The following is a 72,089-nucleotide window of genomic DNA, read 5'->3' on the forward strand; positions in this document are numbered from 1 at the left end:
GTTTCTGTAATGACATTGCTGGTATACCTAATTAGGGGGAATCCCCTGCTTAGGTCGTGGCTGGTGGCCTCCTTATCCTCCTCTGAAGTCAGGCGGGCTCTAGTAGCCCTGTTTGGGATTGGCAGCCTGGTTGTGCACAGTCCTCAACGTCAAACCAACATCAGACTTAGAGCCTCTGAGATGGGGTTGGCTCAACCCTCACTCTGAAAGCCAGCCACCGCCTTGGGGGGATATGGGAACTTCTGACTCTTTCCACACCACACAGAGGTCGAGGGAGACAGGGGGTCCAACTTGTGCCCTTTCTCTGCCTAACTTCATCACAGGACCATGCTTATGTTGTCACAGTCTGGCTTGTCCCCACATGACGCTGAGAAGGCCACTGTTAAGTAGCAGATGTTCCCAAGAGTTCTAAATGGAAAGGAGGTACAGGTCCACTCTGATGCCAGCTTTTCTTTTTCTTTTCTTTTAAAATGTTTATTTATTTATTTTTGAGAGAGAGAGGGAGTGGAAGAGGGGCAGAGAGAGAAAGAGAGAGGCAATTTCAAGTAGGCTCCACATGGTCAGTGCAGAGCCGGACATGGGGCTTGAACTCACAAACTACGAGATCATGACCTGAGCCAAAATCAAGAATCAGACCCCCAACTGACCCAGTCGCCACCTCCTTTTTTTTTATTCCAGCTTTTCTGACATCTTATTACTTGAAGCCACTATGCTCTATCATCAGGACCAGTATCACCCTCAAAACCACTCTGTCTAAGAAGATAGCCAGAATAAGGTGGTCAGAACACAGGTCTTTTCCCTTTTCCACTACAGAGGACAAAAGTAAGACAGAAAAAGTGATCTCCTAGCAAGGACTTCACAGACTGAGTTCTGTCTGCTTGTGGTTAACTTTAACTGCAGCATGCAAAATTCCCTGAGGCCTGTATTTGGATATGCTAATGAATATAAGGAATTTAGAAAATCCTTTTCTCTCTGGTGAAAGCCTGATTTGTAAAGAATATTATTTTACTTTAGATTAAAAAAAAATCCTATTTTGGTGATCAAAGCTGAACATAGACTACCACTCTCTCTTTTTACCCTGCTGTAACTGTCCAAATTTTCACCCAAGGCAATAGACTCCTCTGGGGAGTAGAAGAACTCACATATGGAAATGTGAAAGAGGAAAGCACATTCATTTAAAACACAAATCTTATTCCTGTTTACATAGGGTTTCTATAAACAGAGAAAACACATTATTTTCAATTGCTTACAGCAGATCCATAAAAATTGATCATGTGCTTGGTCCAAAGAAAATCTTAATAGATTCCAGAAACATAAAGATTATACAGGCCACATTCCCTGCCCACAATTCAATTAAGCTAGAAATCAACAGAAGAATATAAAAACATAACAAAATAGAAACACTTAATCATGTTAAAATTAAAGAATGCTTTCTAAAATATCCCCTGCCTCAAAAAGGAAATAAAACCTGAGATCACAATGTATTTAGACATTGACAAAAGAATATCAATTTATAATAAAACCTATGGGAAATGGCAAAAGTTGTAGTCAAAGGTAAATTTACAACCTAAAGTATCTTTATTATTTAATAAAAGGAAGCATGAAAACAAACGAACAGGTCTTGCACCATAGTAGGATGGATGTCTAGGTGTTTTCTAGTCTCCCAAATTCTCTTGAAAAAAAAAAAAAAGAAGAAACCTAAAATACAGAATTAAATATATTTTAAAAGCCTATTCCTTTTTTTTTTTTTAAGATTTATTTATTTATTTTTGAGACAGTGCAAGTGGAGGAGGGACAGAGACAGAGAGGCATAGAGAGAATCCCAAGCAGGCTCTGTACAGTCAGCTTTGAGCCTGATGTGGGGCTCAAACCCATAAACCATAAGATCAGGACCCAAGCCAAAATAGGACACTTAACTGACTGAGCCACCCAGGTGCCCCTCAAAGCCCATTCTGAAAATCATTCTATATGACTATAAAATAGCAAAGAGTAACCAGGCCAAATATCTAAGGGAAAGAAAGGACTACCTAAATCTAAGTCAAAGACTACCTAAGTCACATTTGCCTCAAGGACATTTGTCTAATTTGGCAAACTTAAGCTTAGGTTGATAGTCAGAGTTTGTTGAAGTTTGAGGACAGAAGAAAAGACCTAGAAGCCCCTAAAATTGGTAAATCTAATAGGAAAATCTGCTCGTTGCATTTGGGATCCTTTATTGGAGCATTATGCTCTCATTGTAGGGGAAAGAATTAACTGTACTACCCTAACACACACATACATACACACACACACAGGACTTCAAGGAATGTTGCATTGGCACGAAGCAGAACAGGAGGGGTAATATCTTCATTGATCATTTATAACCCAAAGCCAGCCCATAAGCAGACCTAAACTCAAATTCATATGACCTAGGTAATCCCAAAAGTCTCAAACTATAAGTTCTAAATTAGAGGTGACTTGAGAGTCTGTTCAAAACAAACTCTAAAACAAAAACAAAAACAAAAATCCTCTCTATAAAGTGTACAGTAAGGGGTTAACTCAGCCAGCTTGAGCTGCCCAACCCTCTGTATTTTAAACAAAGGGCTGTTCTTTGACCAGTTCTTTAGAATATCTTGCATGACAAGTATCTGATACAGGCAAGTTATTTTGCCTGATAACTGGGGCCACAGGCCACACCCAAATGGGTACACTAACAATGTAATTTCTTAGGGGCGGTGTGTGTGTGAGAGAGAGAGAGAGAGAGAGAGAGAGAGAAAAGAGCAGGCTCCCTGTGCAGCACAGAGCCAGATTCAGATTCAAAACAATGTGATTTCTGGTGAGGGCATTGAGCCACACCACACTTGACCTTCAGAGAGACTGGTTACTGAATAACTAAGTTCAGTCATATGAGCATTCTATGCCTACATGATGGAACCCCAATAAAAACCCTGGAAACTGGGGCTCCTGGGTGACTGAGTTGGTTAAGAGTCTGACTCTTGATTTCAGCTCAAGTCATGATCTCACAGTTTATGAGTTGAAGCCCCATGTTGGGTTCTTGGCTGACAGCACGGAGCCTGCTTGGGATTCTCTCTCTCTCCCTCTCTCTCTGCCATGTGTAGGCTCTCTCTGAACACCCTGGCAAATTATTAGAATTAATAAATGTAATCATTAGAATTTAGCAAGGTCACTAAATACATCAATACACAAAAATCAATTGCATGTCTATGCATCAGGAGTAAGAGTAAAACATGTAGTTAATCTAAGAAAAAATACAGAAGGAGGAGAAAGAAAAAGCCTACATACCAGCAAAGAAATAGAACCTGGGAAATAAACTATAACTAAAGATTATTGGTGGATGGGCCAAATACATGACAACTGCATAGGGGCAAAAGAAACTTAGGCACTCATGCAGATTTAGTACATGATAAAGATGGCATTCAAAGGGGAGAAGATGTACTCTTAATAAGCACTACTGGTACAGATGGCTTAATATTTCAAAAAATATAAAATTAAAATGATTTATTTTTGCACCAAAATAAAATCCAGAGGATCTGAAATATAAATTATAAGTTAATAAAAGTGGGGCACCTGGGTGGCTCAGTTGGTTGAGCGTCTGACTTTGGCTCAGGTCATCATCTCACAATTTGTGCTGACAGTCAAGTAGGGGAGGAGGGTGCTTCAGAGTCTCTGTCTCTCTCTCTCTCTCTCTGTCCCTCACATGCCCAAGCTCGCCCGCTCTCTCTCTCTCTCTCTCTTTCTCTCTCTCTCTCTCAGAAATAAATAAACATTAAAAAGAAATTAACAAAAGAAGTTAAGGGCATAAAAACACTACTGAAAACAAAATTAAAGGATATCTATAATTTAAAAATCATCTAAAGTATAAAACACTTAGGAGTAAATCTAAGCAAAATATGATGACCACTACTCAGGAAACTATAAAATGTCACTGAAAAAATTAAAGAAGATTGAAATAGCCATGTTAATGAATTAATATATTCAATATTGTAAAGATGTCAATTCTTTCTAAATTGATCAATAGAGGTAATGTAAACCCATTCAAGATCTCAACAGATTTTTACAGAAATCAACAAAAGTCTATGGAAGGGCAAAGATCCAAGAAGAGCCAAAATACACCAGGACAAAGTGGGTAGGTTTGGTTAACCAGCTATGAAAACTTACTAAAGACTATAGTAATAAGACGATCTGGTTTGGGAACAAGAAGAAAGAAACTGAAAAAAATAAGAGCGCAGCTATGTGGGAAGCTTGGTCTTTGAACAAAGCTGGCACTGCAATCCCTGAGGAAAAAATAGACTTTTCAGTACATCACAGTGGGACAACTGGGCATCATATAGGAAAAAACTAAATGAGGAACTTTGTAAATTGGATTTGTATCCTTTCCTGTTAGAGAATTATATACTCCTACCCATCGCCATATGATTTGTAGTGCCTCCCTGTACAAGGAGCATATGTTCCTAACTCACTTGCATATGCCACATCCATACAGGTTATTTAAGTTAACAGGGTCTAGCTCTTTCCTTCTGCCTCAAGAATGGCATGTCTCATAAAGGGCTGTCCTTGCAGCCTGGTTTCCAGAACGAGAAGACACATGGGACCTGCAATGAGAAGACACCACAGGGTAGAGCTGAAGCAGCAAACTTGCAATTGCTGACATTAAGATGAGCAATATATGTTGGTGCAAGCTGCTAAAATTTTGAGGGTTGTTTGTTACTTCAGCAAAGCTGACTAATAGAGACAACCTTTTCACATCTTACATGAAAATGAATTCCAGGTGGATGAAAAATGTAAATATGAAAGCAAAAACAATAAAGATTTTAGAAGATGATATGGGAAATACATCTTCATGAACCTAGGACAGGGAGGAAATCTTATTTGTACTCTTCTTGTTTTTAATCCTATAATATGTCTTTAGTGCTATTTTATGCAGTTAATGTTTTTTTAAAGATTTTTATGTCTTTATTTTTGAGAGAGAGAGACAGAGTGTGATCAGGGGAGGGGCAGTGAGAGAGGGAGACACAGAATCTGAAGCAGGCTCCAGGCTCTGAGCTGTCAGCACAGAGCCCGATGTGGGGCTTGAACTCATGAACCATGACACCATGACCTGAGCTGAAGTAGGGCGCTTAACCAGCTGAGCCACCCAGGCACCCAGTTAATGTTTATTTGTATTTACCTGCATATTTATTACCTCCATTGCTTTTCATTCATCTTGCATCTCACACCTACTTCAGGCATCCCTGTCTGTATGGATTTTCTCTCTACATGGAAGAAAGGATTGCTTTCTTTCTCCCTGAAATAGATCTTTTGGCTTTACTAAGACCCTTCTGATGATTTCACTTTTCAATGATTTCATTTTTCACTTTTTTCTTTCACTTTTGTTTGTCTGAAAATATCTCTATTCCTTTCTTCATCATTCTTAAAAGGTATTTTTTCCAGGCATGGAATCCTAGGGTGCAGTTATTTCCTTTCGGTATCTGAAGATACCATTCCATGATCTTCTGACTTCCAGTGGTGCTGCTGAACACTGTGCTGTCAGTCTCACTGTCATCATTCGAAAGCATTCTGTCTTCTGTGGATGCTTTTATGATTTTATCCTTGCTTCTGGTGTTCCTCAAGTTTACTATGCTATGTATAGTTATAGATTTCTTTGTATTTATCATGCATGGGGATTCATGAATATTCTTAAAGTTGTACATTGGTGTCTTTCACCAGTTATGAGAAATTCTCAGGCATTATGTCTTCCATACTGCTTCACTCTCTTTCCTTGCACGTATTAGTCAGGGTTCTGCAGAAAAACAGAACCAACACTGTGTGGGTGCATGTGTGTGGAGACAGACAGACAGACAGAGAGATTTTATGTAATTGGCTCACGTGATTGTGAAGGCTTGGTGTGTCCAAACTCCAGAGTAGCCTGGCAGGCTGGAGACGTAGGGAAGAGCAGCAGTCTGTGTCCAAAGACAGTCTGGTGGTAGAATTCCTTCTTGCTTAAAGAGATCAGTCTTCTTCTATTAAGGCCTTCAATCTGTTTCATGAGGCCCATCTTTGTAATGAAGGGTCATCTGCTTTACTCAAAGTCTAATGATTAAAATGTTTATCTCGCCTAAAAAGTGCCTTCACAGAAATATCTAGAATAATGTTTGACCAAATACCTGGGTACCATGTTACTGATGACACAGTAACACCAACTATCACACTGTAGAACTCTATTCAGGTACATTTTAAACCTTTTCACATTGTGTCTTTCTCTTTTGTAGTCTTCGTATTTGTTTCTTATGCAAAGTTGTGGTGAAGTTTTGTGACCTACCTTCTGCTTCACTAATTTTCTTTATATCTAATTTATAATTTCAATTATCAAATTTCCTTTCTATAAGGTTTATTTGGTTCATTCTCTAATATACTTGGTCATTCCTCACATTATTGTTCTTTCTTTTTTTTTTTTAATTTATATCTAAGTTAGTTAGCATATAGTGCAATAGTGCAGGAATGACTTCAGGAGTAGATTTCAGAGATTCACTCATGTTATTGTTCTTTATTCATTTCCTCCATACTTTTCTTTTATTTCACATTCTGTTTCTGATAATTCCTATATCTGAAGTGTTTGATGAGCTGATGGTGTTAACTCTGGTTTCTGCTGGCTTTGGTCATAGTGTCTTGTTTTCCTTTGTATGTTGTAGTTTTTTTTATTATATACTACATTTTAAAGAAGTTTATCTCTGGGAGTTTTTGAGGCCGGAATGAAGGTAGGTTTCCTTCTGCCAGGTGCCTGAGGGCACATTCTGCCCAAGAACACAGGCCAAGTCCTTAGCCTGTGTTCTTGATAAAGCAAATTCAGTCTATAAGCCTACTTATTTGATTATAAATTCTCAAGTGAGATTTTGTTTTCCCCTTTACTTAGTAAGATATGAGGCAGAGAATTCTCCTTGGAAGTCTCCTGTGGTTTCTTGGGGGCAAATAGATTTATTGCTTGCTCATCTTACACCAGAATAAGGGTGATGCTTTTGAAGTCTTAGTTTCATTAGGTCTCACAATAGATGTCCCCTCCCCCCAACTCTTGGGGTCCCTGAACTTTGTCTCTACAAAGCCATAAAAACCAAAGTTTGTGTTTACCCAGTTCAGTAAATGCCCTCAAAGAAAAAAAAATCAATTTTATTACTCAGCTTATATATCTGGGTTCTTTTATTCTTTTTCACTTAGTTTTTGGCCTGTGTATTCCTCGCTTTCTTGCTAGTTTACTAATGTATTAAAAAAGATGGTTGTAAATTTTATTGCTTTTTTATTTGTTTTTACCTGAAGCGTTGGCCAGGTTACCTGTTTGCCATACTGCTGGAAATGAACATCATTTCTGCAGGTGTAGTAACATTGGTGATAAAGCTGCAATGGGCAAATCTTTATTAGATTTCCAGGTATTTCTGACTTTTGACTTGGGAGACAGTCTGTCTTTTTAGCCAACTTCTTTAGAACTCCAATCTAATAAGTGTTTTCTTTATAAGATTAACTCTCAAACAGTGACTTAATTTCCAAGTCCCTCACGCTTTGTTTGGCTAAGGGGCACACAGTACCAGAGCTGAGCTGCAGTGAATTTACACTGATTCTTTCTCTCCTTGCAACTTTGTAAATCTTTTTTGTTACTTGAAAATTACACATTATTTAAACTGAGAAAGGTTTTAAGAATATACAGAATGAATCAAACTGTGTGTAAACGATTAATTGTTTAACCAGAAAAAAAAACAGTATAGGTCCTTGATATCTGAACACCTAAAATCATGCATTTGTTGTGAATAACTAAATTTATAAATACCACCACAGGATATAATTTTCCTCGTGAACTGCACTATATTATTACTGAAGTTTTAAATTCCCTCAAACTTTTAAATAGTGTCTTCATACAGGATCAGAGTCTTTTTATAAAACTATTAAGATAAGGGGCGCCTGGGTGGCTCAGTCAGTTAAGTCTCTGACTTCGGCTCAGGTCAGATCTCACTTTCGTGGGTTCGAGCCCTGCGTCGGGCTCTGTGCTGACGGCTAGCTCAGAGCCTGGAGCCTGCTTCTGTTTCTGTGTCTCCTTCTCTCTCTGCCCCTCCCCCTCTCATTCTCTCTCTCTCTCTCTGTATCAAAAATAAAATAAAACATTAAAAAAATTAAAAAAAATAAAACTATTAAGATAAAATAAACCTATCCTACCTTGCATAACAGTATTTGTACAGTACAGATACTGATTTAACAGTATCTGTAAATCAGTCAAAATCCAGTCTATGCTGATGAGACCATGTAATTGTGCTTGTTCAAAAGTGTGAACAGCAGAGAATGACAAGTCACAGATTAGCAGGGTTCTCCTGCCCTTCTGATTATCCAGACTCAGAGCTGGAAGAAGTGTGAGAAGGGGACCACAGAGGAAGATACAATATGAATGCACAAGTCAAGGACCCACCTCAGAAGGCATTCTTGATGCTATGAATGCCTCCTTAAAGAATATGATTAACAACCGCCTTTTGTCTCCTTGGCAACTCTATACCTTTCCTGGCATAAAGATAACATTTAATGTATTTCTGAAACAAAGTAATTGCCTTTCAATATGAGGCGACTCCCTGTGAGTTGAACACTTTTATGCTAGGGCATGAATTTCTTCAGCGTGCAAGGAGGGTCAGCTGAAGCCACCTTCCCTATTAGTGGCACATTATGCAGACTGTTGAACCAACTTTTACTTTTGATGCTTTCTTTGCAGAAGTAGAAGGAAGCTACATTGCCTATTGCTTCATAGACATGACTCTACAGACCTCCTGGATCCCATTTCTGTAAAAGGTAATTATTTCCAAGAGCATTTCCTCACTGAATTTTTATTGTTTTATTTCTCACTTGAAAAGTAGTTGTGCTCTAGCCAAGAAGATGCTAAATAGTGTCATAAACTAACCTCTCCCCTGCTCTGTGTGTCTTTAGATAGTATCTATGGGTGGCTTATCACATCATCAACCTCAAATGAAAGAGATTTTACCAATGGCTCGTAAATATTCCCAAAGTATTTTCTGCCTAAGAATAATTACTTTCTGAGAGTTTTACCTTTTCTTCAACAACATTAGGACTAGAGACTAGCTTTCTTTTTCTTGGCAGGGTTACACACACACACACACACACACACACACACACACACACACGATACCTCTTATACTTCTTGAGATTTGCTGTACATGCAGCTGATGGAGAACCACAAGACTGCATTGAGCTGGGGCTGAAAAACAGCTAGGCACAGCTAGGTATGGAGACACACCTCCTGAATTGGTGTTAGTGACCTGGATCCCCCAAACTTGTGGCAATTTATTCACATTTGTGCTCTCACAAAATTACGAGGTTCTGCTTGTACTGAAACTTCAGGGCCACCCAAAGAGGGTCAAGCCAAAGAAACATTAAGTCTACAAATATCAGTTACCAGGTATTTCCAAACATATGGAGTATACTTGGAATTCTATGAGCCTTCAAATAACTGGATCTCAGAGTTAGCATTTTACATAATTCAGTATATTTCTTTTCCATCTGTTAAAGTCTATAGAGAGCAGACTTTTATATTTGCTCTAAGAACGAAACTGGAGACTTAGTTCATTGAAATTTATCTGACATCAAATATCAAGACCAACCATGAGAATTGTTAATTTGCTGCTCAGACCTTTGCATTCATTGGCATTTTCTCTCCTTGGAGCATTAATTCTGAATACAAAAGAACCCATCAAATCTCTCTCTCTGCCAGTTTTTATAGTTGCTTTTTAAACAAGTTTTCCATGTTCTTATAAATAGCTCTCCTCAGTGATGGAGTGTATATCCTTTCAGATATCAGAGAAAGAAGAGGAGTTTAATATCAATAGTAAAAGCACCATATATGTGATATCTTTGAGAGAACTTCAGATATATAAAGTTATTCAGGCCCCAGTCATCCAGGTCTTTTGTTTTTCCTTATATCTATTTTGGGGAAAATACTTCTCCTGATCACTCAACTACTGGAAGTGAAGCCAGGGAAAAGATTCAGAGTTATTATCTTCTCTATTCATGTAAGTTTGCTAAAAAAAAAAAAAGGTTTTGCCCAACAATATGAAATATGGACTCTAGGTTACTACAGTGACTCTGGGATATCAGTGGAGATCCCTAGATACAAATGAAAATTAGGTTCAACCTTTAGAACTTTACCCTTGTGTTTTGCCCTTCAAATAGCACACATATAAAAATTAATGATGATTAATACTCAACAAATACAAAATTTACCAAAGGTAATTTCTATTTCAAGAAAAAAACTGAGCCACCTTTTTAAAAAGCTATAGAGGGGGGCCCCCGGGCTGGCTTAGTCGGTTAAGTCTCTGACTTCCGATTTCAGCTCAAGTCATGATCTCATTGTCCATGGGCTCGAGCCCTGCACTGGGCCCTGTGCTGACAGCACCAAACCTGCTTGGGATTCTCTCTCTCCCTTTTTCTTTAACTCTCTGCTGCTCACAGTCTCTCTCTCTTTCTCTCAAAATAAATAAACTTAAAACAAAAAGGTATAGCATTTAACTTTTAAATATACATTTTATAACTACTCCAAAAATAATTTTAAGTTGTAGCAAGCATTCCATAGCAGGGAAAACAATAATAACACTGTATTAGTCTGGGCAAAAGCAAACAACTCCCAAACTTTATAACAAAAGTTTATGTCTTTCTTTTGCTACACGTCCACTCTGGGTCAGTAGGAAGGTAGTTGGAGGGTGGGTTCTGCTTCACATTGTTCTCACTTGGAGACCCAGGCTCGTGAAGACTCCACCATGTGGGTATTGTTGGTCCCCTGGTGGGGGAAAAGGAGGTAAATTATTAAGCACACACCAGCTCTTAAGTGCTTCTGGCCAGAAGAGACATATGTTACTTTATGCACATTTTATTAACCAAAGTCACATGGACATTCTTTATATATTATTTTAAGCTTATTTATTTATTTTAAGACAGAGTATGTGTGCATGAGCGGAGGAGAGGTAGAGAGAGAGAGGGAGAGAGAGAGAATCCCAAGCAGGCTCCACACTCTCCACACAGAGTCCAGGGCTGGCCTCTCAAAGCCATGAAACTGTGAGATCGGGACCTGAGCCAAAATCAACAGTCGGAACGTCAACCGACTGAGTCACCTAGGCGCCTCTGAACCTGTAGTCTTAAATGAAGTCCAAAGGGGCAGCGGAGCATGTATGTGAACAGCGGAGATACACACAGCATGCATGTTCCACTTCTGTTCTTACCACCGCCTTTGCAATATAGCACTCAAAGCTGCATGCGCACAGGATTCCAGCAGGCCCACAATGTGTTCACCGAGACCCAAAACAAGTAAAAAGTAACTGTGCTGTGTCCACTACTGAATAAACAGGTCTGCTGACAGCCCCAAGAGGCTATCAAAACTTGCTCTGAATTCAAAAAGAAGGCAGTGGTAGTCTAAGAAACACCAATCGCCGAGGAACCCAATCCCATCCTTCCTTATTCCTGTTACTTACCTGTATTAGCTAACCACTGCTGCTGAAAATGATGACATAGAAGGAATGGGGAAGGAAAAAATTGGGCAACCACTACCTTCATCTGAGTCCTTTCCTATTTATCAGCAGACGGGAGAAAGTGGTGCTAGAATGTGTGCCTCTCAAGACGCCAACTAAAAACAGCTGAGTTAGTTTTGTGTAGTGTTTCCACTATTCTGGTAAGAATAAAACACATATGCATGTATGAGCTATGAAATACAAATTATATAATTTTAGCGATGGTGTAAATGAGTCAAATACTCTTATATTTGCATTTGAAACTAGTATTTCCCAATATAAATACAAATAGTAAATTTCATGCCAATAATTTAAAATTTACTTTCTCTTTACTTAAAATGACATAAAATAGCGAATAAAAACATCATGACAATTTGAGAGAAAGCCCACAGAAGAAAGGAAGAAGTTTCATGTTTTAGTGCCTTTAATGGCACTTATTTTTGTTTGTTTTTACTGCTTGATGAACAAGGAGTCTTGCAATTTCATTTTTCTCTGAGCCCTGCAAATTATGTTGCACTGCCCACCCACAAGTTCCAGAGATACAGTGTCCAGGAAGATTCATTCAAGCTATAAAATGTGAGCTTAGAGATAATTGAATCCAGTGATTTTCAAATTTCTTTTTAGCAGCAGAGCCCATTCTTCAGGATGAAAGTCCAAAATGGAAAACAGAAAAATGCAAACCACTTTGGTTCAGCAGGATTTGAGCTCTGTTCACCTGACCTCTCTATTCCCACACTTTTTGGGTGAGACTGTGGGTGTCTGTGAAACTCCTGGAGTTCCTCAGGGCACAGCGGGAAATCTCTGATCCAGAGGGGCTCACCGAAATTGAGTGACGTGCCCAAGCTCCTAATTGCAAATGTGGCCCTCTTTCTTCTGCTGCTTACTGCCACCCAAGCCATCTAGCAATCTCAAAGTGTGGGGAGACCTTCTGATGGCCTTGGCACATTTGTCAATACTGTCATCTTAAAATGGGGGTGGTGATGCCTACCTCAGGGAGTTGTGTTAAGGATTGAAAGAGAAACTGTAACTAAGTGAATGCTCAAAGGTTAATAGCTGCAATTTTATCATAATTATTTTAATTATTATTTATCATAATAGTAATACGATTTTATTATGATTATTTAAACCTAGAGTCCTAATTTCCATAGATACAGTAAAACTTTCATGTTTTAACCTTTTTTAAAAAATATATTTTTAATTTTGGTAAATTACGTATAACATAAAATAACCATTTTTAAGTTTACAGTTCAGTAGTGTTATTCACATTGTTGTACAACCAACCTTCAGAAATTTTTCATCTTGCAAAACAAAAGTTCTACATCCATTAAACAGGAAATCCTTCCCCCAAACACAAGCCCCTGGCAATTATTCTACTCTCCATTTCTATGAATTTGAGTACTGTAGATACCTAATGTAAATGGAATTATCTATTGTAAACAATAAATAAAAGGAGTGGGAAGCTTAAAAATGTTTAATACATAGTGAAGAAGGTACATATTCCTTCTGTCCTCAAAAAGAAAGGCAATTCAGAAGTGCCTGCGTGGCTCAGTCAGCTCAGGTCATGATCTCATGGTTCATGAGTTCAAGCCCCATGTTCGGCTCTGTGCTGACAGTGCAGAACCTGGAGTTTGCTTTGGATTCTATGTCTCCACCTCTCTCTGCCCCTCCCCAGCTCATGCTTTGTCTCACTCTCCCTCTCAAAACTAAATAAACATTAAATTTTTTTTTTTTAAAAAGAAAGGCAATCCAGAAACTCCCAGAAAAAAAAGCAGAAACTAAATTAAAATCAGTGAATGAATGAATGAATGCCTGGTCTATACATGAAACAAATGAGATAGATGTGAGTGCAAGATTTTTTACCATATAACTGTCATATCGTTTTGGGGGTTGGATCACATGAAGATATTATCTATTCAAAAAACAATCTGAAGCAAACTAAAAGGTAGCATGGATTTGAGAATATTCTCCTTGTGGTAACCCAAAGGATCACGACATTGGAACCAAAGCCTGATATAAGGAAAAATACATTCATTAGGTCTTTGTCCAAAGAGTTCCTAAAACCTCTAAAAGATGGGTTTGGGAGAGCTTCTGGACTGGTGAACATATCAAGGAGCTGGAAGAGGACCAGTCCCAGAGGGCATGGAAACTCTGTGCCCTTCTCTATGCCATACTTGTCCTATGCAGTTCCTCACAGTAAACTGGTCATAATAAGTAGTGAGCTGTTCTAGGCAATTACTGAACCTGAGGTGGGGAGGTCATGGTAGCCTGGGTACTCCACTGTGGCCTGGGACTGAAGTGGGAGCAGTGTTGCCGGACTGAGCCCCTAATGTGTGCTCTCTGCTAACTCCAGGTAGTTAGTGTCAGAATTAAACTGAATGGCTGGACATCCTGCTGATTTCAGAGAACTGGAGAACTGGTCTCATTGACTCCACCCTGGTCTTCCACGGTCTCTCCTCAGCACAGCAGGCTGAGTCATCCTGGTAAAGCAGTTACAGCATGTCACTCAGAATCAGGGCCAAAGCCCTCACAATGGCTGCAGGGCTGTACTCAAGCTGCATGTGAGCAGTGCACATATACACTCTCTCTCTCCCTCCCTCGCTCTCTCTTTCTCTCTCTCTCTCTCTCTCATACACACACACACACACACTCCCTATTACTCCTCTGACTTCACCTCCTGTTACTCTCCTTCAACCTCACCTAAGCTTTCTTCCTGTTTCTTCAACTAACTAGGCATGTTCTTTCCTCAGGACCATTATTTCCTACTCCTGCCCAGGATTCCCTCAGTCCCTTTGGGTCACTGTGGCTGTGTGTGCATACATCTATGTACTCATAACTCCCTTTCCCCTTCCCTACGTTCTTATCCTCCTTAGGACTCTCAGCTAACATAATATATATTTTACTTATTTCTCTCTCATTATGAGAAGGAAGGCTCCATGGAGAATGCTGCTTATTGTATTCATTTCTTTCCTAGTGCCTACCACAGTGCTTGGCACTCAATAAATACTTACTGGAAGAACAAATGAACTAATGGGCAAATCACTGAAGACAGTCTGGCAGCAGAACAGAATGTAAATGTTAACTAAATTTTCGGGGTACCTGGGTGATTGAGTTGGTTAAGCGTCCAACTTTGGCTCAGGTCCATGATCTTGCAGTTCATGGATTCAAGCCCTGCATTGGGTTCTGTGCTGACATCTCAGAGCCTGGAGCCTGCTTCAGATTCTGTGTGCGTGTGTGTGTGTGTGTGTGTGTGTGTGTGTGTGTGTGTATGTGTCTGATCCTCCCCTGCTCACACTCTGTCTCTCTCTCTCTCAAAAATAAATAAGCATTATAAAAAATAAAAAATAAATAAGCATAAAAAAATTTTTTAATGTTACCCAAATTTTAGAATGTTAATCTCATCAATCTTGGCAGAGATAGGGAATTAGATAGGGTGGGGAGTAGAGAGGAGGGAAAGGCTGGGCATAATTAACTTCCTGTCCAAACAAGGAAGTCAGGAGATACTGTCTAAGTTCCTGGAAGGCAAGCTGGTTCTAAGCACAACAATTGCTAACTTGTTTAAATTTTTGGTGTCAAAAGGCCCCTTTGACTAGAAACTTCTCTTTCATGAGTTTACAGGTTACTCAAAATTACTATTACTCAAAGTACAATTATAACTCCTCCTACTCCTTTTAATATAGAAGTTGTGGCTCTACAAAGATTCATGTGTTGAAGAAATGTCTATTTCCCTAACTTCCTTTCAGTACAATTGAATCAGATTCTGGACATGCCCCACAGTGAGTTTGCATCCTAATTGCAGTCAGCATTGGAGACATCTGTTCTGGCTGGAAAATGTGGTCATTTGCGGTCCAGTGGCTTTCTGATTCCATGCCAGCAGTGCAGGAGCCTATGCGCAGTATGGGGACCCTTGTACTCAGGGCCCGTAAGGATCCAGGGTCACAATGCAGGAACTCTCTCTGCCTTTCTAGACTTACTCCCTCCTCAAGGTCAGAGGGATTCTTTGTGTTCCCATCCCTGCAGCATCTGACCTTTGCTCTCTTGACCTCATCTTATTCTCCTAGGAAGCAGTCCCCGCCTCCTGTCTTATTGCCATTCAAGCACTGTGCAAAGTCTCTTCAATCCATTCAGGATTTTACAAGACAGGAGGGGCCCTTGTCTTGGAGCAGCTCCGACTTTTCAAACTTGCTCTACAAGTTTCCTTTGTTAGCTCTCTTCTCTTCTAGAAATCTCTTGAAAACTCTCATCTGGGCTCAGTCTGTCCCTTCCATTCTTTTGGCTTTTAAGTTTTGTTTTGTTTTGAAAATAGCACATTTTACTTCAATGGGGTTTCAAGATGGATAAGAAGCAAACCTGGTACTTATTCCACCAACTAGAATTTCATCTGTTAAAATTATTCCTTTTGCTCTACAAAAGTCTTACAGGCAGAATTCTTGGCAAGGCAGTCCTTTCCATGTCCATGGAGCATGCCTAAAAAATATATATGCAAGTTGAATATTAGAGAGTTGATCATCTTACATGTTCTAAGGGAAGAGCTGTTTGCAGAAGACCAGAAAAATGAGAAAAATATTTAATTATATATTTTTCTTCAGATACAATCTTCTAGTTATTTCCTGCTTTTATGCATACTGTTTAATTTTGTTCTTCCCATTTAAACACGAAAAATAGTGGCTTAAGTTCAGTGAATGCTAGATTGAGGCGGAAAATGTTTAGCTTTTAGCATTGTTAATGATTTCCATCTTTCTCCATTGTGTTGGTTTTGAGATCTATGTTCTTATCGCTTTTTTCCCCACTTAGAAATTATTTTTATAAAATAGGAACAAAATGTAAAAGAAGTATTTGAATTATTGCAAAACAGTTCTGGACAAGCAAAGGAGACCCCTACCAAACTTATGGCATTGGTAGGCTAGCAGTGCAAGCAGAAACTTAAACTAGCTCATGCATTGGTTAATAAAGAAAGGTTTGAATTCAGTGTACAATACAGGCTGTTTAGGAGTTGTATAAAAGTTGAGTGTCCCAAAGTCAGGAACAGCCTAAATTCACTGAGTCATAGAAGTGTTTCAGAATAACCACTTGACACATATGACTGATTTTTAAGGAGGAATACACGAAGGGGATTAAAGTACTGAGACCTGCCTCCCCCTAAATGTTTATAGGACATGAATCCAATAGGTCCCTGAGATTTTAATTTAATTTGTTAGAGGATAGGACATTGTAGCGTAGGTGGTCAATAAATATTTGCTTGAATAGATGTGCATCAAAGAAAAATAATTTAGTCTACCCACACCACTGAGGAATTTACTCTAGTGGCCAGTCCACTGACCCTCGAGGCCTCTGTAATGTAGTGCATCTGATAAGATACCAAGGCATCTCCCTCATCCATGCTTTTGCTCCCAAGAAAATGATCCCTCCTTGTTGACCATGATGGTTACTGTTTTGGGTTGGCTTTTTCAAAACCCTAATTAAATTGATGGATTTTTGTCTTAGCCAAAAAATGCTCCTCCAGCATTTGCAGGATTAATCCTCTGTAGGATTAATCCCTTTGCAGAGAAGCTTTATATTGGCAAGAATTTACATTGTCAGCTCTAGGCACCCAGCCTGCAGGAGGCCTGCACTGTAAACACCAGTATTTTGGGTGTAGTAGTTCACCCTCCTATATTGTGTTAAGTACTTTTGTTCTCTTGTAGTCACAGCAGCACTGAGCTCCGTCTTCTCTGATAATGTAATATGCTAATGTAATAGAAATTGGGTTCAGGGTAAAGTGAAGAATGACAAAGACATTTAAAGTTGTACAGGTTAGGGGTGCCTGGGTGGCTCAGTCAGATAAGCGTCCAACTTGCGGTCAGCTCAGGTCTTAATCTCAGTGTTGTGATCTCGGGATCCTGAGTTCAGGCCCTGCTTTGGGCTCCGCACTGGGGGTGAAGCTTATTTATTTATTTATTTGTTTATTTATTTGTTTATTTATAGTGAGCAGGGAAGAAGGGCAAAGGGAGAGAGAGAGACAGAGACAGAGTCAGAGACAGAGTCAGAGGCAGAGACAGAGAGAAGGAATCTTAAGCAGGCTCCACATTCTGCTCCAAGCCCATTGCGTGGCCTGATCCCACAATCCTAGGATCATGACCTGAGCCAAAAATCAAATGTCTGACACTAAATCAAGTAACTGACACTCAACAGACTAAACCATCCAGGCATCCCTGAAGCCCACTACCAAAAAAAAAAAAAATTCAGGTTAAAATTTGTTGTTACTTGTTTTTTGTTTGTTTCCTGGGTATGGGGAGTGGAAGTGGATTGTCATTTAACAAAAAGACAGAAAAAGAAGAAAGGACCTATCCTCAGCATAGCCAAAAACTTAACCTACGGCTCTTAGAAAAATGTGGAAAAGGCAAAGTGACAACTGAATTATTCTCATTTTCCTAAGAAATATGGATGAAGAGTTAACCAGGTACTGGATGGGGAAAGACTTACTCTTCTCTTTAGGAAGATACGATAGGGACAGAAGACCAGGGATTGAATTCTTCACTTTACGTAAGAATTTACTATCATGTTTTTATGTAATTGCAGAGGTTTCTGTACAATAGAGGAATTGAGCCTGCTTATCTCAGAAGTAGAAGCAGGTATATCAAGCACACTTATCAAATTGGATTTTAAAAAGCTTTCAACTTTTCAGGAACCCACCCGTTATATAAAGTAAGATGCCTTTTGTGAGTTTTTGGAGAGACAATACGGAGTATGTGTTAGACATTCTGTCCTTAGTTTTCCTGGAATCACAATGGGAGCACAGCTTTGGAAATTTCCCTGGGCAGTATTTGGGGCTAGTCATACGGCTGTACTGTATATTGAGAAAATTTGACTTTCAGGGGTCTTGAATTTTCTAGGTGGAGTTTTAACATGGCATCATCAGTCTTCCCTGGTCCACTCAGCTAGCATACAGCTAATAATCATGATGCTGATAATGATAACGATAATAAATAGTTTAGGCTTACAAAGCACTTAGAATAGTGCCTGGCACAGAATAAATCCTCAATAAGCCTTAACTATTCTTACAACATGAGATGCCCTCTGATATTTTCTACTCTAATCTATTTCATTTTTTAAAAATGCTGATCCTAGTCTACTAAATTGATTTCATTACCCATTAATGGGTAGCAATTTGCAGTATAAAAACTATGAAGTTGAACCCCATGAAATTGCTAGCTTTGTACATCAGAAATACTTAAATATCAGCAATTTCATATAATTGAGTCAAATAGACAGTTATGCCTGATTTGTTAAACTTTATCGTCTCAAATGGACAGTAACAATAAGCTAGTGAAAGTGTACATACAAGTGATTCCTCAGTTCTCAGGTATGGACTCATTTGTGTTGTGTGCGTGCACACATGCTCACAGGGAAGAAGCATCCTTGACATAAGAGTGTTCATTGTCCTGGTCCCTATATTTACAAGTTTGCTTTGTGAAGCAAAAGTGATCAAAATATGAAAAGCAATCAAAACATTAATAATGTGACCACTTATAAAATTAGTCTCTACTGGGGCACCTGAGTGGCTCAGTCAGTTGAGTGTCCCAACTCTTGGTTTCAGCTCAGGTCATGTTCCCATAGTTGGTGGATTCAGCTCAGAGCCTGATTGGGATTTTCTTTCTCTTCCTCTCTCTCTGCTCCTCTCCTGTGCTCTCTCTCTCTCAAAATAAATAAATAAACTTTACAAAACAAAATAAAATTAGTCCCTACTCAAAGCATCCTTCCATTTTTACTGGTAATGTCTAAGATCTACTACATACTCTTTTTTGGGGGAGGGTCAAATTATTTGGGTCAGTTTCTCATGCGTTGTTAAATACACGCTTGAAAACACATTGTAAATATATGGAAATTAATTGCAAAGCAAAGTGGCAAATCTTACAGAGGAAGACACAAAATTTCATCAAATGAAAGAGAGTGAAAAAGAACTACTTGAACCATATGCAAAATCCACAGAATGAGCCCTTTGAAACATGAGAAGTCCTTGGTACACCACTAAGGAATAAAAGGAAATGAGTTATAGATATACACAATGACATGGATGGATCTCAGAATACATCGTGGCCAGTGAAAGAAGCCTGACAAACTCAAAAAACCATATACTGTATGCTGCTTGGGGACAGACTGCTTACTGGAAGGTACGTGGAGCTTTCTGGGGTGATGGAAATGTTCTGTCCTGATATGAATTCCAAACTCCAGTTGAATGGGACACTTAAGATTTAAGCATTTCAGGGACACTTGGGTGGCTCAGTTGATTGAGCGCCCAACTGCAGCTCAGGTCACAATCCCCCAGTTGGTGGGTTCAAGCCCTGTGTTGGGCTCTGTGCTGACAGCTCAGAGCCTGGAGCCTGCTTCGGATTCTGTGTCTCCCTCTCCCTCTCTCATGCTCTGTATCTCTCTCTCTCTCAAAAATACATAAATATAAAAAAAGAGATTTGAGCATTTCATTATATATAAAGCATATCTCAATTTAAAATAATTTATTTATTTATGGTATACTAAGGTGGGGGGAGTACTTGGAGGAAGAATTGATAAAGCCTCATATATTTTTACAAAAGATAACCTCTTTTAAGGCCATACCACAAAAGTCAAATAGGAATTGGTCTAAGTTATGTTGTATCATTAAACAATTTTGTCAGAAAAATTATACACCTCCCCAAATAAGAAACACTTAGTTCATTCTTTCCTCTAAGGATCATAATCGTTGCAATTATAAACCACCTTTTGTGAAATATACATTAAAATACTTCTATAATTTGCATTTCTCTTTTTAGAGATTAAATTGTCAACCCAATTGTGGTTCTCATTTTAAGTGGACTCAACTTTAACATTAATTCATTCAACAAGTTTTTATTCAGAGCTTCCCATGTGCCCCTGCATGGTTCTAAGGGCTTAGAATCTATCGATGAACAGAAAGACAAAGATCCCGGTCCCTGTGAGTGTATGTTCTCCCACGGAAACAGGCGACACACAATTAATACATAAAAGAAGAAAATGGACAGGGCGCATGGGTGGCTCAGTTGGTTAATGTATATTTTTAAAGGGTATTTCACAAAATGTGGCTTATAATTACAACAATTATGATCCTTAGAGGAAAGGATGAACCAAGTGTTTCTTATTTGGGGAGGTGTATAATTTTTCTGACAAAATTGTTTAATGTTAACTCAGACTGATTCCTATTTGTCTTTTGTGGTATGGCCGTAAAAGGGGTTATCTTTCGTAAAAAGTCTGACTTCAGCTCAGGTCATGATCTCACGGTCTGTGGGTTTGAGTGCCATGTCGGCTCTGTGCTGACAGCTCAGAGTCTGGAGCCTGCTTCAGATTCTGTGTCTAACCCTCTCTCTGCCCCTCCCCTGCTCGTATTCTGCCTCTCTTTGTCTCAAAAATAAACATTTTTTAAAATTTTGTAAATAAGAAAATGGAGAAGAATAAGGGGGGACCAGCTAGAACGAAAGCCTGGAGATGACAGCATGCTTGGTGTGTTCAAGAGTCGGCAGTGAGGCCAGTGTGGCCAGAGCAGAGAATGCAGGTGGGGTGAACAGGAGAGAGGTCTGAGGCAGACCAGAGGCTGGATCATAGGAGGTATTTTGGTGTCTTCTTGGTATGGGTTCCTCATACTTCTTATCCAATTATTCTTAGTAGGGGATTGTGTATGTGTGTGTGTGTGTGTGTGTGTGCGCGCGTCTGTGAGAGAGAGAAAGAGAGAGAATTTCTTTCCCTCCACTCTGGAAGCATTTCCCTGGCTGTTCTACAGTTACTTCAGGGGATATCCAGAACAGAACTTTCCAACCACCCAGAGCCAACCTCCTGTATTCTCTGTCTTAAGGGCATAAACTTCTACCCAACCAATTAAGCTAGAAACCCAAGTCATTTATGTTTCTTCCTTTTATCTCATGCCCCAAAGTCCTACCTATTTATTCTCCCCCACAGTCTCTTCATTTCACTTCACTCCCTTGATCTCCAGTTCCTCAGCCACCATCAGCTCCCCCTCAGCCTTCGGTAAAAAAATTCCTTCCAAGGGTGCCTGGGTGGCTCAATCAGTTAAGCATCTGACTTAGATCAGGACATGATCTCTCGGTTCATAGGTTCGAGCCCAGCATTGGGCTCGGTGGTGACAACTCAGAGTCTGGAGTCTCTTTCAACTTCTGTGTCTCCTCTCTCTGCCCCTGCCCTGCTCGTATTCTGTCTCTTTCTCTGTCTCAAAAATAAATAAACATTTAAAAAAACCCCTCTTCCAGCCCTCCACTTCCAGTCTGTCCCCTCCAGGCTATAAGACTGATCTCTCGCAAACCTAAGTTTGATTTTTTAACTTCCCTACTTAAAACCTTTTGGTGGCTCCCCACCAGCCACAGGAGAAAGCCCTTGCTCATTAGGCGAGCGCACAGGCCCTTCTTCAGACTCGAATCTCCCCTTTCTGGTCTTATCTCCATCACCCTATGCCGTGGCCACCCCAGACATTTCACCATCACCAGGACACACCTTGCATTCCCTTTGTAAATACTATTTCTATCTTGAAATGCTGTCCCTCACTCCTTTGTGCATTCTTCAAGATCAGACTCGAGGGAACTCCACCATGACTCCCTCTCCCCGACTTTCTCAGTCAGGCCATTCGCCCTCTGTGCCTCCAGCACATGCACACATAGCTCTGGGTTTGCTCTTATAATTATTAATGTGACCACATTCCCCCCGATATGCCCTCATTCGCCAGACTATACCCATGCTTCCAGTTCTCCCCTGGAACTTTAACATAGCCACAGTCAAGTCCAGCCAATGCCATTGAGGTCTGAGATTTGTTTTATTCCACTTTTTCTATGACAAGGAGGAGGACAATCCTCCCATTAGCACCACCATGTATATGTGGGGTGACAGAATTGGGACTTGAACCAATTCCCAAGTTCTGAATTCTACATGCTAGCCCCCTCCCCATGCAGATGTAGTTCTCTATTTATGGACACATCTAAAGTTCAAAAAACCTTAAACTATATGTACTACATAGATATGTCTAAATATATGCTTATGTATCCTAGAACTATCTTATAGCTTATATATGTACATGCTCATATATATAAAATGAAAGTTCCATCCTTCGAAGGTGGTTTATACAAAACAAGATTTCTGCCCACAGGTATATAGAGATCTGGCTATCACTGCAGACTTATGTAACTGTACATTTATTGCTAAATGTATATGCCATAAATTATTTTAAGATCGCAATAGCTACTACTAATCAGGGACTAATATAGCTACATACCTTAGTAAAAGTTTAGAGTTTCAATAAGAACCTAGAAATTTCATCTAAAAAGTTCATCTAGAAATTTCCAATCCTGCTATCTCTAGTTACCCAGTCCCCAAAGGAAAGTCACTTCTCAAACAAATGGTGAGTGTGTCTGCCTACTGACGCAGTGTAATTGTCTCAGCAGACTCGCGTTCAGCTCCTCTCTTTGAATGGGTGACAGCCACGTATCAGTGAGGAGACCTCTTTGCTTGTTTTCCCTGGGATCCTAGGAGATGAGGGGTTGTGCTGAGTGCAGAACCAGTTCCCTTCAGGCTTCAGGGTCCTGGAGAGGGATGGGGGAGGGGGCGAGCGGCCTGAGGCGTCTCCTCCCGCCTCCATTTCTGCTGTTGTCAGAGAGCTTCCTGGCTTCCTTTTGTGATCAGCCGCTCTTGGAAAGGCTGCGGCAGATGGCTAATTACCATAATGCGCAGAGCTTTTGAGGGTCCTGGGTGCAAACCCAGGCGTGACCAAGCCAAGAGCAGCTGCATCTAACGGGGCATGTGGAGACAACATTAGGCTTTACCCACACACCCATTCTGACCTTTCCAATGGGAAGCTGATGGCATGGTTCAGAACAGATGGCCAAGAGAAACTCGAGGGAAAAGCCCTCCCGACCAGCTGTAGTGTCCCTTTTCCAGTCTCCTAGCCTAACAGCTCAGAGCTGACATGAAGCTCATTATCCCCATTGTGTCTTTCTCGTGGTGTTTATTCTCAGGGCAAGCACAAACTCCAGTAGTTCCATTTTTAGCAGTTCTAGCTATTGGGAAATTTGGTTTCTAAGCCAAATGAGGCTTCAGGCAGTTTGGGTCTGTCACACCCAGCCTGGTTTCTACCCTTGCCATTATAATATTCTTCCCCACCGGATGCTTCAGGACCCCCACTAGCTGAGAGCCCTATCTGGTTATTCCTGAACTTGGAGGGAGGTTAAGAAGCTCTTGCCCAAACTTAGGATTTAACATCATATCATACTAGCTACTCATCTGCTCTTGACCTTGAATGTTTAGAGCTTGTGTGTGTGTGTGTGTGTGTGTGTGTGTGTGTGTGTGTAATTGTAACAGAATGAAACAAAATGTTAAAAAAAATCAGAACTCTTCAAGATGGAATCAAATTTTGCTTTGACATTAGTTTGGGGCAAGGGCTGGGTAAAATGACAAAGGAGACTCATACTATATGTGCAAAGACTTAAAGTCATAAATCAAATTAATAAACTGTTAAACAAAATGTATTCTACTCACCTAACTTGACAAATAGCCCTTTTTAACAACCTGGAAGGCCAGGTTTGAATTTGGACTTCATAAACTCCTCAGAATTCTAAACCAGAACACAGAATTCTGCGGAGAGCTGGGCCCCAATCCTGGCTCCTGGCCCATGAATCATCCCTACCTGCTGGGCTTTCTTCCTACACCAATTCCAATTCACATGGAGGAAGCCTTTGGCACACTTATGACAACCCTTTTGCCTTCGCAGCCAAATTCCGAACATACGCCTGCCCACAGCCGACATAGAGGACATATGGCCATAAAGCCTAATATCAGGATGGTAGGAAGGAGGGCAAACTTGGGGCAGGTATGTCTCCTGGCCAATTGGAAGCTTCATACTATAGGCGGGGTGGGGGCGGAGGCGGGGCACAGGCTTCTTTAAAGCACAGTGCCCAGAGCTGGGACCCCTCTTATCTGGGTCTAAGAGCAGTACCTCTCCTGAGAAGCCTCTGTGGTTAAAAAAAAAAAAAAAATCTCATGTCCCAGAGAGCATAAGAAATGGATAGGAATTTAGATATCAGACAGTAGAGAAGGGAGAAGGTTCAGCTATGTGTCATAACAGTGAAGAAGTTTAAAAAACAGGAACGATGCGTTTTTACCATAAGTTCTGTGCACTGCTGCAATAATACCCCTCACTACTCCAAACCTTCACTATTGTCTGCTATGCTATCCACACAATGACCTTCATGACTCAAAGGTGACCAGTGGGGGTTGGGGGTGAGGTGATAGGAATCAAAGAGAAGGGCTGATTCAAAGTCTGGGTCTATATAGTCATCAAGGCAGCATGTATGGAGTACCAAAATGATCCCCCTACAATGAAGTCTGCAGAACCAGGAGATGAGAACTAAAATTGACCAGAAATTTTCCCTTGAGACTTTTCTAGAAAATTTGAGGAAGACACTGAACTTTAAACAAATTGCAGAATGAGTCTTGTACAGCTCCAAAGGGCAGGGTGATCCCAATAACAGCATACGTTTTTATAGCTAGATATTAAAAAGTATGACTTTATAAAATATATAATGTATATTTGACATATTTTAAAGTATGGGTCCTTTTAAAAATACGTCTTCTTTGGTGATCCATCTAATACTCTGATCCTTTCCATCCATCTTGCTCTTTCCATCTTTCCCAATCAGGGTCTTGATACCAGATTAACTTTATATCTCTGGGAGTCATGATTTTACTCTTCTCTGAAAATTATTTCTTTTTTAAAGTTTATTTATTTATTTTGAAAGAGAAAAGATGTGAGTGGGGGAGGGGCAGAGAAAGGAGGAGAGAGAGTCCCAAGCAGGCTCTGCACAAGCAGTGCAGAGAAATAGACCCCCAGTAGCTGAGAGTCGTATCTCAATGTGGGGCTTGAACTCATGAATAGTGAGATCATGACCTGAGCCGAAGTTGGATGCATAACTGACTGAGTCACCCAGGTGCCTCTGAAGATTATTTCTAATAATTTAGAATTAACTTCTAAATTAATCTTTACTTCTGAATTGGAGTGAAGGTTTTTCTTATAGGGAACCGATATTCTCTGCTGTCTGTACTGAACATGGAGTCTGTGGTTCAACTTCAGATAGCTTGTGTTCAACTCTTACCCTGTGTCCCCGACCTCATCATCCTCAAAGATCCTTCTCATTGCTGTGGGTTCCTCCTTTTTTTCTGACCTATAGATATTACCCTTTCCTGCTTTCAGAGCTGGCTACACGAGTGAACAGCATTTCTCATGTTTGGGGTGAAGACGAGGGACGTTTGGCATCACCTCAGCTCCCCATCTTTGATTAGAAGCCTATTTAATTGTATTTTTCAAATGCTCACAAATTCCATCTTAAAGGAAAAAGTGCAAAAAAAAGCAACATGCATAAACAATGTATGGAAAAAGGAATAGCACTATTTATAGGCGTGTAAAATTGAAAATCATCCAATTGTCTAATAGTGGGGTAATAGATTACTTATAAAATTTACTCAAAGGTATATTTTGCAGTCATTTTAAGTGGTAATTATAAAGGCCATTTAGCAACATGGGTAAGTGGTTGAGTGGGGAAAAAAGCACCTAAATTATTTGTATATAATGGTTACAATTATAGAAAAGAAAGACATACAAAAAGGATTATAGGGAAGTACCCTAAAACAATCAGTTTAGTGTTATTGGATTTTGAGTGATTTTTTAAACTCAATTTTCCAGTTTAACATATTACTATAATAATTTTATGAAGTTAAATAAAATGTAAATTAGTTTTAAAAACTATTAAAAGGTTCATAAAGAATCATCTGGAGAAGTTAAGCAAATTTAGAAAAACAGGTTTTACTTACTAACAGCTTCACGAATTAAAAATGCACACCCTATATACATGTTTTTATATAATTTTTTAATAGTATATTGTCAAGTTGAGTTTTTATATAATTTTTTATTGTTAATGTATTTTAATAAAAACATCATTGATGAATTTGCTTCCATTAAAACAAAGAAGGTAAAATTATAATAAATTCTGTTTTTTTATAAGTAAAATATTTAATATTAAAATGGTGGATTTTTAGTATACCTACCTTTTAAATTTTCCAATATATTTTCAACTATTTTAGTGCTCTTGGGGGAGATTAACCATTATAATAAATACATATGGGACATCTAAGTGGCTCAAGTTGGTTGAGTATCTGACTCTTGATTTCAGCTCAGGTCATGATCCCAGGGTCGTGGGATTGAACCCCAAGTCAGGCTCCACGCTGTGCGTAGAGCTCACTTAAGATTTTCTCTCTCTCCCTCTGCCTCTCTCCCCTGTTTGCATGCATGCTCTCTCTCTCTCTCTCTAAAATAATATAATAATAATAAAAAATTTACATAAGAACTAAGATACAGGTGCACATTTTTCCTTTTGCCTCAGGTTCCAATATGAGTTGGCTCAGCACTGTTAGAGACTGTCTTCTAAAATCTAAAAATTTTTTATATTTTGCTTGTAAGGGTTTTTTTTCTTTTTTTGAACTAATATTGATTTTTAAAAATATTATTTATTTTGATGACTGAGTTTTGGGAGCTCCCTTAATTTTGTACCAGAAGCTAATACAGTACCTTATTTTCCTCACTCTAGTTCTAGTCCTAAATCACAAAAGTCCAGGATCTGCTCTGGTAAAAATGAACCACTGTTGAGTTGGGGAATATAAGTATGAAAAAGTATCCCTTCAGTCAGAGTGGGAGCAGGGAGGGAAGAGAGTCTGGAAACATTTGTACATTAATAAAATCTTATTTTGTCACATGTTTATTGGATTCCAGGTAACAGTTCATTAGCAAAGAGACTCGAAAAGTTAAAAGAAAAAGTTTGAAAACGACTAGACTCACAAAAGAAATTAATGAGAGAGCTGGGACTAGAGGCCAGGTATCTTAATTGAGATTAGCAAAAACTGAAAAACAATATCCCTTCACAAGAGTGACTATAACTAATAGCATCTTTATTACCCCCTTCCTCATCCCACTCTTGACCCCCCCCACTAAACAACTGTGCAAAGACTTTTCAAAAAAAAATGTTTATTTTTGAGAGAGAGAGAGAGAGAGAAGCAGAAAGCAAGTGGAGGTGGGGCAGAGAGAGAGAGAGGGAGAGATGGGATCAGAAGAAGGCTCCAGTCTCTAAGCTGTCAGCACCAAGTCTGACATGTGGCTTGAACCCACGAACCATGCATGAACCGTGAGATCATGACCTGAGCCAAAGTCGGACGTTTAACCAACTGAGCCACTCAAGCACCCCAAGACTTTTCATCTCAAAGCTGGTATAGCTCAGAAGCCAATGCCCAATTCTGAGAACATATAACACCTGGGAATCTTTTGACCCTAAGAAAAAATATCAAAGAGAGCCGCTCTCTGTTTAACCCTAGTGAGGGAAAGCAGAGTAAAACGAGGTAATGATTTCAGTGAATGCTATTTGGCCTCCATTTACCCCAATCCTGTTTGTAGTTTGTAGGTATCTATCTTTCCTCATTCTTGATCTATGCACTTGGGGACCTCCCACCCAGCCCCTCTCAATGTCAGAGGAGGAACCAATAAGTGTATCCTATACACTTCCCGGAGTGGTCACATGACCCAATTAGAACCAATGAGAAAAAAACCAAGGCTTCTGCTGGGATTTCTGGGGAAACAAAATCTAGCTCTCCTAAGAGGAACTTAAATCTGAGAGAATGTGTGACCTGATCCAGAAATGCTTCTGCCTTCGTTTGACTATGAAAGGAGCACATGTTTTAAAACCTGGGGGACTGCTGACTCAAGAGACAGAGTGAGAGAAACACCAAGCCCTGGTGACATATTAAGCCCCGGCACCCATCCATCTCCAGTGCCAGCATTAAGCAGAATTTTTCAGTCACATGAGTCAAAGCTTTCCCTTTTTGTCTGAGTCAGTTTGGGTTGGATGTTCGGTCATTTGTAATCCAAAGATATCTAATTGATATGACTGGCCAGATTGTGTTTTTTGAATAAAGGACTGGTCCATTTGTAATATTTCTTGACTTTGTTCTGCTTTTTTGTTTTGTAAGTGTTCAAAATTAAAGATTAATTGATATTCATGCTGTTATTTTCATTACAAATTCATAGTTTTAATAGAAAAAGAATAAATGATTAAATCACACACCAGATGATCAGAGATTCAGCTATTTGCACCCAATAAGAGACTAATCCGTTCACCTTCCTTACACAGTAATACGCCAGAAAATATCTTCATTCCAAAACCAGGTGAATTCTCATTCTGAAGAGGATGCATTTAGTTGAAAAGTAGCTAGAGAAATAATAATGGATTAAAAAAATCAAGTAATTAAAAATCAGGTAGTCCTAAAGAAGACAGGAAAAAGAAAAGGAAATGTAAAAGGTGGGCCAGGCAGGATGGGAGGCTTGAGGGTCAAACCAGGGTTTCATTTCCCCAGGCTGAGGTCGGCATTGGTCCTGGGGAGCTTGTGGGGCGAAGCCACCTGGCCCAAAGCTGGGAAGAAGGAAGAGTGTGAGCCAAGGAATCAGGCCTCTGAGCCACCATGAGAGCTTCATCACCTCAAAATTCCATGATTCCCAATCTAAGCTCCTCCTTTGAGGTGCAGCTACTGTTGGAAAGAATAACCCATGAAATCACTCTGTGTGAATGAGTTTGTCAGATGTCATCCTGCCTGTTGGAAAGGACCTAAAAATTTGCCTGGGAAAGAGGAAATATAAAGGTTGCATGGAGGACAGATAGTGAAAGGGAAAACTGCAGTCCCCAGAAACAAGTTTCATTGACGTCTGTTTTGCTGCTGACCAGCTCTGCCTACGGTTTCATGACATCATTCAGGAGTTCAGAGGCAGGCTCCGCCCAGCCGAGAGCTATTGGCATAGCCCTACTGTATATATAATTCCATGTAATGACTAGTTGGGGTTAATCAAATATAATGCCCAACCCAGACCTATTAAATTTCACCACAAAAGAGGCCTTAATCAGTCTTTTATCAGCCTAGTGCAAGAAGACTGCTTTTGTTTGCCCATATAAGAGACAATGGGAGAGTCAGGATCAGCCTGCTCTCTGGAGTACAACAAGCGAATTGTCCACAAACAACAGATCATTCAAGGCTACGGGACAGGAAAGGCAGGAGAGGCTCCATGAATCTACAAAAGTGCTCACTGTTAATGGTCATGGCCCTGAGTGTTTAAATTCAGGCCACATTCCCTCTGGAGCTTCCAAAATATAGGCAGGACAGGAACAAAAAGACTCCAGTGTGCTCCATGTAAGCCTATCTGGCTTTTGCCCTCTGCAGGACATTCTTGTTTGCAACTTGCTGAAAAGTGAAAGGAAAACTGACATTTGGTTCTCTCACTAAGCAAAGCCCACATCTCCTGGGGATTTGATGTGCTTCACGGGCTAGGGATTAAAGTGATGAGTATAGGTTCTATGCCAAACTGCACCTGTCCCACTGCCCAAGCATTCTTACAGTGTGGAAGGGATGGGAGGAGAAAGTAGACAAAAGGCAGTGAAGAGGGGAGAGAAAAGAGGCAGTACTCTGCACCCAACAGAGGGAATCACATTTAAGTCGCCGAATTTGTTTCTATTCAGCAAATATTTCAATATTTTCTAGGAGGCAGACTGAAACACACCCATGAACAGAAACACACAAATTCAAAAGATGGCATGATATTAAAAGATGCTAAGAAACATAGCTCTATCCCAGAGGAATAACCTCAGATTCTGAGATATCATCACAGAATTGTCCTGTCACAGAGAGAAGTAAGAGCAAGAGATATTGATCCAGTCTGACCCAGGCATCTTATTGGTGAGGAAATAGAAGTTCCAAGAAACAATGTGGCTTGTTGAAGGCCACTTAGCTTCTTAGTAACAAAGATGGGGTTAGAACCCACATCTACCAGTGCAGGACTCAGTCCATTGTACCACAAAGTGTCACCACTCAGGCCTCCTGGACGATGCAAGTCTTGAAGACTTTAAGCAAATCGTTGACCATCTTGGATCTAGTTATCCTCACTCCTGTCTCCCCTTAGCTGCTAAATCTTTGTGCCCATCACTTCTGGTCTTCAGAGTTTAGATTTTGTGAACCAAGATTTTCTTTTCTGCTGCAGATGAAACTTAGCTTGGGACTGGAAGTCTGGGAAGTTGAAGCAGGAAAAAGAAAGAATGGCAGCAAAAGAGAAAGAGTAAACCTTCTTTACAGGACCAAACCAGTCGTCCCTGTGCTCCAAATTAGTGTGAAGGCAGGGGCAGCAGCTGCCTAATTTGCTCAGAGTTGCATTCAAATATGTTTGGGGACCGATTGTAGGGGAACATTCCTGCGATTGGGTGGGAGAAAGATTTGGAAGTGATTCTATTTGTGGAAGGTTTCATCTGGGGATGAAATGAACAGTGCCCAGTCTAGATGGCTATTAGGGGTGGGATGGAAGAGAAAGGAGAAAGGGACCAGGAAAAAAGAAAGTCCTTCTGTGTACTGTGAAGGGTGCCAGTGGTCAGAAGTCTTTTGCCATTCTCATTTGTCATCCGGTGTGGCTGACCCATATTTTGAAATGGTTCAGCTTCCCTAAAGATATTCTGAACTGTAATTGCAGATTTCCATTTTAGCTTCTTGTTCTCTCCCACCCTGCCCTAGACAATCAATTTGAAATCCTTCTTCAGACGATGTGTAAAATGCCTTTGCCGAATTGACGAAGGATCTGTGGTGTGGCCCATGTGAACTTATCAATTTTTTTCTGCCTGTAATGGCAGTGGTCATGGCAAAGCAGTTCTTAACTAAATTAGATCAACAATTTGGGCTGGTGGGGCCCAGTGACATACATAACCTTTGATAGTAACTTCTTTATAAATTATATTAATTACGACTTTGCCCTGCACTGCAGTAATGGAACTAAAGCTTTCTATTTTCTCTCAGGCTTCAATAGTAATGCTGCCTTGGGTTTTTTACTTATGTTCCTGGCAATTAAGTGCTATCTCAAAACGTAAACATAATTTCCTCTTCTTAAAATAATTATGCAAGGAGTGTCATGTGAAAGCTGCTGTTACTTAAAATATGATCTTGTAAAACAAATAAAGGGAAGCTCTCCTATTTATAAGACCAGCAAGGAGCTATTATTAAAAATCTTAATAGAGAAAACTATGCTATCCATTCTGTTTTCCTTTTTTTTTTTTTCTTCCTCCTTCCAAAAAAATTGAGTCCTTCCCTTTCGGATATTTTTAATTGAAGAGACAGAAGACAAACAAATCTTTTGGTTGTTTTGAGTGTGGTATGGCCCATAGAAAACACAGAAGGAAAAAGGATTATCACATGCATATCTCCCTACACATTGAACAGTGAGCCTACCTTCCAAGTGTGGCTCTCGGCTCTCTCCTCTTTACCTCAACCAGTCAGGATGGCTCTTGCTCTCTTTAGGAAAGGATACTGACCTGAGAGCCAGATGACTGGGTTTAAGTCTGTTAGGTTAAACCATAAGAAACTGCTGTTTGTACAAACCAAAGATAGCTAAATATTGGCAATTTCATGTGGATCGACCTGATTCTCTTTGGTCAACCTTCAGTTATTGTGAGGATAACAGATAATGTATCTGAAATGCCTTACTTATTCCATAACACTTAGTATGTCCACCATAAGTGGTGACTAATATGAATTATAAGAGGGAGCAATGGCATTTAATTCATGTCAGTTCATCAAACCTGATGTGAGGCACTCCTTCATCCAGATGCTGCTTTTGTGTTGGGAATACCTGGGTAAGGGCAGGTTTTAGTTCAGTGGGGCAGACAGCTGCTAGGTGGTATGATATATGCAAGAATGTAGCAGTATACCCGTGGTGCAGGGTAGCATGGAGAAGGAGGCTGGGAACTTTTGGTCATATGGGTGGGGGGAGGGAATGAGAGCGGCCTTTCCTCAGGAGAGATGCCTCATCAGGCTACTAAAGAGCAAAGAGCTGGGTGGAGAACATTCCAGACTGTGTATCCAGAGACCCTGAGGCTACTGGGAGTGAGAGACAGAGAGAGAGAGAGAGAGAGAGAGAGAGAGAGAGAGAGAAGGCACACACTGCCATCAGATGAAGTTTGGGAGATGGCTAGAGGGCCCATGGGGGTTTTGTGGGTCCTGGAGTTTGGGGGACCCTCTTTACAAAACCGAATATAAAATGGCCATGTAAACACACTAATAGGGCCCCCCCCAAGACCTGAAGGTGGGGAGCCTTGACATTTCAGCTTCATTATCTTCCCAGAACATCTGGCAGGGCTACACTGAGGACCTCGTTAAAGAACAGATAATGGGCAGCTACTAAAGGATCCTAAGCAGGAAAATGACATCGTCAGATTTTCTATTTAGGAAAACACCCCTAGGGCTGTCTGGAAGATGGGTCAGAGGAGCTTGTGTTAAACAGCGGAGGAACCAGTTAGGAAGCTATTTTCATAATCCAGAGAGTCAAGAGTCTGAACATGGCAGAATTCAAGAAGAAGGAATTAACCGAGCCTCACTCAGCAAAAGTCACTGGGGAGAGTCACCCTATCAAGCATGGTCTTCCTATCCCTGAGTCTGCACAGAGCAAAAAGCAGATGCTTTCAAAATCAGCTTTTCTGCCCAAGAAGGTCTTGAATTAGTCACAAGACCAAAAGCCTCTTACCCACAGGCCCGTGCTCAACTTTCGTATTATCGGCCTCACAAATGCCTGCTTATTCCTTGCCTCTGCCCTGCCCTGTCACATGCCTAAGTTCTGCCTCTGTTTCCTCTTTAGTAGATCAGTTCTCAGAGCACCTGGGTGGCTTAGTCACTTTAGTGTCCGACTCTTGATTTCAGCTCAGGTCATGATCTCACAGTTTGTGAGTTTGAGCCCATGTCAGGCTCTGAGCTGGTAGCATGGAGCCTGCCTGGGATTCTCTCTCCCTCTCTCTCTGCCCCTCCCCTACTTGCTCTCTATCTTTCTCTCAAAATAAATAAAAATACACTTAAAAAATGATTAGTTCTATCCTGGGCTCAGAGTCTGACCTTGAATCCTGGAATGCATGCCCATGCCTCTGTCACCTGCTCAATTCTTGCTGTGTTCTTCCTATTCCTCCAAAGTTTGGACTGAGCCATGTATTCCAAACACTCCATACTCCTATGAAAAATCTTGTTCACTTTGTTTATCCTTAGAAATGCTACACAGAGGTCTACTCCTCAGTGATCCTTCTCTGGCTACCTCCCTCTGTTCCCCCCAAATCAATGACTTGCTCATCTCCTCTATATCTGACATGTGCTTTTATATTGTATGTATTATGCTCTATAATTTTTATGTATCTTTGAGATACTGTCATTTCCCCACTAGCTGACATACTCCCCAGCAGATAGTAGACATTTAATAAGTGTTGGACCAACTGACTTGAACTGAATTCATTCCTCCCCTCTTATAATAACATGACACAATAATAATCCAGCCAGGGTCTATGCATGTCTACCTTCTAAAGACCACAGTGCCTCAGTCTACATGGCTTGTGTATTGTCTGCACTTCCTGCTTCAAGGTCTCTGATATTCACCCAGAATCAAGCCTGAATTTGTCAGACCCCCTGAGTTGCATAGGGCACCCTCCTACAGCTGGGTCCAATTTCCTCTGGCCAGTTCTTGTTATTCCTCACTCCTTCCTACTCTACCTTGAGGTGAAGGGCCCAAGATATGTTATGACCTCTCTGGCCATCCTGTTTGGACAATAGGAGGACATTTAGTACAAAGCTAGTGGCTAGACTATACCTATAAGGTAGCTCAGTGGGAAAAGTTTTAGCCAAAGGGATTGTCTTAGCCAGTTTGGGCTGCTATATTAAGTACCATAGACTGGGTGACTTTTATATACAACAGAAGTTTATTTCTCACAGTTCTGGAGGTGAGAAGTCTGAGATCAGGGTGCCAGCATGGATGAGTTCTGGTGACAGCTCACTTCCTGGTTCACTGGAACCACTATGACCCCCATGGTGCAAGGGGTGAGGGAATCCTCTGGGATGTCTTTTATAAGGATACTAATCCCATTCATGAGGGCTCAATCTTCATGACCTAATTACCTCCCCTAATCACCTCCTAATACTATGGGGGTTAGGATTTCAACATAAGTTAAGGGGGACACATTCAGTGTATGGTAGGGATTTTATGGGCCAATAAGATTGATATAAAGTGATACGTAGGGTGATATAATGGAGAATATCACTTTCAGGAGCCTTCCCTCAGCAGCAGAGCTCTAGATAGGGTAGCTTCTCTTAGAAAGGGACTTTGGGCCTGGCAGGCATCGCCGCCGGGCTCCTGAATATACTGTTCCAATCTCCATCTGCTTAAGTTTCTCTGTCTCAGTACATTTCACCCTTGACCAGTGTTATCTGAAACCCAGAATCCTGTCTAGTTGTCCCTTCTAATAAGAGCTCCTCATCTAACTTTCAAGACCTGTGAAGAGGTCTAAGACTTTACCAAATTTACAAGCTAACAACTATTCTTGACAGTTTCATGGATGCTGGCAGAAGACCCCGGGCCTGAAACAAAGGACTTTATTACCCACAGCACAGCAAGTAGCATGAGCATTAGCATATTTACAGTCAGTTTCCACTGCTCCCTAGTCCCACGGAAGCAATGTGGTTTCACTCTGGGGAGTAAACATGTCTGCTCTTTGTTCTATAGGAAGACATTGTCCTTATTACACTGGACAGTAAGCATGTGTGTCTTTTTCTCTGGATGGAGGTACTATCTTTATCTCCCAAGGCTATTGTTACATAAAAATCCTTGAAAAGATATTGTGAATGAAAGGGAGTAAGTACTTCACTCATGCTATGTGCAGAAATGCAAGATATTTATGTGGAATTGTCCTTTTTTTTTTTTTTAAGAGAGAGCATGAACAGAGGAAAGGGACAGAGGAAGAGAGAGAAAATCTTAAGCAGGCTCCACACTTAGTGCAGTGCCCAACGCGGGGCTTGATCCCATGATCCTGGGATCATGACCTGAGCAGACATCAAGAATAGGCAACCAACTGACTGAGCTTCTGAGGCGCACCTGGGGAGCTGTCTTGAAAATTAACCAGCAGCCCCTGTCCATCTATGTGCTGGCACTGGTACATTTATTCTTCAGGTAATACCATCTTTACTTTTACAATCATAATTCCTCTCACACGCTCGAATCACAAATTCCCTGCTCCCATTGAACATTTATCTAGATATTTGCAGTACTTAAATTTAAAATGTCTAAAACTATATACATCTTCCTTTCTAACTTTCCAGTTGTATTACCACCATTTTCCTTGTCTCATCAGTTCAAAACTTACAAGTTGTTTTTAAAATTCCATCTTCTTCCTTATCATTCATAACCAATCAATCACAAAGTTCTATCAACTTTTCCTCTAAAATAGCTTGTTCTCACTCTCTTCCTTTCTGGCCATTTATACTGTCATTAGTTTAGTTCAAAAGTTTATTTCATTCCTAAGCTGCTCAAGAAATATCCTAACTGGTTTTCTAGATTCCTATTCTTCTTGATACCTCTTAATCCTCTTCAGGCACAGTTTTGATTGTACCACACTCTTAAAAAAGGTTGAGAAGTTTTACGTGGCCTGTTTGATAGGATGCTCTAACCTTCTTTCCCAAACACTCAAGCACACCCAATCGCCTGGGCCTTATCTCCCAGGACTCTGATCTGGCTGTGTAGATACTGCCTTGTTTCTCTACTTTCCATGCCTTTACATGTACCTGTCTACCCTTCCCCACCATGCAGAGTTCTGAATCCTATACCTTTGCAGAACAATTTATTTCCTCTCTTAGAGTTCTTATTTTAACTGTCTAGGGGTACCTGGGTGGCTCAATCGGTTAAGCATCTGACTTCGGCTCAGGTCATTATCTTGTGGTTTGTGTGTTCGAGCCCTGTGTTGTGCTCTGTGCTAACAGCTCAGAGCCTGGAGCCTGCTTTGGATTCTGTGTTTCCCTCTCTCTCTGCCTCTCCCCCACTCATGCTCTACATCTCTCTGTCTTTCAAAAATAAATAAACATTAAAACATTTTTTAACTGTCTAGCTCACACTTATTCCTTTATCCAATTAGATGTATTTAAATATTTAGCCACATTCTGTCCTATCTGGTTGCCTGTTTTGTCTTACATACCTATCTAAGTTTTAAGTTTCTGGAGGATAAGAACTATCATTTTTGTACTTTTTATACTATTCAGTATCTACTTAGCACTGACTTGGGCAAACTGTAGAAACCAGATTCTCCCACTTGCTAGCCATGTGACTGGGCAGGTAACATCTGTACTGCAGGTTCCTAATGTAAAGAATGAGATATAAATAGTACTTACATCACAGAGTTGTTGGGATAGTTAAATTAGATCATAAGGGAAAATCTTAGCAAATTATCCAGCATGTAGGAAGAACTTAATTAATATTGACTATTATTGTTAATCTTACAGTGATGAATGAATAAATACGTAAGTTAATGAACAAATGAATGAACATATGAAATACTTAGTCCTCTTTCTCGGGGGACTCCAGTCTAATGACCATGTAACTTTTAAAAATATTTATGGTTGCATACCAGTGACCCATGGGAGAGACTGGATAGAAGAAGGAGAGTAACATCTTCCAAGGAACTAACTTAATCCTTGAAAAGATGAATTCTTCAGACATAAGAGAGAAGAAACAAGAAAGGAAAAGTCCAGGTGGTTTGTTTGTCTCTTTGCTGTTTCCATGTTTCTTTTTGCCTCTTGGGTAAGCTTAAGGCTCTCATAGGTGAGGGCACTGGAGGAGCAGCCGTGTGGCAGTTGGTCAAAGAGATGGAGCCTGTTCCCTGGCTGGGGGTTGGCAACGTAGTCCAGAAGGGACACGTCCTGTCTTTCTGCCAGTTCTGCCTTCCTAAATCTGCCTAGAGGCAAGCTTGTTAAGAGCTATTTCTATGGAAAGCTGTCACTGGTCATCAGAGTCACAATGCTGCTTACTGTTTGTTAGACGAAGCAAATGTACACTAATTGGCTGGGCAACAAGGCAAAAGAATTCTTTTTTAAGGAGAATAACATCTTCAATCCTCTTCTATTAGCAAATTACTACGATTATCCTTTTAGTGCCTTTCTATATGTCAAGTGCTGTGTTACCTGACACGTCTGGTAAAGTAACGATTACAATATTCACTTTAAAGAAAAGGAAATTTGGAGCACCTAGAGTAACTGAGTGTCTTTGCTCATACAGCTAAGAAGTGAGGCAACCAGGGTGCAAAACCTAGGCATTTCTCCCTCCCAAAGTCTGGGAGCATTTCCCCCCAACACTACGGTATAGTAGAATCCAAACAAGCCAGGCACTGGTTTCCTGCTCAAGTGTCCTTTCATCCACATTATACTAACTTCTATTTTGCTATTTATCAGCTATTAAAACAACTGTGTAACTAATATTATCAACTGTTTTTTGATAATGGGTTTTTATAGCCTGAAGGGGGAATACTGGAAGGGGGACATTGAGCCCCTCAGTAGGGGTGAGGGAAGAAGCTGTGTGCAACTGAAGGCAAATGAAAACAAATTCACTTGTTAATGGAGGGTTAGGTCCTCTCCACGGAGGACCTAAAATTATTTTTACATCTATTGCAAGACAGAACTTCTGTTATAGCCCTTCGTGTCACCAGTAGGAAAATATGGGTTCCTCCTAGAGCTCTTGATTCTAAATCTGTTAGTACACTTTTTAAAATAATGTTAATAGATAGAATACAATGGAATCCTAACCACAGTCACTTTGCCATCTTCATGAAAATATTGGCCCCGGAAAAGGAACAGCCTGGTAGGAAACCAAAGACATAGAAATATGTTTTGAGAATCATATTCCTGGACTGAAACAGATCTCATATTAAGGAAGGTTGGCTGAGGCCAAGGTTTCCAAGGGCAGGAAGGGGGAGAAGCTGAGTAGCTTGTTTTTCTGCGGCCTCAGGGAGACCAAGGTAGTCAGGGAGGGTGTGTTTTGGTTTCTACTACCTCTTTCAAGGGAAAAAGCAGTCCAGGATAGAGTGTCCTCCATGAAAGTAGGGGTAGTTGGCCTTAACCAGGACAGACTATTGGGGTAGTGGCATGATGGCAGAGAAGTAGGGAGGTCTGTGATCTCCGCCCACCAGCAACTATCAAACTGAGAAGGACTAAAGCCACAATACTCTCTGATCTGCACAGATGGGAGGTGTACACACAGAGTTCTTATAGATGACAGCATCATGGATGCCTGAATGAGCCCAAACTGGGACTGAGGCTCTGAGGAGAGGGAGCACTGACCCAAAGTGGAGCCAGGAGAGAGCACCCAGAAAAGTGGTGCAGGGCAGCAGAGGGCCCTGTGTGCAGAGGCAGCACAGGGCTGTGGAGGGCCACTGGCATGGACAGGCTGTGCAGGGTGGCGGAGAGCCGAGGGTAAGAGAAAGAGAGACTGAAAACACTCATAGAGTGGTCTCCATAGAGACCGTGGCCTGAAATGGAGAGACACAAACATCCCATATATAGCTGCTGGGCGCGGGGAGAGAAATTCATCTCCTTCAGTGGGCTTCTTCTCCCTTGGGCTCGGTAGCGTGCTGATTCCAGGCAGAGCCAGGGAAAAGCTGGCTCCCCATTCCCTTCACTCAACACCAGCTAGAAAGCTGCCCACCTGCGGAAGGACATTTCAACTGGGGCGGCAGCATTAAAGTGCATAGACTAGGATATGGAAACGCGGTGGAGTGTAGAAAAAAGAAAAAGCAATTTGGTCTGCCCATGGCATGGGGAGACTGGACTTGAGAGTAGCTTGCAACTCATGGTCTGAGGGGGCTTGGGGCAACGCCATTCTTCTCCCCACAACCACTAAGGCAGGGCCTCAGAGAGCTGCCCCTGAGACCCAACCTACCTACACCAAACCACGCCCATCTGCGCTGGAAAGCTCCTTTTTTTTTTCATTTAAAAAAAATTTTCCCTTGTTTTCTCTTTTCTATTTTCCTTCTTCCTTCTTTTCTCCTTTTCCCCCATGGAGTCTGGGAAAGACCAACATTTATGCACTGCAGTGATTAGGTCAATTCTTGCCATCCAGATATCTTTTCACTTATCTCATTCTTATCTCTTCCCTCTGCAGGTTTTTGCTGGAAGATTGTCATTTGTTTTTAGCTGTTTCTGTCCTCCCACCACCACCCCCGCCTTCTTTTTATTCTTTTCCTTTCCTTTCTTTTGTTTTCTATTCTTTTCTCTTTCCCCTTTTGGTTTGCTTGTTTATTTGATTTGTCTGTGTGTTTGCATGCTTTTGTTCCCTGTGTGTTTGTCTGTTTTCCTTTTCAGGGCTACCTCAAGAAACAAGCCAAAGCACACATGGTGGAGAGTCCCAAATATCACTAAGTAGGGAAGTAAAATAATCAGAGGCATAACAAGAGAAACCGAGAGACACCACTAAAAGAACACTTTCTGAAACAACAGGCCCTGGACAGTCAATGAGCCTCCTTTAACAGAGCAATACTAACAGGTGCACAGTGCAGAATGAGCTTTTAAAACTGACAAGAGACAGAAAGCTAGCCAAGATGATGAAACGAAAGAACTCCCCTCTAAAGAAATTCCAGAAAGAAATCAAAGCCACAGAACTGTTCAAAACAGACACAAGCAATAGAACTGAACAAGAATTTAGAACCATTGTCATAAAATTAAGAGCTGGGTTTGACAAAAGCATGGAAGTCATCAGAGAAGCTATTGATACAAAGAATAGGGACCTTCAAAATAGCTGTGATGAGTTTTTTTAAAAGGCTATAAATTAGGTGCATAATAAAATGGAGGAAGCCAACGCATGGATTGAAGAGGCAGAGAGGAGAACAGGTGAATTAGAAGACACAGTTATAGCAAAAGAGGAAGCTGAGAAAGAGAGAAATTGATACAGGAGCAGGAAAGGAAAATTTGAGACCTGAGTGATACAATCAAATGCAACAATATCCATATCATAGGAGTTCCTGAAGAAGAAGAAAAAGAAAAAGGTCCCAAAGGGGTAATTGATCAAATTATAGCCAAAAACGTTCTCAATCTGGGGAAAGAAAAAGCCATTGAAATTCAAGAGGCACATAGAACTCCCCTAAGATGTAACTTGAATCAACCTTTGGGACAACATATCATAGAGAAATTGGCAAAATATAAAGATAAAGAGAGAATTCTGAAAGCAGCTAGGGATAAAACGACCCTAACATACAAAGGGAAACCTATCAGAGTAGGTACAGACCTATCTACCAAAACTTGGCAGGCCAGAAAGGAATAGCAGGAAATCTTTAATGTGATGAACAGGAAAAATATGCAACCAAGAATTGCTGGAGGCCTGCTCCGGCTGGTCCAGGGCTCCCTGAAGGGATAGTGAGGGACGTGAAAATGAGAGAGATTCATGCAGTTTCTTTCTTTCTTGGCATCATCTTCTATCTCGCCAGGTTTTGGGCCCTTATTTATAGACTTACAACATCAAAAAGTGGAATTTTTACAAATAATTCTTAGTGATAAAGATGCTTTGAAAAGTAAGGGGATGGAGAAATATCTATCATGCAACTGGAAGTCCAAAGAAAGCCAGAGTAGCCATACTTCTCTCAGACAAACTGGACGTTAAAGCAAAGGCAGTTGAAAGAGGAAGAAGGACATTATATAATAATCACAGGGCCCTCCATCAGGAAGAGCTAACAATTATAAACATCTGTGCACCAAATTCAGGAGCACCCAAATACATAAAACAACTAATCACAAACAGAAACAATCTTATTGATAAGAATGTGCTTATCACAGGGGATTTTAATACTCCACTTACAGCAATGGATAGGTCAACCAGACAGAAAATCACTAAAGAAACAATGGACCTGAATGGCACATTGGAACAGATGGAATTAATAGATATATTTAGAACTCTGCTAGGGAATTCATTTTCTTCTCGAGTGCACATGGCACATTCTCCAAGATAGATCACATACTGGGTCATAAAACAGCCCTCCATAAATACAAATGAATTGAGATAATACCATGGATATTTTCAGATCACAATGCTATGAAACCTGAAATCAATCACACGAAAAAGTCTGGAAAGCCTCCAAAAATGTAGAGGTTAAAAACCACCCTACTGAAGAATGATTGGGCCAATCAGGCAATTAGAGAAGTAATTTAAAAATATATGGAAACAAAATACAACAATGCAAACTCTCTAGGATGCAGCAAAGGGAGTCCTAAGAGAAAAGTATATTGCAATCCAGGCCTAGTTCAACAAACTAGAAAAAGCTCAAATTCAAAGTCCAACAAAGCATCTAAGGAAACTAGAAGAGGAGCAGCAAAAGCACCAAACCCAGCAGAAGAAGAAAAATAATAAAGATCAGGGCAGAAATAAACAACATAGAATCCAAAAAACCCCCACAGTTGAACAGATCAATAAAACCAAGAGTTGGTTTTTTGGAAAAATAAACAAAATAGATAAACCTCTAGCTAGGCTCCTCAGAAAGAAAAGAGAGAACACCCAAATAGATAAATTTATGAATGAAAATGAATCTATTACAACTGATCCCTCAGAAATACAAGCAATCTTCAGGTATTACTATGAAAAATTATATGCCAACAAACTGGACAATCTAGAAGAAATGGACAAATTCCTAAACACACATGCACCTCCAAAATTCAAATGGGAAGAGATAGAAAATCTGAACAGACCCATAACCAGTGAAGAAATCAAATCAGGTATCAAAAATCTCCCAACGAAAAAAAGCCCAGGGCCGAATGGCTTCCGAGGGGAATTCTACCAGACATTTAAAGCAGAGTTAACACCCATCCTTCTCAAGCTATTCCAAAAAATAGAAATAGAAGGAAAACTTCTGAACTTATTCTATGAAGCCAGCATCACTTTGATTCCCAAACTAGACAGAGACCCAACAAAAAAAGAGAACCATAGGCCAATATCCTTAATGAATACAGATGCAAAAATACTCAACAAGATACTAGCAAATCGAATTCAACAGCATATAAAAAGAATTATCCATCATGATCAAGTGGGATTCATTCCTGGGTTATAGGGCTGGTTCAATATTCGCAAATCCATCCATGTGATACATCACATTAACAAAAGAAAGGATAAAAACTATAGGATCCTGTCCATAGATGCAGAAAAAGCATTTGACAAAATACAGCACTCTTTCGTAATAAAAACCCTCAAGAAAGTCGGGATAGAAGGAACTTACTTAAATATTATAAAAACAATTTATGAAAAGCCCACAGCTAATATAATCCTCAATGGGGAAAAACTGAGAGCTTTCCCCCTGATCTGGAACACAACAGGGATGTCCACTCTCACCACTGTTGTTTAATATAGTGCTGGAAGTCCTAGCATCAGCAATCAGACAACAAAAGGAAATAAAAGGCATCAGAATTGGCAAAGAAGAAGTCAAACTTCCAATTTTTGCAGATGACATGATACTCTACGTGAAAACCTGAATGACTCCACCAGAAGCCTTTTAGAACTGATCCATGAATTCAGCAAAGTCACAGGGTACAAAATCAACGTACAGAAATCGGGTGCATTTTTATACACCAATAATGAAGCAACATAAAAAAATATCAAGAAACTGATCACATTCACAATTGCATGAAAAACCATAAAATACCTAGGAATAAGCCTAACCAAAGATGTAAAAGACTTGTACAATGAAAACTATAGAAAGCTTATGAAAGAAATTGAAGAAGACACAAAAAACTGGAAAAACATTCCATGCTCATAGATCGGAAGAATAAACATTGTGAAAATGTCATTATTACCCAAAGCAATCTACACATTCAATGCAATCCCAATCAAAATTGCACCAGCATTCTTCTCAAAGCTAGAACAAAATATCCTAAAATTCATAAAGAACCACAAAAAACAAAACAAAACAAAGCAAAACCGAATAGCCAAAGTAATATTGAAGAAGAAAACCAAAATGGGAGGCATCACAATCCCAGACTTTAGCCTCTACTATAAAGCTGTCATCATCAAGACAGTATGGTATTGGCACAAAAACAGGCACATAGACCAATGGAATAGGTCTGAACCCACAAATGTATAGCCAATTAATCTTTGACAAAGCAGGAAAGAGTATCCAATGGAAAAAAGACAGCCTCTTTAACAAGTGGTGCTGGGAGAACTGGACAGCAACATGCAAAAGAATTAAACGAGACCACTCTCTTATGCCATACACAAAAATTAACTCAAAATGGATGAAGGACCCGAATGTGAGACAGGAAACCATCAAAACCCTAGAGGAGAAAGCAGGAAACTACCTCCTTGACCTCAACTGTAGCAATGTCCTACTCGTCACATCCTCAATGCCAAGGGAATCAGGAACAAAAATGAACTACTGGGACCTCATCAAGATAAAAAGCTTCTGCACTGCAAAGGAAACAATAAAAAAAAAAAAAAACTAATAGGCAACCGAAAGAATGGGAAAAGATAGTTGCAAATGGCATATCAGATAAAGGGCTAGTATCCAAAATCTACAAGGAACTCACCAAACTCCATTCCCGAAAAACAATGCAGTGAAGGAATGGGCAGAAGACATGAATAGACACTTCTCCAAAGAGGACATCCAGATGGCCAATAGGCTCATGAAATGATGCCCAGCATCACTCATCATCAGGGAAATACAAATCAAAACCAAACTGAGATACCACCTCACACTGATCAGAGTGGCTAAAATGAACAAATCAAGAGACTATAGTTCTGGTGAGGATGTGGAGCCCTCCTGCACTACCAGTGGGAATGTAAACTGGTGCAGCTGCTCTGGAAAACAGTATGGAGGTTCCTCAAAAAATTAACAACAGAACTCCCCTATGACCCAGCAATAGCACTGCTGGGGATCTACCCAAGGGATACAGAAGTGCTGAAGCATAGGGGCACATGTACCCCAATGTTCATAGTAGCACTTTCAACAATAGCCAAATCATGGAAAGAGCCTAAATGTCCATCAACTGATGAATGGATCAATAAGATGTGGTTTATCTATATACAATGGAATACTACTTGGCAATGAGAAAGAATGAAATCTGGCCATTTGTAGCAAATGGATGGACCTCGAGGATGTCATGCTAAGTGAAATAAGTCAGGCAGAGAAGGAAAAATACCATATGTTTTCATTCATAGGTCTAAGAGGAGAAATCTAACAGAGGACCATGGGGAGGGGAAAGGAGGGGGTGGAAGTTAGGAAGTGGGAGGGAGGCAAATCATGAGAGACTCTTGAATACTGAAAACAAACTGAAGGCTGTAGAGAGAGGGGGAAAAGGGAAGGGGGGTGATGGTCATGGAGGGGGGCACTTGTGGGGAAGAGCACTGGTTATGGAAACCAACTTGGCAATAAACCATTTAAAAAAAAACAACAACCAGGACAGACTATAGGTCCTCCATGAAACTGGGAAGATGTTTCCTGTGAGCCCATCCCATTTCCTCTTTCAAAGGGCCTCTCCCTCCTCTGGGTGTCGCAAATCTTACTACTGCAGACAACCTAAGCCACCAGCTTGGCTAGTGTAGCTTCTGTGTACTAGAAGATGCTGTATGTCAGTGCCACATCTAATAAACTTGACACCACCACCATCTCTTATTCCTGTTGTCTCCATTCCCATTTGATTGAATTAAATAGTTAAATAGGCAATTGGTTTTAAATTATGTTTTAAAGCTAACTTGATGGCTAAGTGGGTTCTCACTAAAAGAGATATTATTTCTGCCTTACATTTTCGTAAGTGCTGTTGTGTCCCCCAAAAAGATATGTTAGAGTCCTAGCTGTTGATAACTCTGGATGTGACCTTATTTGGAAATAGAGTCTTTGCAGATAGAACCAAGCTAAGATGAGGTCATACTGGATTAGAGTGGGCACTGGTGTCCTTAAAAGAAGGTTGTGAAGAACAGACATAGCAACAGCATAGAAACACATACAGAGAGAAGGCAGTCATGTGAAAATGGAGGCAGCAACTGGAGTGATGCAGCTATAAACCAAGGAATGCCAAAGATTTCAGACAACCACTAGAAGCTAGGAAGAGGCAAGGAAAGATTTTTGCCTGGAGCATGTCTGAGGAAACATGTCTCTGCTGACAGGTTGGTTCTGGACTTTAGAACTGTGAGAGAATAAATTCGTTTTTTTAAAGCCACCCAGTTTGTGATACTTTGTTATCAGTCTTAGGAAATTAGGAAATTAACACAAGTTCTTTCATATGCATTCCTTTTTTCCTTTTTTTTTTTTTTCTGGTTTTGCTACCTTTTGTATCCCTAGTGCTTATCAAAGTTCTTGGCAACATAATGGAAGCTCAATCCACATATGTTGAATAAACAAGTGAACTGGTTATGCACATGCACAATCTTTATGTAGAAGTATACTTTCTGATCTATTTCAGTTGTTTACTATTGCAAGGGAACCATGAATCTACAAATCTACACATGTAGACTGAATAAATAATATTTATCACATCAAGCCACTCTTATGTTAATGTAAGAGCAAATAATGTTGTTTTGTTTACAAATAAACAAAATAATATTTTGTTTACAAATAAACAAAACTAACAACTGACAAAAATTCATATTAAAAAAGTTAGAATGAAGTTATATTTGTCGGTAGGAAAATAGGAAGACTTTCAGGAGCAGTCTGTCTTCTCTTCTCTATATTCTCTCTGAAATTGCCAAAATTAATCAGTCATGCCAGTAATATATCATAGCCACTGCCATAGTCAAATCCTCAACTATAGATTCTGGTCTGTATAAGAGTCACTATCATTGATTTGAAAAGTAAGGCAAAGAAGGATATGACCCTTTATCTGTATATGTCTCTTGCTGCTGTCAAGATATAGAAGTCACATTTGTGAAACAGATGGATGCAGCTTGAGTTATGAAATCTTCATCTTTTCCAAATGCTCTTCTTTGTAGCCTTCCTCTCCTCGCTGTTGAAATCAATTTATAATCCTATTCTACACAAGGCTAGATCTGCACTAATCTCTACAACTGTGTTTCTCAAAGTACACACAAAGGATTGCCTGCATTGGAACTACCTTATAAAGCTAGTATAATTAAAACAGTGTGTAGCACATGAAGAGACAGGTATAGTCATATCACAGAAGAGAAAGTCTGGATAAGCCCAAAGCCATATGGAATCTAGGATATGATAAAAGGAGCAATTCAAATCTGGGCAGTGATAAAAGTAAGGAATAAATTATTCAATAAACCGTACTGGGGAAACTGCATAGCCATCTGAAAAAAAATAAATTGCAAGCAAATTCTACATCTTATTCTAGAATAAATTCTATCTGGATTGAAGATTTAAATGTATTTTAAACAATTTTTTTAATGTTTGTTTATTTTTGAGAGAGAGACAGAGCGTGAGCGGGGGAGAGTCAGAGAGAGAGAGATGGAGACACAGAATCTGAAGCAAGCTCCACCCCTATTTTTTTTAATCCATAAAGATACTATAAGTATCTATCGGATAGGAGGGGTGCCTAGATGGCTCAGTCAGTTGAGTGTCCAACTCTTGATTTCATCTCAGGTCGTGATTCCAGGGTCATGGGATGGGACCCTTCAATGGGCTCTGTGCCAAGCATGGGGCCTGCTTAGGATTCTTCTTCTCTTTCTCCCTCTGCCCCTCTCCATGCTCTCTCACACTCTCTCTCTCAAATAAAAAAAATAAGTTAAATTAAAAAAAAAAAGGGGTGCCTGGGTGGCTCAGTGAGTTAAGCATCTAACTTTGGTTCAGGTCATGATCTCGTGATTCATGGGTTTGAGCCCTCCCTTGGGCTCTGTGCTGACAGCTCAGAGCTTAGAACCTGCTTCAGATTCTGTGTCTCCCTTTCTTTCTGCCGCCCCCCCCCCCACTTGTGCTCTGTCTCTCTCTCTCAAAAATAAACATTTTAAAAATGTAAAAAAAAAATAAAAGAATCTATGGGATAACCTTTCATAGTCTCAGAAGAGGAAAGCCTTTCTAAGTATAACATAAAACCCAGAAATCACTAACACTAAATAAAATATTAATGAATTTAATAACAGTTACATTTTTACTAAAAGCTATGCTGCAGAAGCCACCAAAAGGGAAACCAAAAGATAAAAGACAAATTGGGGAAGATATTTGTAGCTCATATTACAACCAGAGGCTTAATTTCTCTAATAGATAAAGAGTTCTTGCAAACCAGTAAAATAAAAATCAAAAGATCCAGTAGAAAAATGGTCAAAGGAAACAAACAGGCTTCACACACACAAAAATACAAATGACTCCCAAACATATTAAAATATGCTCATCCTCCTGTCTTGGCAAAAGAATTATAAATTTAAACAGCAATGAGATACTATTTTGACCTATCATATTGGCAAAATTAAAAAGTTTGATAGTACAGTTTGTTGGCTAGAGTTTGTGAACAAATGGTACTCATGCTTGTAGGAGTATAAATCAATATAACTTCTGTGAAGGGCAATTTGGCAATATCTACCAAAATCACTTACCAATTGGCCCAATAATTCCACTTCCATGAATTCATCCAGATATAATCATTTACGTGACAAATGACATTTGTATGTGATACTTGTTATACTGTTTACAGGTGAGAGAGATCAGAAAAAATCTGCATGTCCATTAGCCGTGTATTGTTAAATGAATTATGATATGCTCTCACAATGGAATACTATGTATTCATTAAGAGGAATGAGAAAATGGTACAATCTCAAAGAAACATTATTAAGTGAAAGAAAAAACAAACACATTTCAGAACAGTGAACTTCATGCTACCATGGGAAAAGGGGAAAACACTTTGTGCTTAATGTGCAGAAAGCAAATATTTCTTTGAAAGATCCAAAGAAAAACTGCAATGTCATCCCTAGACCTACTGAGACAGAATCTATGCAGCTGCTGGTTCTGAAGTTTACTGAAGGTTGATAAGCACTGACCTTATGGAGGAAAAATTTGAGAACTACTTTGAGATTTGCTTTTCCAGTTCTAACAGGTAGAATTTTGCCATTTCTCAAGTCTAACCTACCCTCTCCCAGTACCTTGACTCTAATAACTAGCTCCTTACCTCTATGACCTCACCTCTGTCCCAGTAATCTACTTAGTTTCATCGTGTCCAATGTGTTCTTCCTGGTGTGAAAGGGGCCTGGGCCACTGAACTAGGTCAGGATATCTGGAACCAGGATGGACCTAAACACACAGGTCTGGAGGCAGTTCCTTCCTTACTCCTAATACAGACATCTGGAATGAGAGAGAAACTCAATGGTCAGTTCAAAGAGTAAGCAGAGAGCAAAACCAGAGCCCTACGTATGGGTTGATATAAGAGGGCAGAGATGATAGAACAGGCTGAGAGAAGGAAGATGTCCCCTCAAGTGACTTCCTTTTAAAAGGAAGCCAAGAACTGAGCCTCTGGTTGGGAAAAAATACGGAACAAGTTCAGACCTTGTGTTCTTCCAGAACCAAAGCTCTGCTTTCTTTTTCCAAACAACCACTGACACCATCAACATACACCCATGAACTGAGTCATGCAGCTGGGCCTCTGGTAATAAGTTCCAGACTTCTGGGAGCTGCCTACCCTCCTGCCTAAATTTCTGAATGCCTCCTGTTCCCACCAATCATGAAGTACCTCCAATCCCTAGAGATATTCCTTCAAGACTGAACTTGCTCCTAGAAACTGGAGCTGCATCTGTTCTCCAGACCCAACCCCTCCACTGGTCTGATCGGATTCCCAGATCCCAGTTCTTCAGGTCTGCATTGTTATCCTAAAGGGAATCAGGCCCCATGGGAACCTCATAACCTGGTGTCTGGTTGAATTTCATATCCCAAGTTAGATGGGAGTTCTGCCTGGAATGACTTGGTGTATTAACACAACTACCTGTAACCACATGAAAAGTGACTAATCTTGATGCAGGTTCAATTCAGTGTGATGGACACCAGTGGAGGAAAGGTTTGGCTGGTAGTAAGCTCGTACAGGACCTTAGTTATCAGATGTCAGAAAAATAGGAGAGAAAATAGGTTAATGGATAACAGCTGGCAGAGGTTAGAACTGATCAAGGATACGCCATGTCAAACAAGCCCTTGATATAAATCTGATTCTGAAGCAACATCTGTCCCAGAGCGCTCTTTACCAAGCAAGCTTGGTATGGGAGTGGGCTTAAAAATGTCTCACTCAGGTAAGCAATCATAGGTGGCCAAGGATGGGGCAAGAGAGTGGCAGGAGCCTCTAAGCTTCACAACAGGTATACATTTAGTTCGGTGGAAAGACCACTGGACTAAGGTGCCTGTGGACATGAGTACTGCTCCTAAGTTCTCTCTCGACCCCTTGTCTCATGACCTCTACTTCTATTCCAACTCTTGCCCAATGGAGCCACCTTGCTTTCAATCCAATATCCCTGGTTCCGGGAACTTGTTCTACATCTATCCACCACCTGACTCTGATGACCGGGAATAGACACTTGGCCTCTTTAGGTCTGTTTGGTGTAACAGAGCATTGCCAGCATAAGCCATCACTGTTAGCAAACTTGGCAACAAACTTTGATCTCTGAGAGTGAACAGCTTGTGTCCTTATCAGCTGAGGACACTGTCCATGAAGTGCTTAATTAAAAAAAAAAATCTTGGCACATGCTAAGTCTACAGAAACTTTTAACTAAAAAGAGGGAACCAGTTCTCTGTACATGAAATTCCCTGGTCACATTAGTATAAAGAGAGATTTTTATCCAAGGATTTTTTTGGGTTTGTTTTTAATGAAGTAGAAACTTATTTTAAAAGGGGGAAGAAACATCATGAAGCCCTGGAAGGGCTTTAGTTGTCTCTGATATTGAAGGTTGCTATCTTCCCACATTCAGTCTGTGGACTGAGAACTGTGTTCCACTTTTTCCAGGGAAGTGGGCTCTGCTACAGTGTCCCCCAAGTGTTAGCAACGCAAGTAAATGCTAGCCAAATAGCTGTCTTCCTCATTGACTAAAATTTTGCCTGCTCTTTTCTCCCCTTTCTTCCTGACACAAATCAGCTATTAGCATAAAAAAAATTCTGAATTTCCTAAACATGTGATACATTTAGAAGTCTCCTGAACACTCATGTATTGTTGAAATGTTGAAGTTTTTCTACCATCTCGCTACTGTCCAGCCATCCTCAAAAGTAACTCATTATTTCACTGCCTGCCTCAAACATTTTAGAGATCTCATGTTCCACAGAGTGAATCTGAGCTCCTCACTCTGACATTCAAAGCCCTCCATTCGACCTTATCTCCTACTAGTGCCCTAAAGGGACTCATATTTCAAGCTAGAAAGATACTCACTGACCCTAATTAAATATCTTAAATACTCCTGATACTTCCACTCCTGCCATTTCTTTTTCATTCTCACTATACAATGTTTCCATATTAAAAAACCCCTAGCTCAAGTCCTTTGTTCTTCATAATGGGAGTACGCTTAGTTCAGCGAGCTCTCTCCCCTTGTTACCCCTACAGAACCTATTTGCTCTATTTCCTTCATCTGGCATGTTGGTTTATGACAGGCCTTGTATTTTTTACTTGTTTTTCCATTCCACTCATGTACATATTTACCTTTTCACATTGGATGTTTGACTTTGAGGGCAAGGATCATATCCACCGTTAGATTAGCACGCAGTGGACTCACAATAAATATTTACTAATTTTAACTGATTGACAGTTAAAAAAGGACACACTTGCTTTCATCTTTCCCCATAACCTTCCCTACTTGCTTCTATCATGAATCATTCCAGTTCCAAAAGGCAAACATTTTCTTTCTGGTTTGAACTTGTCTGGAATTCCAGGTTTTAGCCCTGGAAGGGAACTCTCCAGGAGACAGCAAAGCTCTGAGGAGGAGTAGGATGGCTCTCTCCATGGTTGCCGCCTTTCTTTTCAAGGTGAAAAGAGTTTGCCCCCTTAGCATGCTGCTGCCTCTTAAGCTCTCTAACTCAAAGTGAATAAACAAAAAAGATCTTCTCTTAGGTCACCTTAGCATGAAATGGACAGGCTTTATTAATTACTAAGGGAGGCCAAAAGGAAAACAAAAAAACGTAAAAGACATACATATGTATACATACTTATTTAAAAGACATGTAGAGGTGGTGGCTGAGTGGCTCAGTCGGCTAAGCATTGGCCTCTTGACTTTGGCTCAGGTCATGACCTCACAATTATGATCTCATACCCAGCACAGAACCTGCTTAAGATTCTCTCTCTCTCTCTCTCCCTTTCCCTTTGCCCCTCCCTGTTCTCTCGTGCTGTCTCACACAAAAAAAAGACATACTGTATATTATGTATACATATTTATATACATTATAATTTTTAAACATTTATTTGTTGTTGAGAGAGAGAGACAGAGCATGAGCAGGGGAGGGGAGGGGCAGGGAGAGGGAGACACAAAATCTGACGTAGGCTCCAGGCTCTGAGATGTCAGCACAGAGGCTGACCATGGGGCTTGAACTCATGATCACAAGATCATGACCTGAGCCAAAGTCAGATGCTTAAGCAACTGAGCCACTCAGGTGCTGCATTTACATTATAAATTTTGAATCATTCTATCATTAGATGAATCCCAAGGTGCTCCAGACCTGTCCTATTCTGCAAGGAATCCATAGCAATTGTGCCTGATAAGCATGTCTTTCAAAGAGGAAACCATGAAGAGGAGATGGAAGGGCCCTAGATGGGTGGTTTGAGTAGTAGGATTGAACTTGAAATCTCTCTCTCTCTTCCCTTCTCCCCACACCCTCTCCCCACCTGTCAATCTTGCTTATAAAATGATAAGCAACAGTATTTGCTGAGTGCTTTCCATTTGCTGTTTTGCCTAGATTATCTCATTCAGTCTTCACATTAAATTTATGAACTAGGTACTATTATTATCCTGGGCAAAGAGAGAATATAGGACATACAGTCAATGGGTGAGAAGTGGGTTGTAAAATGTCACTCTTCGATTTCAGATATTTGAAGAATAGGAAACAAGAATCCAAATGCTTATGCCTAAAACTTTTGCTGTCTTTATTTGGGGATAGAGTATGGACACTATTGATTCCTATCTTCAAGAGCATAGCTTCACCCTTTCAGTCTCAAAGAATAACTATATCTTAATATAGTGCAACAGTTGTTATGTTTGACATAGTAACACAAGGGTCCATTCTTTATGGTTCTTTTCTACCAGCCCAGTAGCCTCAATACTTTTCTTGACATAATATAATTATGCTCATTCTCCCTGTCTACAACTATTCCACGCCACTGTCCTTAACTCAAGATGGAAGATCATAAGCCTCTCTTTCCATTCTTCCTGAAGTGCCTGCAATAACCATAAAATTGTTCAAATGGATCACATATGTGACCTTGATAAAATCCTTTTGCCTTTTGGGCCCTCCGTTTCCTCTTCCATAGGCAAGTGGGTCTAATCAGATCATCTCTCAGGTTCCTTCCAATTCTAACATTATCTGCTACTAAGAGAGAGGGACATGAGACTAAAAGGTAGACTGGAGTCTTACTGTGGAAGACGTTGCTGGATTATGGGTCCACTTAATCTCATAGACAATAGGGAGCCACCGAAGGATGGTGAAGAGGGAAATGATGTGATTGGAATTGATTAACCATGACATTTAGGAATAGAGAGTAAAGGGGAGAATTAATGAGGCTTGAAGAGGAGAGATGGGTAATATAATGGGAAGACAAGAGGTTTTCCAGGCTTAGAACAAAGGGAACAAGGAATGACTGAGGAGTCAAAGTTGCTGGTGATTGGGATGTTATGACAGAAATAGGGAGGTTGAGAGGAGGTTGGTTTAGAGGGTGACATAATGAATTCTATTTTGGACATAGTCTATAACTCAACAATTTCACTCCTAGACATAAACCCAAAGAAGCTCTCAGACCTAAATAACAGAATACATGTGGAAGAATGCTTATTGAAATACTGTTCACATAACAATAACCTAGAAATAATTAAAATGCCCATAAACAGAAAAGTAGATAAATAAATTATGGTATATTCATGCCATGGAATATTATATGGTAGCCAAAACAAATGAACTGCAATGATACCCTATGATATAGATAAAAAAAATAGCAATATAATATAAATTTAAAAGTCTCTTATACTCAGCATGGTATTCTACTAAAAAAGTAGAAAACAACCAACATGAAGAATATATGTAATTATATATATATATATATATATATAATATACAATCACATATATAATCCTTTTAAGGAACACGTTTCCTGTGTATGCTATTTTTGTTTTCACTTTTTAATTGACAGACAATATCATTTCAGGTATACAACATAGTGATTCAACATTTATGTATCTTACAAAGTGATCACCACAATAAATCTAGCTACCATCTGTTATCATACAAAATTATTATAATATTATTAACTATATTCCCTGTGCCAAAGATTGCATTCACATGTCTTATTTATTTTATAACTAGAAGTTTTCACCTTTTAGTCCCCTCTCCCTTTTCCACCCATCCTCCTCCCCAGTGGCAACCACCAGATTATTCTCTGTATCTAAGAGTCTGTTTCTGTTTGGTTTTATTTGCTCATTTGTTTTGTTTCTTAGATCATATATACAAATGAAATCATAGAGTATTTGTCTTTCACTGCTCAACCTATTTTACTTAGCCTAATACCACCCATGTTGTTGCAAATGGCAAGATTTCATTTTTTATGGCTGAGTAATATTCCATTGTGTGTGTGTGTGTGTGTGTGTGTGTGTGTGTGTGTGTGGTGTGTAAGTATATCTACATATATATCATGTCTTCTCTATCCATTCATCTATGAATAAACACAGATTGCTTCTATATCTTGACTATTGTAAATAATGTTACACTGAACATAAGAGCTCATGTATTTTTTCAAATGAGTGTTTTTCTTTTCTTTGTATAAATGCCCTAAAGTGGAATTGCTGGATTGTGTGGTGGTTCTACTTTTAATTTTTCTAGGAAACTTCATACTGTTTTCCACAGTGGCCACACTAGTATACATTCCCACCAATAGGGCATGGGACTCTCTTTTCTCCACATCTTCACCAACACTTGTTATTTCTTATCTTTTTGACAAGTGTCATTCTGACAAGCATGAGATGATATCTCAATGTGGGTTGGATTTACATTTCCCTGATGATTAGTGATATCGAGCTTCTTTTATATTGAGCTGTGTGAATTCTTTATATATTTTGTATATTAAACTCTTATCAGTGATACATTTTCAAACACCTCCTTCAGTAGGTTGCCTTTTGTTTTGTTGATGGTTTTAAGTATTATGTATTGATACAGTGACACAATATAAAAAGAAATTAGAGGAATGATAAGTAGAATTCAGGGTGATGCTTACTTTGGATACAGGCATTGGGATGCAAAAAGGAAAACATATAGTTAGATACAGATTATTGTCAAGGAGCTAGTTTTTGTGTTGTAGTTTTTGTGTTTTCAGGTGTTTATTATAATGTTTAAAAACAATCAAATAAACAAATACATACATTATCATAACAAAATGTATTAAATATAACTGATTGTGGGGCACCTGGGTGGCTCAGTTGGTTAAGTGTTCAACTTAGCCTCAGGTCATGATCTCACAGTTCGTGGGTTCGAGCCTTGCGTCGGGCTCTGTGCTGACAGCTCAGAATCTGGAGCCTGCTTTGGAGCCTCCCTCTCTCTCTTCTCCTCCCCTGCTTGTGCTTTGTCTCTTTCTCTCTCAAAAATAAATAAACATTTAAAAAAACATAACTGATTGCTCTAAAAACAGATCTCAAATAGTATTATTGGGATTTAAAAAAATACCACAGAAGAGGATAAAAGCAGATTGGAAGAGAAAGAAGTGAAGAGAAAATAAAACCATCTCTGAAGTGAATGCTACATTAGAAAAAATGAAAAATAGGGATAAAGTATGATTAAAGCATGTTAAGACAAGAGGAACAGGCTAGAGAGAAAGAATAGAAGAACAAACATATAAAAATGATATAGAGAAGAAATACGAAGGAGATTCAACTTCTTGGACAATAGAGATATGATAGAAATGATATTTAAAGATATAAAGGAAGAAATGTTTCCTAAAATAAAGACATCAATTTGCAGATCAAAAAGATACATCAATATTTGGGGAAAAATGTTATAGAAAGATGAACCTAAGATATACCTGCAGAGACTAATGTTTAAGTATAAAGAACTAATTTATATGAGAATCCAAGCAGAAAAGGTAGGTTACTGAAAAGGAGGAAAGAATTTGACTTCAGAAATCTCCACAGTGATACTCAAATGCTTGAAGATAGTGGTGTATGACTAAACAGGATAACATGAAAACATGACCCCAAACTTCATATCCAGGTGTGGCGGGCAAAGCCTGCTAGTTGTTCCTCCATATTCATTTTCTTTCTTCTTAACACAAAAAAACCCAGATTTTGAGCTAGACACCTGCAATCAGCTAAAGACTACATATCCCATAGCCATATAATTGATTTTTTTCAATTCTACTTGAAATACAAGTAGAAATATGTGCCACTTCAGAGAAGTCTCCTTAAGGGTAGGGTTCTATCCTTCTTGATTCATTCCTTTCCTTTGCTGCCTGAAATGTGGATATGATGGCTGACACTCAAGCAGCCCTTTTGGACCATGAAGACCATTCTTTAAGAAATGGTAGAACAATGAGCTGGAAAGACTGTAGGTTCTTTATGAATTCATGTATATATCATGCCTACTCTGGCCTTCTATTATGTGAAAAAGCAATAACCTTCCAACATGCTTAAATCTCTTATGTGTATGTGTGTTGGGGGAGAAAGATTCTTTATATTCAGCCAAACTTAATTCTAAATGATTATGCCAGGCAGCTGTCCTTCAGATATAAAGAAAAGGGACAGGACTTTTCAACCTTGGGAAGAAAATTAGATGATGAATCTCAGCCACAGAAATTAAATCAAAACAATATATAAATAAGGAAGATGGAAACCATTGTAAAATGATTAATGATGAAATTTTAATTCACTTAAATATAAAAGTAAGACTAAATAACTGTGGGAACTATGGTTACTGGACAGAATGTAAATGATAGATAACACGAAAATCTAAAGTCTGGTAGAAGAGTAAACGTGCTGATTTTCTCATCTTGCATCACATGGGATCCACAGACAGAGTCTAAAAGGAGTTTTTAAAAAAACCTTTTATATAATGATATCAACCTCAGTGTTTTTCATAAAGTTTTAAAAAGAATTAGGAACTAATAACTTTCATAGTGAAGAAACTTTTATCTGAAGTTCAGTACTCGTATAGTTTCACTTCAATTTCCTCTACCTTCACTAAATGAAAATATAAAGTTATTATCTTTTGTTTTAAGCATATGGAGTATGATTCCCATTTTTATCCACCAATCTCTTTGTCACTGTGTGGGGAGCGGCAAAGACTCAGCTGCTTGGCCATTTGGTAGCCAGTTTTGTCACTCCCTGAGGGGAGTTGCAAAATGGGCAGGGGAGTGCCAATCCCTGTCAGAGAAGCCAAAAGACCAAAGATCAACCGCCCGCAGGCAGGGTGGTATCGGGCCCCTCAGGCGCTGTGCTAAAACACTGTAGTCTGGTTCCCCTTTTACTCCAGCCTTAATCCCTTAACCCTGTTTCCTAGCAACTGACCTAGGTCAGCGGCCTTGTTTCCCTGCCTTGAAACCTTTATAAGAGACAGTTTTCTGAATAAAGCTCTCTCTTTCTTGCCTGATCGGAAACCGTGAGTTGTGTCTTTACTCTCTGCGTCTCTCCCTCCTGCCCCGTTTTTCTCTCCCTCCCTCAGGAAAAGAACCTGCGACGATTTTCCGCCCTGCTGGTCGGGGCGGATGAGACAGGTACCGCCGAACGCCGGAGGTCGAGCACACCAGGACCTGGCATCGGTTAAGACATCACTGTACCTATATTTGTCTACCTACCTACTATCTTTCTGCCTATATCTTAGTTGCATCTTGAATGCCTTGAAAGATCTTCAACAAATGTCATTTGTTTTAAGTTTAAATGGCAGAATTTATTTTTCTTTTTGTATTTTAATAAGTATATGTGTTAATTTAATTTTTTAATGTTTACTTATTTTTGAGAGGGAGAGAGAGAGACAGTGCATGAGTTGGGGAGCAGCAGAGAGAGGGAGACCCAGCATCTGAAGCAGGCTCCAGGCTCTGAGCTGTCAGCACAGAGCCCAATGCGGGGCTCGAACTCAGGAACCCTGAGATCATGACCTGAGCTGCAGTTGGACGCTTAACTGACTGAGCCACCCAGGTGCCCAAGCATATGTATTAACTTGATGAAATATATCAACTCTGTAAAAAACAAGTTTTTTTCTTAAACAAAGGAATTGTTTTACTTTCTCCTAGAGAAAAATTTTATAACTATGTAAATATGAGAATGAATGCCTGCCTCTATTCCTGGGCACTAACAGAACTTATATTCCAAGCGTTTAATTTTATTATAATTATAAACAGAGGTAGTAACTGTTTGTAACTTTGGAATAAAAAGTCAAGATGCCGTACATCTTCCTGAAGGGAATACTGTACAATTGTTCTAATTTTAATTTTGTCAAAAGGAATTTTTAACCCCACAAGAAAATGTATTTAAAAATATAGTAGGTAAGAAATGTCTTATCCTCATTTCATAGATGGGAAAACAGCATCCAAGGTAACAGACCTAAATAGTGGCAGAGCTGGGATTAGAACTAAAATATTCTAATTTCCAGACCAGATGTTCTCAGAGAAAGACAGTTATTGTTATTTTCCCCTTGTTGAATCCGACTGATTTTCATGGCAATAAGATAACCAACAGATACCCAACAGACCCATTGGTTCATAGAATTTTCAGCCTTCAAGGGACCTCAGAGATGGTCTGACGTGAGGAGTATGCAGAGGGCCTCACCAGCCTCCTCTACAGGCCCAAAATGAAGCCCAGCTGATGTGCCTCTGGGCTCCCATTTCAGCCCTCACCAGTTTTTTTCCTTATCTGATTTACATATTAATGTTCCACTTAAGATTCCATTTGAAGAAGAGACATGATTTCTACAAATAGGTTTAAAATCTCCGATAGCCTAATTTTACAGAAATAGAGAGGTGACTTGATATAATCATTGCAAAGTGAAGAAATTTCAAGAAGTACCAATCAATTCATAGGAGAATAAGCAATCTTGGACCAAGCTTATTTTGAGACTGTCTGATATCATTCCATTTAGGAGCAGCTGTTTTTCTGAATTCACACTTCTCTTTTTTTTCTAAACCACTAGATAACTAACTCAAGTGTACAGACTGTACAGATTTTATATGGTCAAGAAATTATAGATTGGATGCATGAACAAGAATTGGAGAAAAATGTCCTACCTTATAATGTTCATGTTCCAACTGAAAATTATCTAACTAAAAGCATCTGTTTGCAGTTAAAAATGTGAATCCATTTTATGTATGTATGTATTTTTAAGTTTTATTTATTTATTTTGAGAGAGAGAAAGCATGTAGGCAGGGAAGGGGCAGAGAGAGAGAGAAAGAATCCCAAGTAGGCTCTGCACAGAGCCCCTAAAGCAGGGCTCAATCTCACCAATCATGAGATCATGACCTGAGCCAAAATCAAGAATCATGTTCAAAATCAAGGTCATGACCTGAGCCGAAGTCAGATGCGGAACTGACTAAGCCACCCGGGCACCCCAATTTGAACTTCTTAAAAATAGAAAGAAGTGGAGGGGTCTGGGTGACTCAGTCGGTTACGTGACTGACCCTGATTTGGGGTCAGGTCATGGTCTCATGGTTCCTGAGTTAAGCCCTGCATCGGGCTCTGCTCTGACAGCACAGAGCCTGCTTGGGATTCTCTCTTTCACTCTCTCTTTGCCCCTCCCCTCCCACATGCTTTCTCTTTCTCTCTGAAAGGGAATCTTCAGGAAATCTCAAAGAAAAAGATTTAAGGGATTGTGTTAGGAAATAGGTTTGGCCACAGGTAACAGTCAGAAATACCAAATAGTAGTAGCTTAAAAAATAAGAGGTTTATTTTTCTCATGAATCAGGAAGTTCAAATCCAGTTTCTCCAAAGCTAGTATGTCACCAACTGTTTGCGGGGCAGGCTGCCCTTAGCCATCTTTATCATAGGCTTTCTTTCTAGTGCTTGTTGTTTCATAGTTACAAGATGGCAGATGGAAATCCTCCTGTGACACTGTACCATGTTGCAGGCAGAAGGAAGATAAAGGTCAAAAGGTAAAACGTAATTGCCAGTGTACTTTGCCTCCTTTTAAAGTTTTCCCAGAAGCTTCACCTAGCAATTCCCATTTACAACTCAGTAGCAGGCACTGAACCACCCCTAAATTTTTCAGCTGGGTACGTGGCTACACTAAACAAAATCAGCATTATGTTAATAAAGTGCAGAATTCGAGTTAATATTGGCTAGAGAACTACCTGTCTCTACCAGAGAGATATACCAAGCTTCCCTAAGAAATATGATTCTGAACATCTGTGAAACATTTACCAGGGGAAAATCATTACTAAAAAAAAATTTGGACATGAATCTTCTTATATAGCAAATACTATCTGGCATACAAAGATTTCCAGTTCCCTCCTCCAAATTCTTCCTCTCATGAATCTGTTTGGTTAAGTTCTACTTTTTATTATCTACTAAAGTTCAACTCACCTGTCATATCAATGCCAGGGTTTGGTCTGAATAAATTTGCAAGCAATCCATGTATCTGCAATGATTTTCTATTTTCTTCCTTCCACACAAGATTTAGGAAGACTTATAAACAAACAAACCAAATGATAAATTTAATAGCTAAGGGGGTTATGTTTGAAGAGAAGAGCCCAAAAACAAAATCCAAGGGGATGATAGGCATATGAGGATGCAGAAGTCCCCGGGATTATCGGAGGGTTCCACAATTGTGGATCTCCCTAACTATCTGAATTCTGGCAATCTAAATATCTGTATAAAATCTGCTAAGAAAGTTTACAATAATTCGCTATCCAAAAATAAATACATAAATAAATCAGCCATAATGAATATAGGAGGGTACATCAAGTAAAATGTTGCCGGTAAATGCTGAGTGGTTCCTTCGGGCATCTCTCACCCTGGTGCTTAGAGAAGCTCTGGAACAGAAAGTGAGAGACACAGACACACAGGCCCAGGGCAAGATGCCATAAAGGTCACACCTGCATGGAACTGTGGAAGCCACAGAATTGGTCTCCATAGCAGTCGCTGGAGGAGGATGTGAGGTGATGTGGAGCTCAAGAAGCCATTAGTTCAGCATCTGGCCCTTCTAAACCAGACTTTCTTGGGTTGAAGGCTGGGAATACACATTGTTAATAGGTTCCTAGCTAATTCTTATAGATATTGAAGCTGTAAGACCCACAGCTCTAGATTGGCGTTTCTCAAATGCTAGTCCACAGACTTGCTACAACAGGGTCCCTTTGGGAGTTTAAAATAAGGAATCAATGGCAGAGAATTCAAAATCATGTTTTCTAGTAAAATAAAAAACAACTTAAGAGTGTAGGTATTTGGTGTAGACACTTAGGGAAGGGTCTAAGTATTTTAAGAAGGAGTCAGGTAGACCTAGCAACTTGCTTCTAACTAATGGAATACAGCAAAGGTGATGGGATGTCACATCCAAGATTAGGCTACAGAAAGACTGCAGCTTCTGTTTTGTTTGCTCACTCTTGTTCTCCCTTGTTGCTTGCTCTGAGGAAAGCTTGTTGCCAGTGTTGTTAGCTATTTGTAGAGAGGTTCATGGAGCAAGGAACTGAGGAAGGTCTCTGGCCAACAACCAGTAAGGAACTGAGGCCCTCAGGCCAACAACCAAACTGAATCCTGCTAATAACCTGTGAGTGAATGTGGAAGTAAACAGCCCAGCTGACACCTTGAATGGGACGCTAGGCTGCACTCAGATTCCTGATCTACAGAAATGATAAAATAGGAAGTGTATGTTTTAAGCATCAATTGTGGGGAATAATTTTTTAGACAGCAAAAGATAATATAGGAATGCTTCATGCAAAAATCTTTACCAGTTTTGGGGCACCTGGGTGGCTCAGTCAGTTGAGCATCTGACTTCAACTTGGTCATGATCTCATGGTTTGTGACGTGAGTTCGAGCCCTGCATCAGCTCTCTCCTGAGAGTGCAGAGCCCACTTTGGATCCTCTGTCTCCCTTTCTCTCTGCCCCTCCCTTGCTCATATTCTCTCTCTCAAAAATAAACAAGACATTAAAAAAAAAACCTTTACCAGTTTTTAACATTTTGGGATATAAAAGAATATGTCTTGGTCATATGGGATTTTTTTCATATACATGAAACACCTTATTCCTTATATTGCCAATAAATAAAAAACATATAGTTGTCGAGGAGAAAAAAAATTTTCTAGCCTTTAAAGGTTCTTCTGGCTGGTCTAAGAATTAAATTGACATGAGAAAGATTAACAGGAGAAAAATTAATTTAATTTCATGCATATGGAAAGCACACATACATAAGAGGTTCAAAAACAATGGCAAAATGAGGTATATATGCCATTCTGAACTAAGGAACAGGATAGAGGAGGTTGATTCACGGGGTAATAAAAAGAGTAGATGTTTGGTAATTAGTTTGTCTTGCCATACACGTGACAGGTCAATCAGATAAAATTTATTTCTGCTAATAGTTCTTATTCTGGAAAAGACACCCAATTCAGATTCATCTAGGTAGTTAAGGGCAGGGCAAAAGTTTCTCTGAGCCTGCAATGTCTTAAATGCCTTCAGCTCAAAACACTCTGCGTGTTGAAGTGGCACATTTTGGTGAGACCTGTTCCTGAATCCCTTCACTGTGTAATACTAAGTTTGACAAGTTAGGTTTCAAGTTAGCCAGAGAGCAAATGTCAACCCCTAACACAGAATAGGTGCTTACTAAATATCAGCCAAACTGCATTGATAAGCCAGAGTGAATGACTGGGATAGAAGGATAAAAAAAGATACTCCACTTGATTCAAAAGGCCAATGGTTCTCAATCTTTAGTATGAATCAGAATCACTTAAAGGGCTTGTTAAACCACAGAATGCTGGGGCCCATCTTCAAAGTTTTTTATTTGGTAGTTAAGTCTAAGGTGACAACAAAGAATTTGCATTTCTAAGGAGTTCTGATACCAGGTGATACTGATACTGCTGGTTCTGGGACCAAACTTTAAAAACCACTGCAGCAGGCAATGGTTCTACAGTTTCCTGTTGTGGGGGAGTGACTTGAGAACAGTGCTGACAGATGACTCAAACTGAAGGGACCAAACTTGAAGCAATTGTGAGGCTCCTGCCAAAATAATTAGGTTGGGGAGCAAGGAACTTTAATCCAAGGGAAATAAAAAAGGAAATATTGAAAAAGTTTGCTGCTGTAAGGACACAAGTCTAAACCAGACTCCATGACAGGCTTTAAGATCCCCCTCTGATCTAGAAGGCCTAGGTTTCAGTTCCCCGAAACTAACAGGCAGTTACACATTGCCTAGAGCAAGAGAGACCACCTTTGCAACACCCAATCAGGGAAGGCCAGCTCCCACTCTCCACATTCCTAAGGGTGAGGCCTGCAGATGGGAACTTTAGATAGGACCCTGCTACCTAATGTTAAAATTAACCCAATAGTCGCTGAACAAGACCCTAGGCTTGTCCTGTAATTGGTTGATTTTAAAGGTACTCTAAATGTTGTAATTGGATCCCACCAAAAGTAACGAATACTCTAGACAATGTGAATGCTTAAACCTGCTGTCAATAATATTGTATAATAATGGTTGGATCACTGTACCTATGTCACAATTTCTTGTAACTCCTCCTCCCCAAACCCCACAAAAAACACTGCTCAGCCCTTATTCAGGGCTCTCAGCAGGGATCCACTGCGCTGGTGAAGTCTGTGAGCCCGAGCCCGAGCCCGAGTCCATAATAAAGCCCTTTGCCTTTGCATGCGTGCCTCGGTCTCCCTGGTGGTCTCTGGTCGTTGAGGATATTGCAACTTGGGCATAACACTGCCTTTATCAGTCCTCCTCCAAATATCATAATTTAAATAATCGCTCTAACCACAGAGTGAGAAAATCAAATTACTGTCATTCCTAATAAAAGAGCCACACAGCCATGTTTGCTGAGTGTTGGTGAGAGGCTTGAAGGGCCATTCAGCCTGGGTCCTGCAAACCAGTGCTCTGGGCAATCTTTATGCTATAATTAACTCCTCTACCAATTCTATTTACTTGATAAAATTGTCTTTGGGCTTCCATATGGCCCTGGTTTCCTCCAGGATCATCACCTGGAGGTTCTGAAAGTCATTCAAACCCTTCAGATTTGTGCCTGATCTGATTTACACCATTTCAGAAGACTGGGTGTAATTTCCCCTACTGGCATCCATTATCTCTATTTCCAAGTTGAAAATGATTCAAGCAGTGAATAAAGTACCTGATTGTATTTATTCATGGCCTGTTTTTGAAATGCAATTATTTCCTTGATGTTCTAGAGGCAGTGGGGTAAATAGAGTGCTTTCCAAAAGCATAGGATTGCCAATTTCCAGGTTTCTGGCATCTGTCAGCAGGTGCCATAAGCATGGTGGTGGGGCAATAAACAAAGAGGTCCTTCTTTTCATCTACACCTGGGCATACTCTCCTGAAAACTTGGTTACCTTTGCATTTTCATTATAATTCCTTGCAAATGGTTCAAGAGTTCAAGAGTGGCTCGAATAATGTCTAAGTGACCATTTCAGATGCTGGCTTATTTTCCCTAGTTAGGACATTGGCTACCTTCCAGCAATTTCTGATATCAAAACAATGCCTCTAGGACTGGCAACATCAAAGCACTGTCCAAAGATATCTGTGGCTGATTTATAGGGAATGGAAAAAAGCAAAACATCTTGAGGGTTGTGAGGATGAAAATTTACCCCCAGAGGAGCTTCCAGAATAGCAGTGAGAGAGACATTTGTGAACAAAAAGGAAAACGGACTGGTATCAAGGAAAGGTCAGAGGTTCCCAAGTGGAAAATCACACATTTAAATATTTTAAAAATACAGTGAACATAATTAAGTTAATTTCTAGTATTATCAATAGTTGTTTCCATAACAGAAATGAGTGGCAACTCTAGGACCTGGAAACTGAGGAAAAACAGAAGAAATCCTTTTCTGTCTCTCCTTCCCCTGATTTGTTAAATTTATTTCTTGAGTAAACATTTTAACAAGCAAGTGTCCTGGTTTCCCTTGGTCTCTCCTCTGCCCCACCTCCTTGGCACAGAGCCTGGTACCAAATGCCAATGTGCATATTTGCTATGAGCAAAGCATTCACCTGGATAGATACAGCAATTACAATGGCTTTAGTTTTGACCTCACCTCTTTTTTTTAAATCAATTTTTCTGTAGATTGAGCTGTTTATATTTTAAATAAATTTATATGCATCTTATAAATTTAATACTTAATGACTTGAATTTTTAAAATTCCTCAGCCTAAGTTTCTGCCTGCCCAGCCTAAGAAGGCTCTAAGCAGCCCCAGGCCGACCAGGCCCTCGGTCTCTTGACTTCACCTCTTCTAATAAAACCTCTGTTTAAAGGTGCCAGCAGGTATACTTTCAAGTGTTGAATTAAAGCAAATGCTTTAAAAAAAATTGCAACGTAATACTGCTATAATTAACTCCCCTACAAATTCTATTTACTTGATAAAATTATCTTTGGGCTTCCATATGGCCCCGGTTTCCTCCAGGATCATCAGCTGGAGGTTCTGAAAACATTCAAACCCTTCAGATTTGTGCCTGATCTGATCTACAACATTTCAGAAGACTGGGTGTAATTTCCCCTACTGATATAATATAAATAAATATATTTGTATATATGTATTTAAATATATATATATTTATATATTCCCCCTACTGAAAAAATCTAAATTTAAAGAATATTATTTTAGATTACGATATTAGAGTATTTACTGGTAGAATCTCCATACAATAAAACAGGTTCCTACGCCATATATCCAGACTCATGTTAATATGCCTCTGTTCTAATGACAAGTTTCGGAATAAACCTGCTCCAGATTCCTGTGTTCCATTTTTCTGAGAACAACCTTTTCTGCATATTACAAAATAGCCAGAAGCTTCAAAAGCATGGATTTCCTTTTTTTTTTTTTTAATGTTTATTTATTTTGAGAGAGAGGGAGAGAGAATCCAAGGCAGGCTCCATGCTCAGCATGGAGCCCAAGATGGGGCTCAGTCATACAATCATGAAATCATGACCTGAGCTGAATTTCAGAGTTGAACACTTAACCAGCTGAACCACCCAGGCACCCCAGATTTCCCTGGTTTTTAAAATTGTTGGGGCCTAGGTGGCTCAGTTGGTTAAGTGTACAACTTCAGCTCAGGTCATGATCTCAAGGTTTGGAGGGTTGAGCCCCATGTTGGGCTCTGTGCTGACAGCTCAGAGCCTGGAGCCTGTTTCAGATTCTGTGTCTCCCCCTCTCTCTCTCTGTCTCTCAAAGTAAATAAACATAAATTTTTTTTTTAAATTCTTAAAGTGTCCATTTTCTCACATTCAACGGACATCCAGCTCCTGGCAACCCAAACCCACAAGCACACTCCCTATTAGGCTGTTTACATCTACTTTGAAGGTCTTTTCAGCTAACCGGTTTTCCTGACCCACCCCACAATTTCCTCTGGTTTGTTATTTGACAGACTATCTAAACACTTTACCCAAGTCATTTGCTTCCTTCCTACTGAAAGCTTTCTGCTGCTGCTACCAGCCTTCTTCCTGAGCAAGGGTCAGGGTTTTTTAGTATTGGCTCTGTGGCACATGGTTGTATTTCCTAGCTCTTGGTAAAATACTGCTTTCTGAACTGCTTGTTGAGAGCAGGAGCACGTATGAATTATAAACACAACCATAGAGGTGTCACATAATTAACTGTGAACACTTAGAATAGCTACATTTAAAGTTAAGAAAACATTTCAAGGGAAGGACCTTGGGGGCTTGTTACAATTAACAGGTAAGTGGCATTCAATTCAATTAGCATATCAATTGTTTCTCTGAAAAGAGGTCCTTCTCTAAAATAATTTCATGATTTCCCTCAAAAACTTCTCCTTTTAGTCAATTGTTTAATAAATCCTATTCTCATAGATATCACAAAAGGTAAAGTCAAAAGATCACAAACTCCAAATTAGTGGATACTGAATCTAAGGGCTGAAGGTGTTACCCAACCAGGCCCTTGGGCTCTCCAAGCAATAGAAATGAACAAGAGGCCCAACGGGAGTCCCACTCAGGGCTCTATGAGGCTTATGCTCAATACAAGGGAGAAGCACGGAGGAAAGTGTCCTCAGGCTGAGTACCCCAGAAGAGGTCAGAGAGAGTTTAAAAAAACTTAGGTGGGAAAAGAATTTCACCTAAGCATGTAGACGTAGGGATTTCTTAGCAACTGTACACTTAAAGGTCGTGTCTCTTCATGTGTTGCATGTCTAATTAGCATGTTAAACCTCTACTCCTGGACATAATTTTTAGTACTATAATGAAGGAGAAAGTTGGCAAAAGGTCAGCATTGGGGTCCACCTTGGCACAGACTGGTTTGGTCTAGTCTTTGCCAGTCTTTGTAGTAATCATCCTTCCTTTGCATTCCTGCAAGAAGGCATACCCAAGAGGCAAGAGTGAGCTTTTTTTTCCCTTATGAAGGCACACCAAGAACACTGGATTTTATAGTAGGGTTGAGGGGACCCAAGCCCAGTCCCTGTTCTGTCTCAGGGGCATCCTTTGACTTGACCAAGATTTGTATGTACTTCAGTTCTCCCAAGAAACACCAGTGCCTTGTCCCTTTCCTTCCCTGAAAGCAAACGTAAAGTAATCCTTTTATACTTTATCATTCCTTTTTCTGGGCCCAGGAGTCTAGGGCATTACTTATTATTTGCCTATTTTTTCCCTGGAAAAGTCCCAATTTTAACATAGCCTACTTTATACTGTAGGGGCCAATGGCAGGCTGCCCCAAGATGGGCCACTTTGGCATGAAGACTATTTTGAGTTAAAAAGCAATAAAAACCCAGCAGATTCAGTAAAAGCTCCTTAACTCCCGGTCAACTATCTAAACAGAATTTAGGTAGAGGGCTTGCTCCAGGAAGAGAGTTATCACCATAAATAATGACGTGATGTGAAGTAGGTCTAGCAGACAGATGGTAACCTAGCAAGGCCTGTTTCATCCAAGTCCTTTCTATGTCCTATTGTTTTTTAATAGCCTACAAACATTTGTTTACCAAACATTTACTCTTTTTCATTTTCCTATAAATTACATTTCCTTCCTCTTAAGTCCTAGACTCTGACTCCTCCTTAGTTCAGGAAGATGTATATGCCTCATTTTGCTTGCCTGTCCTTGGAATATCCATGTTTGTGTGGATTCCCTGTATATACACTACTAAACTCTTTCTTCTCCTGTTAATCTGTCTCGTGTTGATTTGATTCTTAGTCCAGGTAGAAGGACCTTAAAGGGGACAGTAATTCTTGCTCCCCTGACAACACCTAAAACGCACTTGCATGTGGTTGTGTTGCAGGATTTTTTTCCCACAATACCCGGGATTTTTTGTCTCGCTACTTCAAAGAATGAAGGGGTAGACACAAAACGAGCAGCAGGAAAAAGTATATTAGAGTATAAGATTAGAAAAGATGAATAATAGGAAAGCTCTCTTTATAGAGAGAGAATATTTGAAAGTGAATGTCCGAGGGCTGTAGGCAAAGTCCTTGTGTTAAAGCTCTGGTCAGCGTTTCCCCATTCCCTTCCTCCTGGTTCCTTCTCAGGTTCTACCCTTATTGGCTCGATAGCTCTAGGTGCTGGGTTGTCCCTTCCTGATTGGCTCTGTGGTCTTTTGTCAAATTCCTGAGGGATACCTGAGAGGGTGGTGTCTGTTACATTCCTAAGAGAAACCTTAGGCCTGAGGGGTTTGCTGTGGTCCGACACTCCCAGCATTGTTTCAAAATAGGTGTTTTCCCCACCCAGGGACCTCAGGTCCTAATCATTCTTTCTTTGCCTATTGAATCCCATCTTCTCCTACCATAGTTTGAAGTGGGGTTCAGGAGCCAACAGCCAGGAAAGAATTCTTGAGATGCTTTTGGTGCAAAAAGGTGGTTTAATTGTAGCATGAGGTCAGGCCCCTTGGACAGAAAGAGCTGCATTATAAGTGTGAGGGGTGACTGATTATTAAGATTTTCTATCCTACAGAGGGGAGGGTAATGTGAGGGTCTCAGGAAATTGAGTCTATAGGTTTCTGGAGGTTTGGCTATTGACCAAATTGCTTTTTTCTTGTAAATCATTAAGATAGTTGCAAACTGATGGAGATTCATGTCTCTGTTAGTTAACCACTTGTTTTTCCCTTTCCTTTCTTTTTGGGCAGTTAGGAGTGCCTGAGGAATGTCACACGTTTCGCCCTCAGTTTGCCTTTCGCTCATTCATCACTGGTTTCTCAACTCAACCATGCTTAAGAGTTTCCCAATGTGAAAACAGCACCAAGAAGTGTTTTTATATTGCCAGATAAAAGGGACCCAGAAACATTACCATTGGTTCCTGAGCCAGTTCTCCTAGTGACCAGATATGAATTTGGAAAATGGTTGGATGGTCTGTGTTGAAAGACTAGAGCACTGGGGCCCCTGGGTGGCTCAGTTGGTTAAGCGGCCAGCTTCAGCTCAGGCCATGATCTCATGGTTCGTGGGTTTGAGCCCCGCGTCAGGCTCTGTGCTAACGGCTAGCTCAGAGCCTGGAACCTGCCTCCCTCTCTCTGACCCTCCCCTGCTCCCACTGTCTCCCTCTGTCTCTCAAAAATAAATGAAAGACATAAAAAAAAAAGACTAGAGCCCTAGGTCTTAAACATCCAAGGTAACCACCACCCACATATTCTGAGCTTAACAGTAATAGAACTATAAATTAATAAAGTCACCTTTGAGCTCAATGACAGTAGAGTCTGAATGTGGGCCAGATGTCAGGAGGTGTGGATATAACCTATCTCCATCACTAACTATAATCTATATTAGAGATTAATTCAGTGGAATGGCTTTATAGGCAAATGGAAACTTCTGTCAAAATCAAGTGGGGGTGGGGCAGATAAATCCCATCATCTACTATTCTATCAGTAAAGTTCCAGTCTTTTTAATTTTGAAATGTTTTCCATTTTGATGAATACTCTAATTAAAATGCAAATATCTCTTGAAGGGGTTATACCAATCTTTTATCAGAAGACATATTATAAACAGCTAATGTTTTAGCAGAGATTGGCAAAAATGCAATGCAGGTCAGGGAGAGAAGGGGAAGCTGAGGCTGGAGGGGGAGGAAGGAAAGCTCCAAAACTAGTTTTGCTACCCTTCCCAATCTGCTTTTTGCGGACCACCTAATTCTGCTTCGAATTATCCCTGCTGACCATCTTGAACATAAGATCAGCCTTCACAATTTGGATAACAAACAATGGCAGGCTTACCGCTTTCTAGTCTTCAATCCAAGCATGTCCATCTTGCTTCCATTGGTAAATGGATCCATTTTGGTTAATTTTTTAAAAGTGCTCAGCTGTCAAGCTGTGATTTTCACCTGAGAGTCCATCTACACAAAAAAGTACAACACGTGACCCATTTGCTTTTCTCTCTTCATAGGAATCAGTAATATCAACACTATCCCTGCAAAGCCAGAAGCTGGAGATTTGCATTTTGAAAATAACAAAGGAAAAGGGAGGACCTATTTAAAAATTTTTTGTTGGCAGTCTGAAATGTCTAGCTCTGCCACTAATTGAATTAACAGGCAAAATGAACCCCAAACAGCTGAATTGCTGGTACAAAGGAAGGAAATTATAAATACCAACTGTGGCCTCATGACCAGATGCAGAAATTAAGACTATAGCAACCACCCATATTTTCTTCCTCATACACCCATAATTTAATAACCAGTACCCCCTCTTCCTTACTATTTCTTATAAGGTATGCTGTGGGTGGTTAATTTTATCATTTAGTTCTTAGGTTATAGGACATCCAGAAGAGATTGTTCCTGAACTGGACAAATGAACATTACCCAGGAGAGGTCCAAGGAAGGGAACTTTTTAATATTCCCTTCAGAGAGATACTAAGCATCTCTCAAAAAGTACATTTCTGATTTCCTGACTCCCAAGTTAAGACAGTTGACTGAATACATATCTAACTTTTCTTCCTCTTGAAATCTTACAAAAAGTATAATAAAGAGACATTTTTTTAATACATAATACATACCAGAAGGCAAGAAAAATAATATTTTGGAAGCTGGTCAGTGGCAGTGAGGAGGCAGAGGACAAAACCAATTTACACTGCAGGATTCTCAGAAGGTTCAAGAGCTTACATTAGTAATACTGGAGTTGTAGTGCAGGGACATCATGCCAAAATAAGGAAGATTGAGTGAAAAGTGTTTGAGAAGCAGTTAGGTCCTTAGAATTCCGTCCCCATTCCACACGGCAGGGTAACTGCCCTCCTTCATCCTAGCAGAGCCTGGGGATTTATTCCCTATGGAGTTAAAAGAGTGTCAGGATAGGAGTGCTAGGCCCCACTGAGGGCTGGGTCCTATACCAACAAAACGGACCACCCAGATGTTCCAAAGGTAAACCTATAGCTTGGTAAGCCTACCCACTTGCTTAGAGCTTCTAGTGTTTTCATTCTTCACTTGCTTTTAGTTTATTTAAGAGATATTTTTATTTATATACAGTATTGAAATGTACACATCTTAAATGTACTTGAATAGTTTTGGTCAATACACACATCTGTGCAAGTCATTCCCCTAACACCATATGGAATAATCCAATACCCCAGAAAATTAGTCCTTCACTTTATTTATTTTTTATTTTTAATTTATTAAAAATCTTGTTTTAAAGAAAGCTCTATAGCAAACATGGGACTTGAAGTCACAACCCTAAGATCAAGACTCTCATGCTCTGTCCACCAGGTCAGCCAGGTACCCCCTAGTCCCTCACTTTAAATCATGAACAACTATTACCAGACATCTGAAGAAAGACTAACATGTAAGATGAAGACCTAAGCAAACAAATAGAAAAAAAGCAACTTAGAAGAAAGAGCCCTTTTAGGAAAAATAAAACCTATTTTTAAAATACTATATCAGGGACCCTAGGTGACTCAGTCAGTTAAGCGTCCAACTCTTGATTTCTGCTCAGATCATGATCTCATAGTGCTGTGAGTTCAAGTGCCACATCCGGCTCTGTGCTGACAGTGCAGAGCCTGCTTGAGATTCTGTTTCCCTCTTTCTCTGCCTCTCCCTTGCTCTCTCTCTCTCTCTCTCCCTCCCTCTCAAAAATAAATAAACTTAAAAAAATAAAAAATAAAAATACTACATCAATATCCTTAGGGAAATGAGAAGAGTCTATTCAACCAATTCTATGAAAAAATTCAAAGAACAACAACAAAAAAGTTCTTTAAAATTGAAAACATGATAGCAGCATTTAAAAAAACTGAAAAGAAATTTTGGAAGAGGAAGCTGGGGAAGTTTCCCAGAAAACAGAGCAAAAGACCACAAGAAGGAAAAGAGGAGAGAAATGATAAGTGGAACCCAGTCAGGAGATCCAACATCTAAATAACAGAGGAGAAGAAGGCAGCAATGAATAATTCAAGAGAATACTCAGGATTTCCAGAATGAAAGGGACCACTGGATATGTAAGAGAATGGATAAAAATTAGACTCAAGCAGAGGCATGTCATTGTGAAGTTTCACTGGGAACAAAGAGAAAATCCTACTAAAAAATTGGTCACATCACAGGAA

The 72,089-nt window shown here is 39.9% G+C and overlaps 1 long non-coding RNA gene across 1 annotated transcript; it reads right to left on the reverse strand.

Moving 5' to 3' along the window:
• Positions 1-10,610: 10,610 nt before the first annotated feature.
• Positions 10,611-51,552, reverse strand: LOC115289799. Its single transcript, XR_003907811.1, has 4 exons — positions 51,485-51,552; positions 48,486-48,658; positions 15,930-15,977; positions 10,611-10,789 (listed from the first exon to the last, which is right to left on the reverse strand). It is a non-coding gene; the product is annotated as an uncharacterized LOC115289799 (long non-coding RNA).
• Between the last annotated feature and the right edge of the window lie 20,537 nt (positions 51,553-72,089).

The sequence above is a fragment of the Suricata suricatta genome, chromosome 4 (assembly GCF_006229205.1).
Source record: "Suricata suricatta isolate VVHF042 chromosome 4, meerkat_22Aug2017_6uvM2_HiC, whole genome shotgun sequence".
NCBI lineage: Eukaryota > Metazoa > Chordata > Mammalia > Carnivora > Herpestidae > Suricata > Suricata suricatta.